At 43.1% G+C, this 55,052-nt stretch overlaps 1 protein-coding gene across 2 annotated transcripts; it reads right to left on the bottom strand.

Moving 5' to 3' along the window:
* Positions 1 to 22,740: 22,740 nt before the first annotated feature.
* On the bottom strand, positions 22,741 to 53,601 carry LOC147891391 (proteasome inhibitor-like protein). Of its 2 annotated transcripts, XM_087389526.1 has the most exons (9): positions 53,308 to 53,601; positions 52,867 to 53,068; positions 52,616 to 52,756; positions 41,691 to 41,795; positions 26,940 to 27,017; positions 23,804 to 23,838; positions 23,561 to 23,621; positions 23,376 to 23,450; positions 22,741 to 23,251 (listed from the first exon to the last, which is right to left on the bottom strand). In XM_087389526.1, exons 1-9 carry the CDS (start codon positions 53,465 to 53,467, stop codon positions 23,191 to 23,193), a joined length of 918 nt encoding a protein of 305 aa, XP_087245652.1. In that variant the 5' UTR covers positions 53,468 to 53,601; the 3' UTR covers positions 22,741 to 23,190. The 2 variants fall into 2 exon arrangements, with proteins under 2 accessions (XP_087245652.1, XP_087245654.1); XM_087389528.1 differs by lacking the exon at positions 26,940 to 27,017.
* Between the last annotated feature and the right edge of the window lie 1,451 nt (positions 53,602 to 55,052).

Raw genomic sequence — 55,052 nt, 5'->3', positions numbered from 1 at the left:
GATGTTGCAAGATGAGTTCCCAAAGATTGTGTGGACACCATGTGCCTCACATTGCCTTGATCTTTTGATTGAGAACCTAGGAAAGATAGCTTGGATTGGTGCTATGTTCTCCACTGCCCGCAGTATTGTGAAGTTTGTCATGAAGAGACCGAAAATCCTTAGCATCTATCGGGTCTACAGTGACCTTGAGCTATTGAAACCTTCAACCACGAGGTTTGCGTACATTTTCATAGTGGTGGAGAGACTCGTGCGAGTGCGCCAGGGCTTGCTACGCATGGTTGTGTTTCGGGAGTGGAATGATCGGGATGACAAAGGCCATGCAAAGTCTATCAAGTTTGCACGCATGATCATGGATGAAGCTTGGTGGCATGAGGCGGAGGCATTGGTCAAAGCTGTTAATCCTATTTACACTGTGCTTTGCATCACGGACATGGATGGGAGCATGTTAGGGCTCTTGTTCGAGTTTATGGACAAGATTGGAGAGGCCCTTAAGAGAAATACTTCCCTATCGCAAGTAAGACTACAATCACTAAATTAGTATTAAAGGCTAAAGCTCATTGCTACAATTTTTAGTTTATGTATGAATTTTGTATGTTGTGTGTGATTTAGGATCTAGGACATCCATGGAGTGTGGAATTATAGGTGGAATTGGTTCCACCGCCCAAACCATGCGGTGGCACACGTATTGCGTCTTCTATGGTGTGCTGAAGATCAATATGAAAATGAGGAGTTGGAAGAGGGGCTGCAACAATACCCCTACAAAAGTGGACAGATAGTGATGTGCAAATGCAACGAAGATTGGGGGATGATCTCCTTTTGTTCTGTAATCACAACCTCTCATTTGGTCGACCTACAGCTAGGCTTCGAGAGAGAGAGTTACAGCTTGTCTCCTGGTGGGTGAAATATGGCAACTATGCTCCTACTGTGGTAGACACAACTTGAAACTTCACTACTTATAACTTAACTTTTAAGCAGTTTGAAGTTGTATAAATAATAAGTTCCTGATACCTATCTTTGCTTGAATGGATTATGGCATAAATGCCTTACTATACGAGTTCTCTTCCAAGACTGTAGTTCGGGTCCTTGTGAGAGAAACTGGAGCACTTGGGCCCTCTTCCACACAAAGAAGAGGAATAAATTCAGCACGACTCAATTGGAGCGGTTGGTATTCCACAAGAGGAGCTGAACATATATGCCATGTTGTATGAGGAGATGTTGGCACCAGCAAATCACACATGATAGCAACCGTTTAGGGATGCTGCTAGCACTTTAGTTGCACCTGATGATGCTTCTTCTTCTTCAGACAGTGACACCCTTGAATCATTTGAGGACGAGGATGCCAAGTTGATGGATGATGCAGATGATGGAGATGGGACTAGTACTGTATCTTTAGTTGGACAGTGCTAGCCTAGTTACCACTAGATTAGGCCTAGAGACGCTTCAAATGCGTCTTAGTCTACAAAGAAAAATTCAAAAAATTAGCCATTTCGTTTAGTAAGTACCAAAATTTTGGAAGAAAATTGATGTAGCTATGTTAAGCCATTTTGGAGAAAAAATTTGAAAACATTTGCCTGAACTAGCCATGTGCAAGCTAGTGTGAGAAATGTCAATACTTTGTCAAGAACTACAAAGGATTGCCAAGGACTTTGCATGATAGTGTCCATTAATTTGCCAAGAACAACATGGATCGAACATAGCCCTACTTTACTAGCATTAATAGAAAATGTTAGGCAAAGCATCTCCTACTTGTTTATATTTATTAAAATTTAGGGCATGCTTTGAGATGGTCTGATCAGCCAGAGGTATCAAGATCTTGTGAAGGTGGAGGACAACATTGATTGCTCACACTATTGTGCTCAGAATGAGGCTAACACTACTTGCATGCATGAAGTGTCTTTGGAGGACTTCTAAGGTCAAGATTAGAGGAGAATAGGACACTCTTTGTTAAGACACTAGAAGATAGAATTATGCGATGTTGTGTTTATCACGTGGAGATGATGTTCTATAAAGATGCAATAAATCGTATTCACTCTGAAAATTTTGGATTTCATGGGAAGTCTTGCACATGTGATTGTCCTATTTGTTTTAGTCAAGATCAATCAAGTAGATGTGGGGCCCATAATCACACATACTGTGGTGTGACTAGCATGTGGGAGTCTATTTTGTGTCCCAAACTAGTCCATGTAACTAATGCCCATGCTTGCACCTTTTCAGAGATTTCATCTTTTATTGATTCAACCCTCAAGGCTTGCCTAAAGCCATTGATGATGGCTAGTGCCGTGATACAAGACCGGATAGCCCAAGACCTAGGGTTACCTCCAAGGCTTTCTAGATTGTTATCGATATATGATGCGAAGATAAACTTACCACAAAAAATAACAAAAGATGGTGTTAGTGTGTAATCTTTATTTCCATTCAATATAGCACACAATAGTTACAAACGCTTGGTATCAATTCAGCCCTCTAGGAAGGTGAGCGCATCAGATGGGGAGCCAGGACAACTAAATGATTGTGGTGTTAGAATTGATGGGCAATTTTTGGCATAGGAAATGAGATCGCTTGCCCTCCACCGCATCAAGAGACAGATCGACAGACACAAATACAAGAGCTTCTCTCATGCATTGCATGATGTACTCCTGCATTTGAGCTTGCTCTTGCGGTTTTCATTCATACTTAATGAGGCTAACAAGAAGAATAACATGGTGCTCTATCCACAAGCTACAGCAAAGAGTACCCTGACTTAGCACTGAAGTTTGAAAAAACACGACTATAGCTTGTTCCATACTAGATGGCTCATGCGGGTGAGAAGAGAAAATTTCAACATCTTGATCTCAGTAAGACTCAGAGGAAGGTAGAGAAGGCAAAGCTAAAAGAAACAATATCATGCTCCAGCCAAGTGGTGCAAAGATGGGTTGCAACAAAGAAATAATACCATGAAGGAAGGAGAAAGAGAACTCATAGAGGAGGGAAGCCAAGACATGGAAGAGGGATGCAACTAAGAGAAGATGGGAGCCAGTTGCGGGTTGGCAGAAGTATCACGCAAGCATCAAAAGAGAGAAGCACATAAGGTCACCTTTCCCAGGCTATGGCTAGTATTTGGACCGACACAATACACAATCTGATGGCCATTTGGGCGAGCATGCGGGAATCCTACAGAGCAGCCACTACCAAGAGAGTTACTTTTTTCAGAGTTTGGAGAGGATCTCCTTTCTTCTCTAAGTCTCCCTCAGGGGGACTAACCACATAGTTAAAAGGCCATGAATTGGGAATGCAACTGATCAACTTCACTAATATCTCCAAATCCCATTGTATACTATATCCTTACATCCTCCACAAACTTCCAATCAGCCTTTTAAACATCTCAAGTTACTCCCATGACGGTAAACCTTTCCTTTGCATCTTTTTGGTCTTAGGTAAATCAATCATGGCCAAGGGTTTGCCTTCCCAAGACACCGCCCCAATCTACCAATTACATTCTAGCAAGCTCCCATCACCCCTCAAGCCTTTCCTATCCTTTCACTATAAATAAGAATCTACAATCTTCCACACAAATACCAAACATGCTGTCAGATCAAAGCCTGCAACTTTCAAAGAAAAGGATGAAATCGACTTTTCATACCATCCCATTCATTTCCATATAGTTCCCACCCGCACCCCCTTACCATTTTCAATGTACCAATACAAAATTTCCACCCAAGGAACATAGAACTCAAATACCTTTGGTAACCACTTAATTAAAAGAGATAAATTCCTCATGCCAAAAATAGCTAGACCCAACCACCCCTACTTTTGGCCACTCTCATGACATCACATGGAATATAATGCATCTTTCTCTTCTCATAGAAACGTCCTAAGAATTTTTCAATTTCCAGCCAATGAGACTTCTTAAATCTTCATACTAATGCTACATAAGTAGCTGTAGCACTCAACACATGTTGAATGCAAAAAAATTATCATTCCATCCCAAACATTCCCATGCTGCCCACCCTCACCTTTACACCTATCAATGCAATTCACAAATGCCATAAACCTTGATTTTTGCACCATCTACACAAAAAATAGCCTCCCTACATTTAATCTCTTGCAATAGACCACCTTCACTTTAGCATCTAGGATCACCTTTAAACAACCTCTCTGTCTTCTTACTACAACCACTCAAATTCCAAGACACCACCACCACTGGTGACTCCTACAAACTATTCTCCACACCCCTACCCCCAATATTCTTACTATGATAGGACCCTATACACATCACGTAAGAAATGAAACCTATTCTCCTTTCCTCCCCCAATATTACATGATTCATCCTTGATGGATATAGGCACCATCTAAGCACAATTCTTTTGTTGCATCTCATCAAATGCTCTTTTCCTATTATATACATCATGCATTTTTCATCCACGCCACATCCAAACCACACTCTCAAAGACAAACCCAACTCACTAGCCCCACCCTTTGAATCATGACCCAAACCCACATATCCAACCACAGCATTCAGCCCACCGACATGCATACCCTCACCTTTCCAAGGATTAGACTGCAGCAAAAACCCCTTTACCTTTCTTCTGCACTGCTTCCATCCTCCTTGAACCGGCTCATTTTGTACTTCTTCACTATAGTAGAAACGTGAATATCCATTGGACCAAGAGTCACCACCAGAATCAACATCCTGGGCCAAAACATCCACTGATCCTTGGTCTTCCTTATCATCCTTGTTTACAACGTGTAGGTTCTTACTAGCCTTGGAAAGCTCCTTCAGCACCCTCATATAAAACAACCATTAGGGAAAATTCCAACCGTACTTGTTCGAAATACACCAAAACATTAACTAGCTTAAATCCAAATGATCGGGGACTTCTTGCACCGAATCCAAAAGAATATAGGCTCTTTTCATACTAAATGGGGTCCTCATAGATGGTGGTACCAAGAGCAACTTCTTGTATGTGCGTGTAAGAACAACTTCTTGCACCCAATCCAAAGAATACAAGCTCTTTTCATACTAAATGGGGTCCTCGTAGATGGTGGTACCAATAGCAACTTTTCGTATGTGCATGCAAGATATTGACAGCATCCCCCAACCATAACAGAAGATTTGGGGAACACATCACATACAAGATACTCATCATACAAAAATTCATCCACCGAGAACATGAAAAATATCTTCTTGGGATGTGCTTGCAATGACCATCTCCTTTACCTATCCTTAGACTTCTAGCATTGGTCCACACAACCTTATTGAGAATGAGACAAAGGAGGGTGGACAATTTTACAGGGATTTCCTTGTGCCAAATTTGAGGAATATGCGCCCTTCAAGCAAGCCTGACTGTCATGGAGATTCCATCTGTCATTTAGTGTCCTATACACCTCTTCAATGTCTTTAAAGGGGGTAGGGATAGGAAGCAAGTGAGAGGAGTGCATATACCTAGATGAATCCAGGAACATTCCCAAACTCATCCTCTAAAAACACAACATAGTGCAGTTTCAATCTCATGATAGTCACTCACAAGGTTGAAAACCATAAACTCCATCATGCATAGCAAGGACTAGCTACTATGACATCCCCACTGACGTCATCAGCGCCCAACAGTGGGTGTAGACCATAGTATAAAAATATGCTCTCACACATACAAATCCACACACCCACACATACTTGAGCATCCATTTATACAGAGTCTTCGTGCTGAGTTTCTGTCGGCACTCCTGAGGTGAAGGGCAGACTCAGCCATGACGAAGGCTAGCACTGTTCCTCCTTTCCACCTTAAATATTAGTAGACTGTTGGTTGGAGAGACAAAATTCCCTTTTGATTTCATGCCAGATACATATGGAGTCTAGAGCCATGAAACACCCCTTGCCAGAGAATCTGATCTAGGATGTAATTGTCTCAAAGACAGCCCACAACAACTTCTAAAGCTGACTACCTTTAGTGAAGCAAGGTTCTGGGCTAAAAATAGTAGCAAACAGTGTGGGAACTGCTTCCACTTTTTCTCCCTCAAGGGTCAGACCTGAGAAAAATTCCTAGAGAGGAGCTGAGCCTAATTCTGGTCTGGCTTAATTAATGCTTTGATAATCCATGAGGCAACAAGCTTAGCAAAAGAGAGCTGTATGTCAACAAAACCTCCTTCAGCCTTAGGCCTAGTACAAAAATCCCACTTACTTTAGGTAATTTGGAACTACCTCCCCAAAGGAAGAATCTACACGTAGATATCAGTTGAGACAAGCCCTTGTTGTTGGGGTGCTAGCAGGACAGATAAAAGATGGTGATAGGGTATAAACAATGGTTAAGAACCATCCTTCTGCCAGCTAGGTTAGCCTGGAAACCCTTCCACTTCTCCGATATAGAGCAAAAACGGTCCAGAACCCAGTCCCATCTGTCTTTCATACTAATTCCGAATCCCATTGGGATTCCCAGTATTCTGAACACCTTGCCATGAGGCAATGGGTGACAGCCAAGAGCGTCCAGATATGGCAGCTGCTGCTGGCCACTGAGAGCAGCATATCCCATTTTGGTGTGGTTATTGAGAGACCCTGAAGTTATGTAGAAAGTGTCCAGGCCATCATAACATTGACATCCTGTGCGTTGTTCCCAAGAGTCAAGCTTTTATTATCCGCATATCGTTGGCTAACCATCTACTTGCCAGAGGGTAGCTCAATGCCTCTAATATTGCCTTGATGAATTCCCTCAGCTAGGGGGGCACCCTAAGGAATACACAACTATGGAAAAAAGGAGAGGAGCAATAGGGTAGCCTTGTCTGATGGAGTGTTTCATAGGGAAAGGAGAGGAGATGACACCATTTACACAAACCATGGCTGAAGCATTGGAGAGGAGGAGTTTGATATATGAGACATACTCTAGGCCAAGGCCCATATCCTGGAGAGATTGGATTAGCAAATCCCAGTATAGGCTTTGTCAAAATCAACTTTAATAAAGCAGATATCTTGATTAGGGTCTCCAGCATGCTCATAGCCTTCCCACAGGTTGATGATGGCTTCCAGAAGGTGATGTCTCATAATGAACCCTTTCTACTCATGTAAGATCCATCCGTCCATCTTAGCTTGAATCCTTAAACCTAAAGCCTTCGCCATGATTTTGTAACTGCAGTTAAGCATTGTTATAGGATGTCAGTTCTTAAGTATATCTATCTTGCCTCCTTTTGGGGATGAGCTTGATAATTCTACCATTTAGATGCTCAGGTAGCTCATGGCACTCCTGCCAAATTGTGAGGAGCCATTTGTAAAACTCAATAGGGAGCCCATCTTCTCCCGGAGTTTTCTCATCTTTCATTGAGTTGACAACCTCCTTGAGCTCTTTTAAAGAAAGAGAGGCTTCAAGATAAACTTGATCAAAATGTTGTACCCAAGCCGCTCTGACCCTCCTGCACTTTTCCCGAGCTAGACAAATCTCAGGAGTTACCTATATAGAGGGTGAGAGTAACTACTGAAAGTGATTAGTAATGAATTCTAGATTTTGAGTCTCACTCTTAGCCCACTGATTGTTAGCTACTTCCAAAAGGGGAATGTCCTCTCGAGACTTCTTCCTTCTGATCAGATTAAACACCTCCTTGGTAAGCCTGTCCATCTTACAAGCCCACTAGTTCCTTAAATAAATCCGACTTTGGCCTTTTCCAGCTTCAATAGGTCAGCTTTAGCTTGTAGCAGATCTGCTTGGGCACTAGTCCACCCTTGCCTCGCCCTCAGTTCTAACCCCTCAATGGCCTCCTTAATTATGTCCATTCTTCCAGCCCTTATACTGGCTCGACTTTTTCTTGCATTTTTCAATATCTATTGAGTGTCTCTAACAGAATTTTGCCAAAAGGACAATGCATCCTGCTCACTTACCAGTATTACTCCATACCGCAGTAATCTGGCACTGAGTGGTCTTGTAACGAAAAAGGATGGGGTCAGCCTTAACCACGATAAGGATCTCCTTCCTTGACCGAAATCAGAGCTCAGCATAACTGGCTTGTGATCAGAAAGGATTTTCTTCCTTGACCGAAATCAAAGCACAGCATAACAGACTTGTGATCAGAAAGAGGGTGGGTAGAGAACGTTTGAACCCCAACCTTGGACGTGTTGAGCAAGATATGGTGAGAAATATAGAATCTATCAAGTTGAGCTTTTCGTCTGCAATCTCCAATCTGCCTGTTAGACCAGTGTACTCTTCCACCAAGTTAGGATCTATAAGTTGCAAGGCATCCTTTAAGTCCTTCCAAGCCTGCAATTCAGCACCCATTAACCCAATCTGCCTGTTAGACCAAATGTACTCTTCCACCAAGTTAGGATCTATAAGTTGCAAGGCATCTTTTAAGTCCTTCCAAGCCTGCAATTCAGCACCCCTTAGCATGGTGCCCTTGCCCATCCATCTGTCTCTTCTGAATTCAAACATGTTAAAATATCCCATCAGAAAGGCATTATCTAAACATCTATCGCCTGCCAAGTGGTCACTCGTTCTTAAGAACTAGTAGGAGCATAAACTGAGACAACAACCCAAAAAGGAACCCATTCCAAAGGCAGTGAAGTGCAATCCATCTGTGGCTTGCATCTGCAACAACTTTTTTAACAATTTGTTTATAGTGTGAGAGGACACCAATCGTTGTACCTCCCTTTCCTATCTCGTGATCAGTAAAGAACCATTTTCTTCTCTTGTCAATCCACCTGAGCCTATACTCAAGATCATTATTGGTACATTTGACTTCCCAAAGTGATATAAAGGTGGAGAAAGGGACTTTTCTCTCAACCACCTAGACAACACGCGCCCTCTAGTGAGGAAAGGCATGGGCTTACTCACCATGTTTCTTCTGCCCCTTCTTAGCCCTGGGGTTGGGGCTCTTAGGCAAGGCAAAAGGGTCCTTAGCATGGGAGATACTTCTTTTGGATTGGAGTTGGGCCACTGCTTTTTCATTCACAATGATGTCTTTCTCAGCACTGGGTGGGGAGGGAGCTCCTCTTCTGACTCCGCCTCCTAAGAGAGCATATCATCACTTTTTAGGACCTCGTCTTTAAAATCATTGGACCAACCTCCTCCATCTCACTCTTAGGCTTCTCAATAATCATATCCTCTGATGGGGAGTCAGATAGCGCATTAAAAGGGTTATTAACAAGAGCAACGGGGTTGCTCTTCTCAGCTTTGCTGACCTCTCTTTTAGGCAGATTGTTCATTGAAGAACCAGGAGCTTCCTGAGATGTTCGGGGGGGGGGGGGGGGAGTGGAGACCTTGGGTACCCACTTCTCTCAGTTTGCAGAGCCACCGGGGGGTCTTTAGGAGTTTTAGGCTTGGATGTCTTAAGCAGAGTGTTTTTTATTGTATGAGAGAGCCCACATAGGAAACATGAGTTAGGGACATTCTTGTAGACAAGAGGTTGCTCCCTAACTACAGCCCTTCTCCTGTTGAGAAGGAGCAAAATTTCAGGGAGGTCCTCAACAAGGTCAAGTTGCACGTAGACCTTACAGTTACCCCTCGTATTGACAAGCTGCTCTCTTTCAACGCTCAGGACTTTGCCCAAAGACCCGCACAACGACACAGATTAATTGAATAGTGAAAAGGGTAAATCAGGAAGCTCGACCCAGACTAGAAGTTTGGTAGACCTAGGCATGTCTGTGTTGAAAAAAGGAGACCACCTCTCCAGGTAGAGAGGTTGATTCCTTATGGTCCAGAGACCATGTTAGAGGACCTTGGAAGTGGCCTCAGGGAAGATGAAGTACCCTCTCCATAAGAAGCGTACGCTAACAATACCGAGTCCTTCTTCACCCAGCTATTTCGGAACCACCCTTCTAAATAGGCTACTAGAGGGCAAGGGCCATGGAGGAGACTCATAAGCGCGTGATCGAAAATAAAATCCTCATTCTATTTTGTGATCACTCTATTTGTTCATTCTACAGCACCCTTTTTTTATTGGATATACGTGGCCTTTTAATCCCATGATAATTGCAAAATTCATAGAACTCGTGAGATGTATAATCTCTCTCTCACTCTCTCTCTCTCTCTCTCTCTCTCTCTCTCTACACACACACACACACACACACACACACACACACACATACAGACATACATAGATATGTACATATATATATATATATATGTATATGTACATATATATATATATGTATATGTACATATATATATATATATGTGTGTGTATACGTACATCTCTCTCTCTCTCTCTCTCTCTCTATATATATATATATATGTATGTATGTATGTATGTATGTATGTATGTATATGTACATCTATATATATCTGTATATGTACATCAATATATATCTGTACATATGTATATGTATATGTACATCTATATATAGATGTACATATACATATATAGATGTACATATACATATATAGATGTACATATATATATATATAGATGTACATATATATATATATATATACATATATATATATATATATATATATATATGTACATCTATATATAGATGTACAGATACAGATATATATAGATGTACATCTATATATATATATATATATATATATATGTACATATGTACATATATATGTATCCAACCAAGATCTCAATCCAGCTCCTTCGAATGCTCATAGCCCCCCCCTGCTCCGGTCTACCTCCCTCGCGACGCACGGCCCCCTCCCCCCTTCCATTCCTTCCCCTCCTCTGCCTCTCGCCGCGCTACCGCCACCCTCCTTCCTCCCCTCCTTCCTTCTCTGCCTCCTCCTCGCGCCGCGCTGCCACACCCCCGCCTCCCTTCCTCCCCTTCCCCACCTTTGCGTCGCGCTGCCCCCCCCCCTCCCCTCCTTCCTTCTTCGCCTCCACCTAGTGCTGCGCTGCCACACCCCCGCCTCTCCTCCTTCCCCTTCCCCACCTTCGCGCCGCGCTGCCACCCCCTCCTTTCCCTCCCTCCTCCCTTCTTTCCCCTCCTTCGCCTTTTCTCTTTCCCCGCTGCCGTCTCTCCTCCCCCCGCTTCCTCCTGCACCTCCCTCCCTCCTCCTTTCCTTCCCCTCCTCCGCCTCCATTCCTCCCTCCCTCGCCTTTGCCGTTTCTTTTCCCCCGCCTTTTGGAGCTTTCGCAGTTTGTCGGTGCGGTATGGCGGCTGTAAGCCCAGAACCGGTGGCCCGGACGGATCCCCCCCTCCTTCAGCCTACCGCGTAACACTGACAGAGCTTCAGGTCTCCTTGGTGATGCAGGATGTCAATGACTTTTCCCAGACTTCCGTTTATGGAAGAGTCATTGGCTACGCCCCTTCACGAGCAGACATCAGGGACTGGATGCAGTCCACCCTATACCTTGAGGACAGCCACATTGAGGAGGTCACACTCATGGGACATAGTATCTTCTGGCTCAAGCTCTCCTTGACGCAAGCTGCGAGCGATATGGTCAGACGCTCCCCTACCTCTATGGGAGGGAAGATCATCCTTATGGTCCCGTGGTATAGGGGTTTCAATGTAGCGGACTTCGATGCCCACTTCCGCATCCCTCGCCATCCAGTTACCCTCATCTTCCCAGGCCTCGCAACAGAGCTTTGCCCGATCATCAAGGACTTGCGGGCGCACTTTGGCTGGCTCATGCAAGACACCTTTGTTGATGCGGCGGCAGCCCAAGGGGTGCCACGCGTCAAAGTGGCAGTCCTAGCTCGGCAGAGTATTCCCTCGGAGTTAAGGTTGAGACGAACGCAGGTGTGGTGACGCAGCGCATTATGGTCACCGGTCGCCCAGATCAGTGTCTGAGATGCCACGGCTTCGGGCACCAGGCGCGCTCTTGCCCTCGCTTCACGAGGACAAAACCTCCGATGGCACCCAGCCAGGCAACTCAGCATCCCCCCCGTCAGGCGTCGACAACCCCTCCAGAAGGAGAAGGCTGGACTAAGGTCAAAAGGAAACAGAAAGGAAACAAAACAATAACCAAAAAGCCCCTCTCCAGTAGGAGACCCCTGAGGTCACCAGTTAGCAGTAGCCCGGTAAGGGGAAGGAGAAAGGGAAGGAGAAGGTCAGCTAGCCTCCTCCTCATCTTTCACCCCACCCCCCTCCTCCTCCCCCCTCCTCCTCGGTTCCCCTACCTCCCCCCCCTCCGGGACCCCCCCCGGCACCTTTGGTTTCAGCCCTCCCCTCTCCCTCGAGCATGATCCCGCGGGGACCCCTCCCTCCTCCTGGGCCCCGAAGCTAGCACAGACCTCCTCCGCGCCAACCCCCCTAGCCCGGTGGAGGGGAGAGGCCCTTCCCCACAGACGGCCAGCACCACCCCAGCTCTTTCGACAACTAGCACCCCTCTTTCTGGTTCTGATTCCTCATCTTCGTCCCCCCACCCAAGGGCAACTCCTAGAGCTCTACCTTTGGAGTTCTATCGAGCAGGACCTTGGGATTACTTGGATACAGCTGGTATTGGCTCCTTCCCTGCATGCCTAGACATCAACATCTTCTTCCTCCGAAAGGGGGCAGAGGGTAAGGTGTACGTCCTCGCCCCCCATGATGGTCCCAGCTATTCCTTCACTATCACTAGTGACGGGAATGAGCAATGGATGAATGAAAATGTTTGGGAGGCGATTCATGATCAGTCCCAGGAGTAGGTACAGGACTGGATTGGTAGCAGAGCAGCGGAGCTTCTTCAGCAGCACTGGAAGGAGGGTGGCATTCATCTGAGATGGCGCCACAGTGCCAAACGGTTCTGCCTTTTGGTCATCATTTGACCGCCTTTGGAGTGGATCTACGCGGAAGGGCTCCGCCCTTGGAGGACCTCAGAGGTAGCGGGCTTCTACAGTATCTCCCTGGCGGAGGCTTCGAGTTGGTTAGAGAGAGCTTACCACCATGGGACGAAGGGCCTTTCCCCTCTACTGAAAGTTTTAGAGGATGGGTCCATGTTCCGGCCTCACCTTCGAAACCTTCACAAGCGCCTTCGTCTGCACACTGACATCCTCCGACCACCTCGACATCGACCGCAAGCAGACAGCTGTTTGTGGCCCATCTCTCCTCTTCATGAGTATACGCATTATCTCTTGGAATGTCAATGGGTTCCACTCATCTGGAACCCGCGGCCCCAAGAAGATGGTGCTCAGAATGGTGCTCAGACAGGAGCTCCAGCGCCAGCTTTGGTGGGAAGGGTAGATGTGCTCCTATTACAGGAACACAAGCTTTCGGCCTCTCAGACCAATAAGTGTGGGAAGGTCCTCACAGGGCGCTCCAACACCTACTGGGAACCTTCGATTGGCAAGCAGGGGAGGAGCGGAGGTGTCTGTACCTCCATCGACGCTTCTCTTGTACAGCATGTGTGTGTGGTTTTGGCACCTTGATCCTAGGACGAGCGCTTTGGATGGGCTTGAATATTGAGGGATCTCGCATCGGCATCCTCAATATCTATGCTGATTTCTGGAGCTTTTTGACAGACTTATTGCCAGAGATGGATTCTTGGATTGTAGGCGGGGATTTCAATAACCTTGAGGCTCTAGAGGATCAGCAGGGACGGGGCCCAGAGTTCCTCGGTGTAGCTCAGGTGGAGCAGGCGGAGTGGGACTCCTTGTTCGCTGTGGGAGGTCGGGACAGTTGGAGAGAGCCTTCCTTTTGCAGGTGGACAGGGAGCTTGGACTTCTCTTGGGGTTACAGGAGGGAGGGAGGTAGACTTCTGGAGCGGTTGGACCGTTTCTATGTCAGTGATTGGGCGATAGGCAGAGGTGGAGAGTCAGGGGTGGTTCCACCAGGGACGATCCTCTCTGACCATGTCCCAGTCATCCTAGTCCTGGACTCAGCCTCTCATTCCTTACCTCCCCACACGTGCCGGATCCTAGACTCCATCTACTTCAGAGCAGCGGTTCGCAACAGGATAGTGGACATGTGGGAGCACGATTGGGACCCCATGGGGGATACGGTAGCTCAAGTAGCTCAGGTTCTTGCCGAGTCTAGTCTCATATGTCAGCAGGAGGCGCAGCCAGCAGTGGTGGGCGAAGGATAGGGGCCTGAGATGAGACCTTGCCTCGATACAGTGGATGCAGCAGTCTTCTCTAGGCTCCGAGGAGCTCAGACGACAGGAGGTTAGAGCCCGAGCCATGTTAGAGGAGATCACCCAGAGACGCTTAGAGTTCTCGTTCCACACTTCCAAGTCCTTTTGGGCTAGGAAAGGCGACAGGATCTGCAGAGAGTTCTTCAGGACTCATGGCCAGAGGTCACAGGGGAGCAGCTCCACTCTCTCAGGGCACAGGATGGTAGTGTCAGGATAGATCTAGACGAGGTCAGGGACTTGGTGACAGATTTCTATAGATCCTTGTTCCAGCAGGAGCCCCCAAACCCTCGTGCCCACCGTTGCAGGGAGGAGGTGGGGAGGTATACGCCGATGCTCATGCAGCCTAGCATGAGTGAGGCCCTTCTCGCCCCGTTTACCGTGTCAGAGATGCAGGATGCTGTGAGAGATATTGATGGGCAGAAATGCCCAGGTGATGACTGGCTCTCTAGAGCTTTCTTCACCACCTTTTGGGAGCAGATCCACCAGCCCCTGCTTGCAGCCTTCCAGCATATCTTTTCCAGCGGACAGATGCCAGAGAGCCTTGCGACTGGCTTGATTTGCCTCATCCCCAAAGGGGGGGACCGTCAGGAGATCAGACAATGGCGCCCTATCACCCTCCTTCCGACTGCCTATAAAATCCTCGCCAAGATGATCAGTAGCCGCATCCAACCCCTGCTACATGACTTGATCCACGACACCCAGACTGGTTTTGTCTAGGATCGCAGCATTTTGGACAACATCTTCACGTTCTCAGAGGCGACGGAGTGGGCCCAGCATAGTGGCCAGCACCTAGCCATACTCCTTGACTTTGAGAAGGCGTATGACAGGGTAGACTGGTCCTTCTTGGAGGGCACACTTTTTCGGTTCGGTTTCCCAGACGAGTGGATTAGAGGTATTGCTAGCCTCTACAGATCGGCCTCCAGTCGAGTTATCATTAGTGGCAGGATGGGGGAGAGATTCACCCTCGAGCGCTTGGTACGTCAGGGCTGCCCGCTTGCGCCCTACCTCTTCCTCTTTTTTGCAGAGGCCATGGCTCACTTCCTACGAGCCCGTACCACTGGTCTTCGAGGGATGCGCCTCCCTATCAGGGACGATGCAGAGCTTCTGGACTCCGAGTACGCAGACGACATGGACCTGTATGTGCAGGATGATATTGAGTCACTGGAGCGAGTGAGACTGTCGCTAGAGGTTTTCTGCCTAGCCGCTAGGGCAAAAATCAACTGGCATAAGTCAGTTCGTTTTCTTACGGATCCAGGAGCCACCAGCTCACAGTGGGGTATTTTCCTGGGGTTTCGCTGGATCCCTAGAGGACAGACGACACGTTACCTGGGATTCCAGGTAGGGCTGGATACCACGCCGGCTCAACAATTCCTACCGGTCCTAGCTTCCATACGACGGAAGCTAGCCTTCTGGAGCACGGCTCGGCTATCTTTGGCAAGCAGGGCCCTTGTGGTCAATCAGGTCCTTCTAGCCACCACTTGGTATGTGGCATCCTGTTGGTGCTTCTCGAGATCGTGCATAGCCCAGCTGAGGAGACTGGTGCGGAACTTTTTGTGGTCTGGCTCAGACGGTTCCGGCACCACCCTAGCGAACATCTGGAGCATGATCATTCACACACTCAAGGGTTAGTGGGATCAGAGTTAGGGGGACTCTCGAGTAGGGAAGGAGAAGAGACAGTGCTTCCTTCGCGACTGGGACCATCAAGAGCTTTTCTTCCAGCATTCTGCTCAGAGTCTTTAGTGGCATTACTCGCCCCCACCGTGGCTGTTTGTCCACACTCAGATGATTATGCCCCGAGAGGCTTGTAATTATTTTTGTTACCCTAAGCTGTATCCGTTTTGTGATTATAGCCCACTGGCCTTTTTAGGCCTTCTTGTACTCTCGTTTTCAAGCAATATAACTAGCACTACTTTTTGCGAAAAAAAAAATGTACATATATATGTATATAGATGTACATATGTACATACATACATATATATATATATATATGACCATACATATATATATTTATATACATACATACATACATACATACATACATACATACATACATACGTATGTACGTGCTTTCATACATACATACACACATACATACATACATACATACATACATACATACATACATATATATATATATATCAATCAATTAATGCTATGGGGACATCTCACATCTTAGAGCTTTGATATATTTGCCAGTTTCTTTCTTCACCTCATCTTTGAAAGCTTAAAAGTAATGAAATGTCATAGTTTAATCCTATGAAGTATGTCCATTTTTTTTTGAGTAAAAGTAATAAAATAGCATGCACTACCTAATCATTGATTTTGAGCTTTTCCCTAATGTATTTGTGTACTATTAGTAGAACATTTATGGTTCTTGCATAAATTTGAGAAAAACAATGTCGTCATTTTCCATACAACATGACACCAAGGATGTTTTTATCGAAGCTATACTCATATCTTAATATAAAATCTTCGCGAAAGTTTTCAAGCTCCTTTTTTTAGGTTTCACAATATCGGTGGAATTTAGTACCTTTTTATGTATATTATCTTTAAATTTTGAAGGAAAAAATGTAAATCCAGGCAGAACTTTAAATTTTTTTGCATAAAAGTTTCAAATTCTGGCGAAGGTTTCAAATTTTTATTTTATTAGGGAATACAAACTTTCGATGCCAATATTAAATTTTAGCTTCTTAACGAAACTAACTTGCTTTAACTTGGCATTGAAACTTTCTTATGGGACATCAACTTTAATACTACTCTTTGTAGACAAAATTCCCTGTTGCACATAGTGTAATTTACACTCTCTGCATGCCTTTCTAAATTGCAGTTCATAAGGTGAGGGTGGATGACAAAGAGAAAACTACTAAAATTGATGCTTCCATGAGCATGGCTATAAAAATTAGAGCAAGATAGTAAAACATTAGAGCAACTTACCTATTATGTTCCCTCTTAATTGGAAAAAGCTTTAGTAGACTGCAACTAGTTCTGTGAAAATATGAGAGGTTGTCAAAGCTTAATGGCTTTGTGAAGATGTGTACAACTTGATCATGTGTTAGTTCATGTGTGGGGTTGTATAGTCAAAACCATCTTCTTTGAATAGTATTATGTGATAGTGAACCTTTGTGCTTGGTATGAGGATGAAGACTCAAGTCCTTATATGACATGGGCAATGCTCATGTTATCAGTGTCAGGTCCCAAAGAGTAACTAAAATTCTAAACATAGTCTCTAAAACCAAAATACTTTCAAGTTATGTTTGTTGTTACTTCTTCTCTCTCCTAGGAAATGGTAACAAAATGAAGACAGAAAACAAATCCACTTGCAAAACTTTTATCATCAATGCCTCTAGCATATTCAAGATTTGTAAATGCACTCAAATCATAAAACAAATTAGCTATCAAGTCCACAGAGCCGCAATATTATGAGATTGCATTCAACTAGAGTATTCGTGGATTTGCATCATTGCATCCAGAACTAGGAATATTAAGTTTGAGTAAGCATAACCTATCCATACTATAATAACAAGCAAGTAGTGAAGGTGGCCCATATCTTTCATGGAAAATTTTGATGCAAGTTGGGTTGCACCACTTGTAACTATGTATAAGAGCTTGTGATGAGAAGATTAGTAACATAGAGGATGATACCACAAAACTTTTTCCTACTTTGAAAATATAGAGTGATCGATCTACTTAGTATTGAGGAAGGTTCAAAGCCAAGTTGGTGCAAAACTTTCATCAAATCAAGCATTCCATTGTCTAGGGGCTTGCTTCAAGCCATAAAGCAAGTTCCAAGTTTGCAATCCAAATGCATCTTACCAAAATATGGCATAGCCTTTTGTTGACTCACATGGATATTCTTATTACTATGAAAAGCATTTTTCACATCTAGTTGATAAATAACACAATTGTAATCCATTGTCTTGAATATACTTATTTTTGCACAAGAGCAAATATCTCAGCGTAATATGTCATGTATACTTGAGCATAGCCTTCTTCTACCAGCCTTGATTTTTGATAATCTGATGCAGGATCAACTTTATAAGCCGTATGCAATGCTTATCTACAGGCAATTCATCTAATGAGCATCTCACGCCGGTGGTCTTGCTGAGCCTCATCACTGAGCATTGGGTTACAACTCCTTTTCAACAACCAAGAAATAGTAGTTATGGACATATCTCCTCCTTCTTCGTCGCACGAAACAGCACAGTCTTCACCTTCTTCATCTGAGCTCTCTTACCTCCTCCTCTATCACAAATAACAACACTCAGCACCTTTTTCTGAGCTCTATTATCTTCTCCTTTGTTCGCAAGAAAAGTAGAATTCTTCATGGTCTGAGCTCTCTCTCTCTCTCTCTCTCTCTCTCTCTCTCTCTCATATGGATGGAGTACAAGAGCCAGGTATGCAAATAGTTACAAAACTACTCAGCGAGGCGGGCATTGCAAGGCAAGACGAGGTAGGGATTGATTGCAAGATTAGGATTCCAAGCGTCTGTAGGATTGCGAGATGAACAGATGCAAGAACGCAACGACATTGCTGACTTGTCTTTCAAGTCGTTTGAAAGGCAAGTCATAAGGAAGTGGGAAAGAGATAGGAAACCAAAACAGAGGGAAATTTTGAAAAGAAAGTGAAGATGTATGAAGCAATACCAGAGGAAATCAGGAAAGCCAAGACTGTGCAGATGCTACACTTAACTCGGACAAACACCTTTCTTGTTTCTGGAAGAAGACAGGTTCTAAGATTATGCAACTATGACCTAACCATTTCAAGGTATGTGGAGGAGAAATATGCAGGGGAAAAACTTGTTATGGCAATTGCTCAAAAATCTAAAATCTAGCCATGAACTATTTGTGAAGAGAAGCTTATGGTGTTTAATTTTCCTTTATGGTTGTAATCCTCATCCATTGTGAATTGCCATTGTTGGTCTTGTGCAACCTACCGTTAATAGTTAGCTCATTGATTTTCATTAATGTTTCTATGTTTGTGAAATTTGTGGTATATGTCCGCTAATCATGCACTTTCTTTTACCTCGTGGGTTTTTGTATCAACTTTAATTGTGAGCATTATTGTTTTGCCTCGGTGTGAACTTGTAGGCATTGGACTTGAGTAGAAACATTTGATTCTCCTACTAGCTAGAATTATCTATTGAACTTACCTAGATGCTCAAAAGGTTGTAAATAAGTATCTCTTCAGTCTTAGTAACTAGGTAATTCATCTAGAGTCCCGTCTTTGCTAATTAATTACTCTCTCTTAACAAAGCCCGAAGGTAATGTGCTTTACTTTTATCATTATAACTAGTAACTACACATCTTTTACATTTAGTGTCATGATTTTTTCTTAATTCATGCATGCATAGACCAAGGTTCTTAATAGGCTCTGCAACCAAATTATGAAATTATTGTAAAGACCTCATTGTATTATGTTTTTTTGAGAAGAAGACCATCATTTTAGTATCACTCTAAGTTTTAATATAATTCCTTAACAACTCTATCAATGTAGATTATACAAACGTACAGTAGTATACATAAGGATTAGTTGAACTTTCTTATGCACAAGTAATTGAGAGATTGTTGCCTTGGTCTACAAATAAAGTATTTTGGGAATGGGTATGGCAAAGTTGCATGATATTGTAGATTAAAGCTATGCCAAATGTGTACGTAATTATACATTATAATAAGCTTTTGAAATTACTTGAAAAAGATATGCTAACACATTTAAAAATGTGTACGTAAATGTAGCATGTTGAACAATATTCTTGCAAAAGCTTGAAATATATGTACTTAGGCAACCAACCAAATCACAAATTGCTCATGGTTTAAGCTATTGAATAAGACAGCAATGATCGTGACATCCACAAGTGGACACCTTAATTTTTTGTTAGTAATAAGGTTCTATGGCATTGCTTATAATATATGGGTAGTATTCAACAAGCCACAAAGGAAAGGCCAAGACTCCATGAAATGCTTTGGTTTTTTCATAAGATCATGCCAAAAATGTATATGCAAAATTTCACAAGGCTTATAGAAGATTAGTCTAGATCACCATTCCAAGTCGAGATTATCTCCAAGGATATTGGATTTTGCACAAGCCATCTTGTGACCTTTGGCCTTAATTGTTTTGCTTGTTAATGTCATTGAAAGTGTTGTATACGTGTCTTGTGTTTATCATGCTTCTTAGCTTGGTGCCTTTAGTAAGGTTGAATATGAATATTTCTTCTCAATTGCTCATAAACCTTCTTTGTGGATTTATGTTTGTTTCATGGCTAGGTGCCTTTTAGTGCTATGAATGTTGTGTCCATATCAATGATCCTTGCAATGCATCAAGCTTGTAAATGGGGGCATCATGAACAAGATCCCTTCTAGATCATTCCAAGTCGAGATTATCCCCAGGATTTTGCACAAGCCATCTTGTGACCTTTGGTCTTAATTGTTTTGCTCGCTAATGCCATTGAAAGTGTATACATGTCTTGTGTTTATCGTGCTTCTTAGCTTGGTGCCTTTGGTAAGGTTGAATATGAATATTTCTTCTCAATGTTGAAAATTGTTCATAAACCTTCTTTGTGGATTTATGTTTTTCATGGCTAGGTGCCTTTTAGTGCTATGAATGTTGTGTCCATATCAATGATCCTTGCAATGCATCAAGTTTGTAAATGGGGGCATCATTGCTATGAACAAGATCCTTTTGATAAGTTATAACCCTTGTACAAGTCGCTCAAAGAGGTATCGACTTTTTATCATGAAAGCAGAGACTTTGTGCAACAAGGAATCTTATCAATTCAAACTAACCTCCACATGTCGTCCTTGTTAGGCAACTTGGGCATTGATTGCTTAATGATAGTATAGTATTCTTTGAAGCACAATTGCTTGTGGAAACTCGAAACGCCATACAAAATTAAAATTATGGAATGTCTTATATTTCCTGGATGTATGTGCGTGCTCAAGTTCATGCACATCTTTGTGTAAGACAAATTTGTCCATGAAACATCCATCTAGCAACAATTGGATCAATTCCAACTTGTCCACCTTGCATATAAAGGTGAAATATCCTTTTCAACATTGACTAGACATTTGAAATCCCTAAGCTTATGTCTTATCTATATAAGTCAAATTTTAGGATTAAAAAAGAGGGTAACATTTGTGTGAAAGAAGATAAGACACAAAACAAAGTGATAGCCAAAGGTGTCATGCAAGGAAATATTTACTAGCTATGCACCAGTATTCCAATAGCAAATGCTAACACGTGTCCTGAGGATGGCAATACTCTTTATGGATTCAAAGCTATGATCAATTGGTAGTTATAAGCAAGGTGCTTGGGTGGGGCAAGATTGAGGCCATGACTGAGGCTATGTTTGTGAAGTTGCTAATGTTACCAAGAGATGTGGTTGTGCTACAATAGAATGCAGCTACAACTACAATCATGAACTATGTCCAAGGGACACCAAGCAACTACGATAGTCGCAATGGAGAAGCAACCACAATAGGACAAAGCCTCAATGACATGCAGGCCACACTAAAGTCATCAATGAGGTTTTGCATGATCAAAATCTCATATTAGTTAGCTAAATGGTTGATTGCGACTTTCTCATTCAAGAAAGAGGAAGAAGATAATCATGCATACAAAATTGTCACTAGAGGTGTAAAGATTAGGGAATTCTTCTGACGTACAACTAATAATGGTTGATTGCGACTTTCTCATTCAAGAAAGAGGAAGAAGATAATCATGCATACAAAATTGTCACTAGAGGTGTAAAGATTAGGGAATTCTTCTAATGTACAACTAATATTCCTTCTTAGCAAGCTAAAGAGTGATACCCAAATCTTTATGTATACCTTGGGACAAAAGATTTGGCATTGTGACATAGCGAATTCTTATTTCCACGAGTAAAGCAATATAGTTCTAAGGACAATCACCAATTCATTACCCAAATTAGGTTTGCAAATCATGCTGAATGGGAAAATAGCAAGCATAAAATATTTAGTTATTCTGCTATTCGTGCAAATAGATATTTGGAAAAATCCTGATATCATTGACTAGGTGGGGCATTCGAAGTACTCAATTTGACTATGACTACTCCAAAAGAACGTGGGCATACAAATAAAAATTTGAAGCATTTGAAGATTGTTAAGCTTTCAAAGATTTGTAAAAGAAAGTAATAGGCAAATATGTCCTTTAAGTTCTAAGATATGAAATGGTGTGAATTTGCATCTCACCAATTCTATAATTTTTACAAAAATAATGGGATAAAAAGGCAGCTCCTCACACCATTACACTCTGCTACCACAAAATACACCTGGTGGATAAAAAGAGCTTGGCTCATAATATTGGTGAACATGCAATATAGCAATGTATCTCTTCAATACATGCCCTACTACCATTTTTATAACAAGTAGCCTTTGCTTATCTCATGAGTTAACAAAGAAAAGGGGTAGATATTCTTACCTTTGTTACCAATAATCTAATTTGTTAGGTATGACTTCAAAAACAAAGTCCCATATATCCCTCCATCAATGTACCGATGACTTTGAACACATACATCGATTAGACATTAGCAACAAAGCACCTACTGCTTTATGTACAGACTTATGTTACGTCTTAAGGTAGCACTTCAAATTTCCTAGCTAGCCTTCCGCCATGACTATGTAAAAAGATGCATCCATGGTTTAGCAAATATGTCTTGCAAACTTTAAAACCCCTTGAAAACTTAGGAGAATATTGCATGTAGGGGGTTTTCATTGTTCAAGGTTTTCAATTCTTCCATAGTTGTTTTCGGAAACACACAACATATGGTCAAAGTGTCAAAAATGCAAGTGCCAGTTCTACACAATTGCTCTCCTCATCAAGGCTTGTTCCACCAGAACCGAAGGATTCATAATTGCTATTCTGTCAAGTCTTTCTCCTTTTGTTACATACAAGAACAGTAACTGGCTCTGTACATACATCATCCATAACCCTAAGAAATGTGAACCTTTGGCTGGATTCCAAACATACACTATAGCTGAGCTTTCAGAAGTATTTCAAACAAATCCATGTGCCTTCCATAGAATGTTTCAGACGTAAGCGTATTCCATGTACTGCTGCAGACAACTAGTAGTTCTATTTTACGTTTCTTCATGCTTCAGTAAACAAGAAGCAATAATCTTAAAAGCATTCATTTCTACACTTCATGCTGATGATGCCTCTCTTCAAAATAGTCAATGTAAGACGGCAAAATACCACCACTTTTATTGGCCTATTGTGCTATCTTCAAAAAGGTTGGAAGTGCTCTAAGTCAGGATGGACTCCTCCTCCAGGGGGTCGCCGGTCTCTAAAACATCAAGTGTATATAGTGAGCTCAACATATTTGTAAAAAGTGAAACCTGCGCATGGCTGTGCTTTCAGATGACGAGAAGAATCCCCCTAATGCTTGAGAAAGCATATGTAAGTCTTACCTTGTAAAACGATTGGCCTCAAAACCAGGAATGCCTGGAGGTCCATAAGGATCAAATCTAGCCCCTGGGATGCCACTGCAGTTCAAGCATGAACCATTGTAACAAATGAAATAACACAGCAGGACAAAAAAGGACAGTCGTGGAAAATGCCATCCTCAAAAGATGACATAAAGGTGACTACCTACCTACCACCCTGTGGGAACTCCGGCATCCCAACCCCGATACCCCATCTCGGATCATTAGGTCCTGTAAACATCAGAGAAACCTTAACTGCTGGGTGATGAGACACGCCCCAATTACACATACTACTGAATAAAACACTGCATGAGGGAATCTGATGATTGAACAAAGAGACCTCTACAGACTTGACATCTGAATCACCATATAGAGTGCTATTGCCAGGTCATTGAAGTTTGTGAACCACTTACCAACAAGCATTCCTCCTCCGGACCCTGGATTGATTCTGCAAAAAGACAAGCGTGCACCATATCAACTTGCTGACCTTAAACAAGAGATTGAAGCTCACAATCATACACACAACTGTATCTATTAAATTGATGAATCTCAAGAATACTGCGGCCAAAACTAAAGACATGTTAGAGGCCCTTGCAGACAGCATCAACATTGGCATGACAGTCTTCCCCTGCAACATCAGAATGCTTATACCATTCCAATGTTACTTTGAAAAGAAGTCAACTACAGGTTTATATAAAATGAGCAAGGAAAGGAACAGATTCACAACAAAAGGGAAAGGGAGGGTTATCACAGTTGACTTTCAGGGCACATATGAGTCACTACACTCAAATGTGCACTCTCATGGAAATGAAAATTCCATCAGTTGGATGAGGAAGGGTGTGTGTAGCCTACAATGTACATGCAATTTTATTGGAAGAATGAGTATTTATACAAATCTGTAGGACACTTGGATTTGGGTCATATTAGACCTTTGCGACTCTTGTTTCCTTTACATGTGGATTTATTAATACAAATTGCACACACACTTCAATGTCTCCTCTTCAATTGCGATTCATAAGAGGCAGTGGAATTGAAAGACTGCAAGTGAGCTCCTCAACCAATGATCCAATCCTAAGTTGCAGTATGTTTCATCAAAACTCCAAGTTGTTCTCAGAGTACGATGCCATGTCAAAGGTCAAAGGTTTGGTGCAGATGTTGGCAACTTGCTCATGATTTGGACAGTATATAGAAGCGACCTCTCGAAAGCAGCTCTTTCCCTGATAAGGAGTGATGCACCTGAATGTTCCTTGTTGATTTGTCTACATCAAAGATTGGATTTCTAAATTCTCCCCTCGCTTGATACACACTCTCCTAAGATCTCACCCTCTCCTTATGACTTTCCCTCTCGTTTATCCTTTCACCCAATCTTTCTTTTTGTCATACCCTTCCCATTTCATGCCTCTTTCTTGTCACCTGTTTTCAGCTCCTTCCCAAGGCACATCTCAATAACACAAAGCTTGTATTACTGTTTCTTTTTATGCCTGTGCACAATACTGTTACCTCTCCAACCCTATCATCTGAGAAAAGGTAAGTGCTCATTGTATCCAATTATATGCCTTTTGGATCCTACCTCAAGCTCTAACAAGCCTTCTGGATGCCGTGATATGTCTGTGTTTCTAAAGATCCCCTAGGGGACCTTCTATAAAAAATGTTGCATGCCAATTGACATATGTAAAAGCAAACACGTTCTAATCAAATCACACACATAAGAGCATAATCCAGAACTGGGAGGATTCTTTTGACAACTTGGATGAGAACTTTATGAGTTTCCAACCGCATAGACTTAAGTCTTGTATGGCGTTTATCAAATAGATTGAGCTTCAATAAGCTATGGCATCAAAAACTGTCATAAAAAACATAATGTCAAAATTAACAAGGCACTTCTGGCACTCAACAACACAGTCTTGGGCATCCTTAAGGATTCATACCAGGCCAGAAGAACTGTCTTTTCAAAAGAGCATGAGTCTTCTCAATCCCCAGATTCAGACTATCTTGACATTCGTATAACAATTGGCACCTAGTGTCTTTACCAGAATGCAAATTCTACTCTTATAGAGTAGGCAACCATCTACTATGGTATTTTTCCCCATTTCTGTCCTTCCTCAGTACCTACTAAAGGTGCTTCACCAAAAAAGGCTTATTTACTTCATCTTGGAAGTATTACTACTGTCACCAACATCTAGTGTTTGTTCTTCAATGCCAACCATCAGGGTTGAAAATATACTGTTTAATAAGTTGAAAAAGTTTTTCAGCTTCCTCAGCCCAAGTGAAGGCAATTCCCTTTCCCTTGAGCTAAATATTTAAAGTTCTTCCAGAGTAGGCCATTCTAGAATGGATTTAACTTTATCTAGATCCATATGTATCCCTTCGCTGGAGACAATATGACCTAGATACTTAACTTCTTTACAAAAGAAGTCACACTTGAATGGTTTAGCACATAAATTATGCCGCATGAGCAACTCAAAAACCAACTTCAAGTGCTCCAAGTGCTCGGCTTAGTCTTACGAATATCATCTAGAAAGACAACTACAAATTTGCTTCGGTATTTTTGTGTCCTTATTGCGTTGCATTACCGTAGCAGGAGCATTGGTTAACCCAATGTACATTAGTCTAAATTGAAAAATGACTTTTATAGGTTCCAAAAGCAAATTTGGGTCATCATCCGGATGAATCCTTACTTCATGGTACACAAAAATTTTACTAGAGTTTTTAGTTCCTTAAATACCTCATCAATGGAAGGCATTGGACACTTACTTTTAATGAATACATATGGTAAATGTTTGAATCTGCATCTGCATCTGCCTCTACCTCTGCAAATGCACACCTCTGTGCGTGCGTGCATGTGTGTGTGTGTGTGTGTGTGTTTGTTTAAGCATATGAATACTTTGTGTGCGTGTGCGTGTGTGTGTGTGCACGCATGCATAGTGCGCCGCGTGCTGTGCCATGCGTGCATCAGGAATGTGCACGCGTCGTCTATAGTGGTTTGGGAAGCAGTAACCTTTAGATTCTGGCAGGTATTCAAATTTCTTATTTTCTTTAGTTTGTTCTCCCTTTCCTTCGTCTACTACTGTGATGGCACGTCTACACAAATGCATAAATTGAGTGGTCAAAACTGGTGGGCTTGTCTTTTTTTTCTACAAAAAGTAGATAGATGGGTTTGTGTTTTCTATCTGCATATGAGTGTGGATACACCTGAGTGCAAATGAATTGGAGAGGAGAAAAGAAGTAAGAGGGCCTACAGTGTCTAGATGCAAGACCTTCTTGGAGGTAGTGTCATGAGAAGAAATTGATGTATGTCCATGTACGAGCACAAGCCAATGTGTACCTAAGACAATATTTAATAAACCATGTCTCTATACTTGAAATCTGTCCCCAATTTTTAACAATTCCGTTCCATCTATTAACTATACTCCATTCCACCTGTCTAGCACACTCACTATTATTTTGGTGCAATTTCATAAATTAATCTCTGGTTAATAAGAGGTGATAACTTTCCCAGCTCACTAACATGCCTGTAATTGTTTTTAAAAGTGGGATTTGAGAAGTAACCTGCTTGGAAAGACTCCAGCTCCAGCTCCAGGCAACAAATCACCACCCCCAATGGGAGGAACAGGGGGGTAAACTATTCTGCAATCATCATATCCATGTCACTACAGATTTTGCCCCAAAAAAAAGGGGCCCACTAACGAATGTCAGGGAAGTTGACTAGCTATATTACGCAATCATGAGCATTAAAATCCAAGAAAAACAAAACAAAACAAAAGAGAAGAGTTGAATAATTGTTTAATGTTTATTTGAATGATGTGGACATAAGCATTGGTCATGGGCACATTCATGTATAATCCTATTTTTTAAACCTTATCATGAATCTTAGTCTTTGGTGTAACAATGCTGACTCATGCATTGTTACAGTTAGCATTGTCTGGGAGAGATCAGATGGCTTTTTCATCTCACAGCATATAGGTGTGCTGGGAAGATTCTTCCAAGCATCAAGATAGTCTGCTTGCCACACCCATAGAGAACAGAGTGAAACTATCCAGAGAGGACAGATGAGACATCCCCATTATTGGAGGCTGTTGGGATTTTAGATATACAGTGAACATATACAATCCTTTTACGTGTGAGATTCACTCTTCACATATACGAAGAAGAAGATTGACACACCGAACAAACAGTTTACCACAATCACTGTCTATTATCATTCGACACGACAAAATTGTGCCTCACCTCTACGGAGTTTGTTGGCTACTACAGGACTCAACTAACGACCCTATTACACAGACGCAGCTGCACTATGGAGAAACATACGACCTACACTGATTCACGGCTCTGAGGCTCGTGGTCACGACAAAAAGACCTAACTCGTTTATGTGAAGACCTTTGTAGTCGCCAAGGATCACCGCCTCCATGCAACATCTAGTTCATTCTCTAGTGTCCGCGATACGCTCAGCCCTCCAATCATGCAAGATCTCTAGCATGGTCCAATGACCAAGTGTCGCCAACAAGCACTAACCAATCGTTGAGCAACTATCTCACATTATGAGTCCTAGGAGGATCACCCCTCCAACAATCCCTCCCTTGATCTGAATAGGGAGTCAACAAAAAATCTCAACAAAAATTGGCCCATCCCTACTGGACTTGTCGCCATTATAACCATACATTCAAACAAACTTAAAGCCTCATAGCTTCATGAAATAAAGGACATAGTCCACACAAATCACTCAGTCTCCTGAGCATCGTAGCTCAACAATGAACCTGAGCATTGTAGCTACGTGGAAAATTTTCCCAAGCATCGTAGCTTGGTGTTTGGCATCATAACCAAACAAACTGCCACAAACACGATCTCAGAATGCCCAGTCCTGATCGGGCAAACTATCACATACCAGTCCAACCATCTCCTCTAGTGTCGACTCCTCGACCATACATGCCTTGGTCTTCTCTTTTTTTATCTCCTTGTCCTAACTCATTTATCTAGTGTCGACTTCTCTTTGAGGCTTGTGGTCACGACAAAAAGACCTAACTCATTTAGATGAAGACCTTTGTAGTCGCCAAGGATCACCACCTCCATGCAACGTCTAGTTCATTCTCTAGAGCCACCAAGTGTCCACGATACACTCAACCCTCCAATCATGCAAGATCTCTAGCACGGTCCAATGACCAAGTGTTGCCAACAAGCACTAACCAATCGTTGAGCAATTATCTCACATTACGACTCCTAGAAGGATCACCCCTCCAACAGAGGCAGCTTTGCATCCAATGTTGGTCCGCAGTTGATCTACCTTTTGCACACCCCTCTCAGTATCAGCTCCTTTTGTTGGATTCCAAGTATAAACTCTACTTAGCTCAGAGACCCTATAGTAGCTGAGAGGCCACTACAGGGCCGATGCAACTACATTATATACATCAGGGGCACTCGAGACAAGAACATGTAGGACTACATTAATAGTACCTGCTACTCAAACCGGGCAGTACTAATATTCCATCCTCACACCTAGGCTATCAGGTTCAATATTATATCACTTAGAAAAGTTTATTGCTCCATCACATCATATTGCACTAGCACCTTCATGAAGGCAAGAAGAAGAGATCGGCATAGATATCTTATAAATTGGGCCACAATATTGTACATACAATTCAAACCTTGAGGGGAGGTGGAAAATCAATGCTCCATCTCTACATTTAGTCATTCCTTAGTTGCTCACCAGTAAAACCCCCAAAGGAGGAATGTCAAGGGCCCATCAAACTAGACTTGTCGCCATTATAACTATACATTCAAACAAACTTAAAGCCTCATAGCTTCATGAAATAAAGGACATCATAGTCCACACAAATCGCTGAGTCTCCTGAGCTTCATAGCTCAACAATGACCTGAGCATTGTAGCTACGTAGAAAATTTTCCCAAGCATCGTAGCTTGGTGTTTGGCATCATAACCAAACAAACTACCACAAACACGATCTCAGAATGCCCAATCCTGATCGGGCAAACTATCACATACCAGTCCAACCATCTCCTCTAGTGTCGACTCCTCGACCATACATGCCTTGGTCTTCTCTTTTTTTATCTCCTTGTCCTAACTCATTTATCTAGTGTCGACTTCTCTTTGAGGCTTGTGGTCACGACAAAAAGACCTAACTCATTTAGATGAAGACCTTTGTAGTCGCCAAGGATCACCACCTCCATGCAACGTCTAGTTCATTCCCTAGAGCCACCAAGTGTCCACGATACACTCAACCCTCCAATCATGCAAGATCTCTAGCACGGTCCAATGACCAAGTGTTGCCAACAAGCACTAACCAATCGTTGAGCAATTATCTCACATTACGACTCCTAGAAGGATCACCCCTCCAACAGAGGCAGCTTTGCATCCAATGTTGGTCAGCAGTTGATCTACCTTTTGCACACCCCTCTCAGTATCAGCTCCTTTGTTGGATTCCAAGTATAAACTCTACTTAGCTCAGAGACCCTATAGTAGCTGAGAGGCCACTACAGGGCCGATGCAACTACATTATATACATCAGGGACACTCGAGACAAGAACATGTAGGACTACATTAATAGTACCTGCTACTCAAACCGGGCAGTACTAATCTTCCATCCTCACACATAGGCTATCAGGTTCAATATTATATCACTTAGAAAAGTTTATTGCTCCATCACATCATATTGCACTAGCATCTTCATGAAGGCAAGAAGAAGAGATCGGCATAGATATCTTATAAATTGGGCCACAGTATTGTATATACAATTCAAACCTTGAGGGGAGGTGGAAAATCAATGCTCCATCTCTACATTTAGTCATTCCTTAGTTGCTCACCAGTAAAACCCCCAAAGGAGGAATGTCAAGGGCCCATCAAACTAGACTTGTCGCCATTATAACTATACATTCAAACAAACTTAAAGCCTCATAGCTTCATGAAATAAAGGACATCATAGTCCACACAAATCGCTGAGTCTCCTGAGCATCGTAGCTCAACAATGAACCTGAGCATTGTAGCTACGTAGAAAATTTTCCCAAGCATCGTAGCTTGGTGTTTGGCATCATAACCAAACAAACTACCACAAACACGATCTCAGAATGCCCAGTCCTGATCGGGCAAACTATCACATACCAGTCCAACTATCTCCTCTAGTGTCGACTCCTCGACCATACATGCCTTGGTCTTCTCTTTTTTTATCTCCTTGTCCTAACTCATTTATCTAGTGTCGACTTCTCTTTGAGGCTTGTGGTCACGACAAAAAGACCTAACTCATTTAGATGAAGACCTTTGTAGTCGCCAAGGATCACCACCTCCATGCAACGTCTAGTTCATTCCCTAGAGCCACCAAGTGTCCACGATACACTCAACCCTCCAATCATGCAAGATCTCTAGCACGGTCCAATGACCAAGTGTTGCCAACAAGCACTAACCAATCGTTGAGCAATTATCTCACATTACGACTCCTAGAAGGATCACCCCTCCAACAGAGGCAGCTTTGCATCCAATGTTGGTCAGCAATTGATCTTCCTTTTGCACACCCCTCTCAGTATCAGCTCCTTTGTTGGATTCCAAGTATAAACTCTACTTAGCTCAGAGACCCTATAGTAGCTGAGAGGCCACTACAGGGCCGATGCAACTACATTATATACATCAGGGGCACTCGAGACAAGAACATGTAGGACTACATTAATAGTACCTGCTACTCAAACCGGGCAGTACTTATCTTCCATTCTCACACATAGGCTATCAGGTTCAATATTATATCACTTAGAAAAGTTTATTGCTCCATCACATCATATTGCACTAGCATCTTCATGAAGGCAAGAAGAAGAGATCGGCATAGATATCTTATAAATTGGGCCACAGTATTGTACATACAATTCAAACCTTGAGGGGAGGTGGAAAATCAATGCTCCATCTCTACATTTAGTCATTCCTTAGTTGCTCACCAGTAAAACCCCCAAAGGAGGAATGTCAAGGGCCCATCAAACTAGACTTGTCGCCATTATAACTATACATTCAAACAAACTTAAAGCCTCATAGCTTCATGAAATAAAGGACATCATAGTCCACACAAATCGCTGAGTCTCCTGAGCTTCATAGCTCAACAATGAACCTGAGCATTGTAGCTACGTAGAAAATTTTCCCAAGCATCGTAGCTTGGTGTTTGGCATCATAACCAAACAAACTACCACAAACACGATCTCAGAATGCCCAGTCCTGATCGGGCAAACTATCACATACCAGTCCAACCATCTCCTCTAGTGTCGACTCCTCGACCATACATGCCTTGGTCTTCTCTTTTTTTATCTCCTTGTCCTAACTCATTTATCTAGTGTCGACTTCTCTTTGAGGCTTGTGGTCACGACAAAAAGACCTAACTCATTTAGATGAAGACCTTTGTAGTCGCCAAGGATCACCACCTCCATGCAACGTCTAGTTCATTCTCTAGAGCCACCAAGTGTCCACAATACACTCAACCCTCCAATCATGCAAGATCTCTAGCACGGTCCAATGACCAAGTGTTGCCAACAAGCACTAACCAATCGTTGAGCAATTATCTCACATTACGACTCCTAGACGGATCACCCCTCCAACAAAGGCAGCTTTGCATCCAATGTTGGTCCGCAGTTGATCTACCTTTTGCACACCCCTCTCAGTATCAGCTCCTTTGTTGGATTCCAAGTATAAACTCTACTTAGCTCAGAGACCCTATAGTAGCTGAGAGGCCACTACACGGCCGATGCAACTACATTGTATACATCAGGGGCACTCGAGACAAGAACATGTAGGACTACATTAATAGTACCTGCTACTCAAACCGGGCAGTACTAATCTTCCATTCTCACACATAGGCTATCAGGTTCAATATTATATCACTTAGAAAAGTTTATTGCTCCATCACATCATATTGCACTAGCATCTTCATGAAGGCAAGAAGAAGAGATCGGCATAGATATCTTATAAATTGGGCCACAGTATTGTACATACAATTCAAACCTTGAGGGGAGGTGGAAAATCAATGCTCCATCTCTACATTTAGTCATTCCTTAGTTGCTCACCAATAAAACCCCCAAAGGAGGAATGTCAAGGGCCCATCAAACTAGCTCATGTTAAATGCTCCTTGGACAAAGAGGGGGTCCACAAAGTCATCCTACTCGGTGTGCAGCCACATACACAAGTGAGCCAATAAAGCCCACAGTAGGCAGCTCTTTCCAAGGGGGTCCACAAAATTAGCCTAGTCGACATGCAGCCACATACACAATTGAGCCCATATGGCCTACTATAGGCAAAGAATGGAAGAGAACAAGAACAGGCGCTTGTTAGACTGCAGTACCCTCCACACACATGTAGGAATAGAGTGAATTGCTACAACCTGCAATGCCAACAATGGCTAGAATGAAAGCATACAGCTGAAAATGCAGCAATTGAACTGCAACTGGACAATGAACCCACTTCGCAGTCGCTTCTCCATCCTCTCAACAGCAAACCTACTGAGGAGGTGTGAGAATGGAGAAGCTTCGCAATGGCTTCTCACACAAGCCAGGGCTTCAGCCATGGCATTCTGGCACAATGTATCCAATCAAAATGCACCAAACACATGCGCACTAGATGCAATAATTGCATTTGATTGGCTGCCCTAGACAAAGATGGGAATTGAATGCGAGTGTGAGCACGAGGCAAGGCCATAAGATATAGACCAATAGAATGGTGCCATGTGGCAACCATCCCCTTCATCCATGATGGATACATCATGTGGCCCCTTAAAAATTTCTAACCCCTATCCATGATATAACATCATGGATGTCCTATCCTAGGACCTAAGATCCACCTACCACTCTTTTTTACCTTCTATTAATCCTAACCCAAAATTAGTGAATGAAGTCCATAGCTCATCACTTTTTCCAACACTCCCCCTTGATGATCAATGGATTAGTTTTCATGCCCATCAAGTTGGAAAACTTCTCTTGCTTAATTCTAGTAAAAGATTCGATTAGGACATCAGCCACCTTATCTTCTATTGGACAGTCAATAAGTCCAATTTCATTCTCACCTCAATGTGATTTGTTCAAGCATGAAATACACGATCCTTGGCCAATTTAATAGAGCTTTGATTATCAGCCAACAAGGGAGTTGGATCTTTTTTAATGAGTCCAATATTATTAAGATCCTCCTCAACAAGATAGCCTCACAGGCTACATTAGTGGATGCTCATAGTACTCTGCTTCTTACTACTCCACGATATCAAGCCAAATCTAATGTTGAAGCAATATCCCAAAGTAGACCTTATGTCATTTGAGCATCCTGCCTAATCACTATTTGTAAATCCTGACAGTTTTAGATCATTGCTTCTTTCGTACTCAATCCCATGAGTCAAAGTCCCTTGACATATCTAGGTCTTCTCTTGGCTGCCTTCCAATGGCTCTCTCAGATCGGCCATATATTGGGATATTGCATTGAATGGATAGGCTATGTCCGCTCTGGTGGTAGTCAAATATGTCAGGTACCAACAAGTTGCCTATGTCCAATCTGGTGGTGGGCAAATATGTCAAGCTACCAACAAGTTGTCTATATGCCATCTATTGTAGGAATATGTTGACCTTTTGACAATTTCTCACCGGGGCTCATTGGTGTATTGATCAGATTACAATCCTCCATTCTAAATCGTTTCAGAATTTCATTGGCATACTTGCTTTGGGATATAAACATTTTATATTGGTCTCTGTAGACTTCAATTCCTAAAAAATAATGCATAAAGGCATCGTCTTTGATATCAAAAGCTTTGTTCAGGTCCTATTTGGCATGTTACATTAGTTCCTCATTATTACTAGTGATGACAATTTCATCAACATATAAGACAATGAGAACTATATTGCCTTTGTTATGATGCTTTGTAAACAGATTATAATCTAATGAACTCTTATTAGAGCACTCTTTATAAAAATGCTCATACCAAGCACAAGGTGCTGTTTCAAACCGTACAAGGCTTTCATAGTCTGCAAACCTTTTCCTCCTTGCGTTTAACCTCAAACCCACGTGGCTGGTCATCTAGACCACTTCTTTCATATCACCATTTAGAAAAGCGATTTTAATGTCCATTTGATATAGAGGCCAGCCATAATGAGTGGCAAGGGTTATTATCAATCTGATAGTATTATGTTTGGCTACTAATGCTAAGGTCTCATTGTACTCAATGCCTTCTTTCTGTGTATGACCCTTTGCAATGAGCTTGGCTTTATACTTTTCCACACTTCCATAAATCTTTAACCTAATAGACCAATTTGTTACCAATGGAATTCCTCTTGGTAGTAAATCTACCAACTCCCAAGTTTTACTTTGTACTATAATACTATCATACTCCTCTTTCATGGCTTCCTACCACTTGGGATTATCTTTGGCATCCTCATATCTCTCAGGCTAAGCTATATCTTTCAAGTGGTCATTAAGCATGACTCACATTGAGCCTATCAGGAGTCCTTTGGATTCTTGCACATCTTCTATGTCCCCCCTCACTAGTTGAGGGTTCATCAATAACTTGACCTTCTTTGATGGTTTCATAAAACCAATTCCTTGAGATGCTTAAGGGTCTCAGACTTGGCCCATGTCTTCTTGGGATAGTCATCTATGAATGTCACGAAGTAAACCTTACCTCCTACTAGTTTGACATTCATAGGACCACAGAGATTATAATATCTTTCTTTCTTGAATCCTTCTTCATGAACTTTTCACAGCTCTGCTTTCCCAATGCCCATGGTACATTATTTGCAAATCATCTTCTCTTGACGAAGATGAGGCAAGCCATTCGCAAAACCTTTCATGTTCATGAGGACTAGCTTTGCATGTTCACTGTTGTACCCCTACAGATACCTTTCACTCGAGACGTACGATAACAATAGTCAAACCTTTAATGCAACTGGATTCTTCCCCAGAGATGTAGGCCTTAAAGACAGATGCAAAGATGATGCCAATTTATTAAGACCTTCCTCAATTCTCTTTGCTATAATTTTGAAACCAATAGCCTTGTCTCAAATGAGACATTCCCCTTCATTAAATTCTACCTTCTTATTATGTTTAGTAATGGCATTAATACATATAAGACCTAAAACAAACGTTAAGTATGTCCCATACATCTTTATTCAGCATTCATATTGGCTCCAAGTTATACATGGTCACTGTCACTTTCCTTTCAATGAGAGAGCCACTCCTTGTGCAGACTCCTAAGTGAAGTGGTTGGAGGCTCAAGAGAGTCAATAATCCATGACTCAGCAGCTTGGGCAAACTTATTTGGTTTTGAGATAGCTAAGGCTTTCTCAAAATTACCATGGCTACATTAGTGATATCTTTACCACCCAAGTTGCATTTTTGTTGGGTACAGTGCACAAAGAAAAGGCTATCGTCTCTACAATCTTGCTTCTCGCAAGATTTTTGTGAGTAGAGATGTTATATTTTCAGAAAACTCAGCACATACACATGCTGAATTTACAATTCCTGCCTCTCCAGGTGATGTTTTTTAGGGGATGAGGCTCATGCTGAAAATCAGAATTTACAACCTCCTCCTCCTCATTCACATGCCCCGATTTACCACAGGGTGTGGATGAAGTTGTCACGCAAGAGATTCAAGAGATACACGCAGCCAAAACAGTATTGGTTGCTTCAGACTCTCAGGGAGAGTAGGCTTGAGGCCCCATTGCCTGGCAGGACTTGTAGTGTAGTAAGGCACGCAGGGGGTTTCTTTCAGTTGAGACAGCTTATGCAGGTACTCTTCTTGATGAAGAAGAACCTGATTCTTTTGAAGAAGCAAAGGATAATGTGCATTGGATGCATGCCATGCACAATGAATTGCAGTCCATTGAGAAAAATTAGACTTGGGATGTTGTGGATTTGCCACCAGGTAAGCATGCCATTGGTACCAAGTGGGTTTTCAAAGTAAAAAGGAAGCCAGATGGGTCCATTGACAGGTACAAAGCAAGGCTGGTTGCCAAAGGCTATGCACAGAAGAAGGGCATAGATTATGAGGAGACTTTTCCTCCTACATACCGGAACACCACCATAAGGTCAATTATTGCCATGGCTGCAAATTTTGTTTGGAATGTCCATCAGTTGGACATAAAAACAGATTTCTTTAATGGGGACTTGCCGAAAGAGGTTTATGTCAAACAACCTCCTGGATTTGAACTTTCTGGCAATGCACTTCAGGTTTGCAAGCTAAACAAAGCTTTATATGGGCTGAAACAAGCCCCACGTGCATGGTATGCCAAGATTGATGCATTCCTAGCAAGTAAGGGGCTGAATAATAGTCCCACGGAAAGCACCCTCTACATCAAGAAGGATGGGGGGGATATTTTGGTCATCATTCTTTATGTAAATGACATGCTGCTCACAGGGACAAATGAGGAAATAATTGCAGATTTCAAAGCTGAGTTGAAAGCTGAATTCGACATGACAGATTTGGGCATCTTAAATTTGTATTTAGGGATCCAATTTATACAAGACAAGCGTGGCATCGTTATGTCTCAATCCAAGTATGTGCAGAAGCTCTTGGATAGGTTCAACATGCATGATTGTAAGCCTATAGCCACTCCCATGGAGCCGGGGCTGAAGCTTACTATGTATGATGCAGGTGAATCAGTGGATGTCACACTTTACAGCCACGCTGTTGGATGCCTCATCTATTTGTGCAATACACGGCCCCATATTCAGTATGCAGTATCTCAGGTGAGCGGATATATGCACAGCCCAAAGACAACACATTGGCACATTGTAAAACGCATCTTCCGTTATTTGCAAGGCACAAAGTCTTATGGCTTGATGTTTCCCAGGGGGGGTGACTTGCATATGCATGCTTACAGTGATTCAAATTGGGCTGGAGAATATGATACCAAGCAATCCACTAGTGGTAATTGTTTCTTTTTTGGCAAAGCTTGCATTTCTTGGCTAAGCAAGAAGCAATCTACAGTGGCTACCTCCTCATGTGAAGCTGAGTACAGGGCAGCTTTCATAGTGACAATTGAATGTGTTTGGCTGCGACGTTTATTCGCTGATCTTCGTCTCTTATTGGAGGATCCTTCTCCAATTCTCACTGATAGTCAGAGTGCTATAGCAGTGGCAAAGAATCCTATGTTTCATGCTTGCACGAAGCACATTGAGGTTCATTATCATTATGTCAAAGAGAAGTTGCATGCACGGGAGATCAGTATGATCTATGTATCAACACATGACAATGTTGCAGACATCTTCACCAAAGCACTTTCACGTGGGAAGTTTGAGGCATTTCGCAGTGCCCTAAACTTATCTCCTTTTGGTGATTGATCACTACCTTGTACACCACATTGGCACTGCAAGGGGGTGTTAGAATTATTAATATATTCTAGTCAGTGGCCAATATATTGTAATAAGTAGGTTAGGGGCACTTTTCCCTCTATGAGGTTTTTCCCCCTAACCACAGTCTAATCCCTAACTACGGTTAGTGGATAAGATAGGGTTTTGTCACTTAGACAAAACCCCTCACTTCTCTTTTGTACTTGCTTCATTTTCAGTCCACTATTGAGTGTACTTACTTTCTGTTCACTCTCTCTCTTGCTCATCACTCTTGCTCTCCATTCTACTCACAAGGCATCCATCTCTACTTCCATGGCAGCCTACCATTCCGGTACATCTTTTGACTCCTCGCTATTCCCAACAAATAAGCAATTCCAGCCCTTGGAATCTAGCTTCTTTCTTTATGCACATGAACAAATGCTTTAGAACTGAAAACTTTCAAATGTGAAATTTACCATAGTAGACTTCATGTGGGGTCATATCTACAACTGCCTTGGTCTTCATCTATTTAGGGTACGGCTGCATGAACCACATTGATAGGCCTTGGAAATGTTCTTCCCAAGGCATCTGTATAGGAAATTTCACACATCAGCCATCTTTGGCTTAAATTATGGCTTTGAGTTCAGTCTAACTGTGCCTGGCATACTGGGTTTTGCCAACAATACTGGTTGTGCTGATCGTCTTAGACCCTCCCATGCCATCACTATTGGAAAATGGCTAGTTGTTTTCCCTAGTTGGCTTTGCTCAGTCAAAAGATTGGTGTGCTATGGTGGAAAAAGGAATCTGGATTATAGGTGAAGACTCTTCAGGTTGACAAAGGCAGAGAGTTTTTTTCCAATGCATTATGAGATTTTGTGCAAAGGTGGTCATCAAGCAGGAGCTTGCCAATACAAGGACTCGTTCGGAATAAAGAAGTTGAATGGAAAAACAGGATTGTGGTGGAGATGGCAGGGACGATGTTGGATCATCACGACATTCTCATCCACTTTGAAGAGAGCTTATGGTGGCTGTCCATATCCTCAACCGATCTCCTATGACTAATGTTCTTGAGTTGACTCCATCTGAGGTCTATTTTGGTAAGAAACCAGATGTGTCCTATTTTCGTATTTTTGGAGTAATACCTATCTACACGTTCCAAAGAAGCAGAGGGGAAAGCTTGACATCCTAGAAGCTCATTTTTGTGGGATAGAACTCTCCTTTCAAAGGCTACCAAGTTATATGACTTGGAGAGAAGGAGGTTTTCATCCGTAGAGATATTGTCTTTGAAGAGTATGTTCCAACTTCCAATGCCATTGAACCACCATTTCTTGGTGAGCCAGCTGACTTTGAGGATCCGTTGCTCTTGACACCCAGCCTAAGCTACTAGCAGAGGATGCTTCCAAGGTTGGAGATGAGCCACCGTGCAGCAAGAGGCTCAACATTCAAGGTACAAAAGTGGTTAGTGCATATACTTCGTGACTCTAGAGTGCCATGTCAGATATAGCAGTGACAGCCACGTTGCTTTGGCCATTGCACATAAACCTATGTTTCATGCGCATACCAAGCACATTGAGGTTCACTATCACTATGTTTGAGAGCCACTATCAGCTAGAGATATGCAATTTTCCTACGTTATGACGAAGGATAACTTAGCAGATCTCTTCATGAAAGCTATACCGCGACCCGTGATTCTGCTCTCCATGTACTATCGTAAGTTGCTATATCCATCACAGATGAACATGCGCAACCATGATTTAGTTTCCAAGTATTCCAGAGATGTTTCCAAGATACTTCAGCCATACCTAGTCAGGACATTCGGTTCACTTGGGACACCTGGGACATCTAAGTAGGACACTTGGCCCACCGAGGACACTAGGGTGTACGTGGGTCTACATGACCCCTCACTTGTACTATCACTCGATCAATTTGCAAGTACAGCTTCTTGTCTTCCACTCCATTGCATCCAACACCTTTGAGACTTCATCGTTAGAGAACTAAGGCTGTTGTGGTCAATGTCTAGCAATACTTCGATTCGTGATGCGTCATCTCCATATCGTCTATGTGAAGCCATGGTACCAAGGGATGAAGAAGACCATCTGATCCGAGGTAAATCGGGCTCTGCTCTACTAGTACCTGAGTGGTGTCCAAGGAGCTAAGATGGAGGGGAAAAACCGGCCTCCCATAGATGTGGGCGTCCTATATGTGGTCACCTTCCATGGCTAAACTCTCTTGAACTCAATCTAGAACCTATCGAATTCAGGGCTATGCGCCCAACAACTGCTCTATCCTAAAGGGTACCTGCTGTTTGTGCTCTAAGGAAAGGGAGATACAGCTAGCTGAGGGTGTCGAGGGCGTTGCCATGTGATCCCCTTTGGCTAGAGCAAAACGTCACCTGGATCGCTGGCTCCTTTCAAACAAAAAAACACCGCCTACTAGAATAAGGACAAGGGGGAAGGCAAAGGATGGAAAGGAGAAAGGAAAGGTCCCGAGGGACTTGGGGAAACCCAGCCCAAGGAGGGCCAGAAGGCCAGTCAATGATTATGCGAAAATTGACAAGGGGGCATAATGGAAGGAGAAGTGGGGGTGACAAAAGCGGTTTAAAAGGGGGGCAAAATGGCCTTTTGGAAGCAGCCCCAGGTGGAAAAGGAGGTAGGCAAGGCTATACTTGGCCTTGCTACAGCCCAGAATGGGATGAAAGGCAGAATGAGAGGCATGGGATGGCGGGAGCTACAGCCCCTTTGGCAGCCCAAACAGGCTGCCTACTGACCCATCAAGGGCAAAATTGGGGAAGGGAAGAAGCACAAAGGGGAAGAACGGGAGGGAAGGCACAAAGGGCTAGCAGGGAGGGTGTCGAGCAGGAAGCAGCTTGTTAGAAATGACCCAACAGAGGGTACGCACAGCGGAAGACTGATAGAATAGCCCAGGAGCTCAGACAGTGTGGTGTGGGGTGTGGAATCACAAACTTCTTAACTTATGTGCATAAAATAGATGTGCAGACTCATCAATAGACAATAAACCAGCCAGATAGAGAAACCACCAAAATAATATATTTCCATCCAAAGCTATGGACACACTACAAAACAGATAGATCCAGAGTCCCACCAATGGTGTGGTCCTCTGACCTTACCACAAGGTACTTCTCCTATTTGCTGGCTATCTCTAGACTCGAGCCTGCGTGCTCCACCTCGAGCATCTGTAGACTTTCTGTCCAGAATGGTTCTCTACCTTACTGCCTGTAGATCAGCCTAGGTAGGCAGCACTTACTAGCTCAGTCTGCAGCCCTCTTTAGGTCTCCTTCACCTCCTGGGAAAAGGCCCAAGGAAGCCCTGTCTGCTGCTCCTGTCTGCTGTAAATCTGCTGCTCCAGAGAAGGCACAAAGGCCCTCCTTATATAGGGCACAAGGCCCTCCAGAACCAACCGACCAGCCAGCCCTAATTGGGCCAACTGGCTGGTCTGTAGCAGCCCTAACCAACCGACCAGAAGGTTGGCTGGTTGGCTGCCTATCCAGCCCTATTTAGGGCCCTTTGCCAGCCCTTTGTTCCATGCAGGGCCCAGCCCCTTTGGACTGCTTACCCCGTCACCTGCCAGCCCTGTTTGCAGGCCATAGACCTGCCCAATTCCTGCTGCAACAGTGCGACTCCATGCTGCTACTGATCCGCCTCTGCTCAGCCCTTGTCCGGACCCTGGCGCACGCTGCACACCTTCCGTACACTGCCCTGCAGCAGCCCGTACTGATCCGTACAGTGGCTGTCCCCTTTCTCTGGGCATACCTTGCCCTAGGTCTCCCTCCCCCATGCTCTCCTCATTTGGGGGCTTACAGATGGGGAGGTGACCTTTACAACACAGCTAACCACTATACTTTAGCAAGAAACTAACTACTCATGATAATCTTCATTTTGTATTTCAGCTGTAAAAAGTTTTTCAGAGGAAGTAGATTCCAGATGCGACCTGGAGTTTTCCACTGTAATGTACTGCATGTCCAATTCATTAAAAATGCATCAAACCCAAAAATATGTGCTCTTACCCTGGCAAAAATGGAGGCTGCTCTTCAGCAATACCAGGGCCTAAAGGATCCAAACCTTCCTCATCCAAATCTTCCCTATCAAAAGATCTCAAAACTTTCACTTGCCTGCAAGCATACCATTTGATAGAGATGCATTATACTGTAGGAAATTCATCCCTTTCCAAATGCTGCAAATAGTTTGATAATCTGAAAAAGATGCATAATGCTGGAACAATTTACCACTTTATGAACACACTCTTTCCAAATGCTTCCACTCATTTGACAGTTTGATATACACCCCACACCAAACAAAAGGATATTTAGACCCATTGGGCACCTGATGAGTCCTAACGTGCACTTGTTCAGAGAACCAGCGTGATGGATCATGGGTAAATCAAACTGATTCTTGCTAATATGACAATCTTGATCCTAACATAAAACAAGAAATAATATTTACCTTACTGATGGAGAATCTTTATGATGACAGGTTACTCATACAAGTTTGCTTATACTTGCTGTTCTGCATCATGCAGTGTAATAGAGAGCGAAATAAAGCTAAACTATCAGGGGTTCCCTGCTAAGAGGGTTTGGGGTTCAAAAGGCACTATGGGGAAGGACTAAGGAACTATGGGAAAAAGTATATAGGTCAACCATTATTCCCATCATACTCAGGGTTTGGGGTTAAAAAGGCACTATGGGGAAGGACTGAGGAGCTATGAGAAAAAGTATATAAGTCAACCATCACTCCCATCGTACTCACAAGTCATCTCGCTCGCTCGCTCTCTCTCTCTCTCTCTCTCTCTATGAAGGGATGGCTTTTTGACACGCTTGTGAGGCCGACAGCCATGTATGGAGCGCCCTTTTGGAGGAGCAGAGATTAGAGAGGCTACAGGTGACTATGGGGTCCAGGATGATTCGGAGTAAGCCCTTGGTCCCGCGGCAGACATACAAGCAGAGTTCGCTATGATACAACTTCAGCTTGATGTCACTTCCAGACAGTGACATATCTTCATAAGGTATGGGCCTTACCTAGTGGAACGCTACCGAGGTTGGCATTAGAGTCTCATTCAGATGACTAGCTGAGAGTGGCTTGGTACGCACATATATCCAGATGGCTTGACAGCCATGGTATTCAGATGGACCACCTTGTACAACTTGGATGCCCCATCCCTCCAGATCCCACGAGAAGAGATCAACAGTATCATACAGTTGGATCTACTCCAGCTCTATACATCACGGACTTGGGGCGGGAATCAAGAGTTCCCCACCAAGGTCCAATTCTACCATGACCACTTCCTAAGAGTGTCAAAGAATAGAGTGATTACTAGGCCTTAGTATCCGGAGGACAATCGGGTCTCACATGCACTGAGGATTGCCATCATGCAGATGCGGGTCCCATCCCATCAGTTGAGGATCGAGGCCGGGAGAGCCATAGGCACACCTAGAGTGCTATTTGGCCTTCCTAGACCCCAAGGGTGACAAAAGGTTGGATCTATTGTCCCCCTACCACAAGTTGCAACGTGCTACCACTGTGGATGTGTCCTCCCCAACAATCTTCCAACACAACTCCAAGGCCAATACCTGCAGGATGTAGCATTTTTCAGCTCTTGCTCACTGAGAGTCAATAACCAATGTCAAAGTTGTATGACTAAACTGAAGACAACCACCCCTTTTGCTTGACTACCAATTTGGGCTGCATAAGATAGTACCTATGTGTCCTGTGACCAGTCTAGTCTTTGATATTGCTCTGCCATACAAGTAGTGATGCCACTTTTTGAAGGCATGCAAGATTGCCAACATCTCTTGGTCATAAACATGATAAGTGAGCTCTTTGTCATCTAACTTTTTGCTTTCAAGAGCTCAAACTTGCCTTAAAACAGCCCCCCATCCTTGCCGCTAGTGTCTACCTCCACAGTAAGTCAGTGTATTTTGCAAAGCATCCTTGAGACATAAGGCCGTGAAATAAATGATAAAGATGTATAGGCAGAGGCATCAACTACTATGAACCATCATATGCTAGAAGTTTTGAGCCCTCCTTTAAAGGATTGGCAACTTCCTTCGAAACAGGGCTAGATGGCAGGTTATGCTTGGGACTATGAGAACATAAAGTTATTCTTACTTTTTTCTTTTCTCATTTCCTCATAATTTTGTTTAAAGTCACTTTCAAATTCCCTTCTTTCCTTTCTTGTTATAGTAGGCAGCCTAAAGAGATGTATTGGTTTTCTTGCACCTCCTTGAGCCACGTGTAACGAATATGGGCCGTTGATATAGATTGATTTTTGTGAGCCGTTTATGTAGATTGATTTTAACTATGAAGGTTTTATTCAAACAGCCGTAAAAACTCTTGAGTAAAAGCATGTGATTGCTTTTAAAAACAAAAACCATATACACGCTTTTCATAATAAACTTATATAAATGATTGAACTTGTAAGGTAGAGCATAGCTCGTTCTGTTGTAAAGAAGTCCATTACAAGATTTTGTGGGAGAAAGTGCACGAACAATAACAGTCTCTAGGTTCGTAATCTTCTTTCCCATCTAGATTCTTTGCCAAGGACGAAAAATCCAGATACATTACTTTGTTTTTGAGAATACAATGTAAGAAAATTCCTATTCGTGACTGCATGAATGATTGTGTGCAAAGAGTCTCTGTGTGTACAAAGTCCTTTTGTATTGCGATTGAAATTCATCACTCAGGGCCGAGGCCCAGCGTCGACGATCCATTAGTAAAACATTTGCATCGCCTCTACATCACAGAAAGTGACAATCGTCCTTTTCTCGCCATCCCGTAGCCGTTTCCTTGAGGCGGCTAAATTGCACGATAGTTTCAGCTTCCATCACTTATATGTAGTTTCAGTCAAATTAAGAAACGGGAAAAAAAGGGGTCATTTTGTCTTTTCAATATCGCGTTCCCATCTCAAAAGATTGTAGTGTTCTTGTGTTATAGCACCATGTAAAGCAATTGTCATCGGCGTAGGGTAGCAAACTCAATTCCTCTCATGGGAGTATCATCCCATTGATTTTCATCCTAGCGATTCCTCCTTGAAGGAATAGGAGTAGCTTCCACACCACCCCTACCCGTTGTGGATGTGGTAGTAATAATAATCGTGGAAATCCATGCGTTGTAAACACTTTCATCCATACGCAGCCTCATAGGGACGTTCGGGCGGAGAAATGCTTGAGATTTCCTAGAGGACTTGCCTCGTAGGGACGTTCTTACGAGCAATTCGGTAGACTTACATTAATAGATGACTTCATCAAAGTTATGTGGGTAAATTGTATGTCCAAGAAGTCTCAGTATTTCGTTAAATTCAAAGAATGGAAAGCAATCAAGTGTACCAGCTGATTAATATCTTCTTTGCAGAGCTTGGCCTTGACTTCCATAGAAGTGACTACCTTCAAGCGGTAGCAAGAGGAAATCGAATCGAATAATCCCGTATTGCAAGCGGACGTCAAAAATTAAAAGAGGCAGACATCAATATTTATGTAATCGACGAAGACACACTAAACTAGAACGATGGGTCTTTTCGGCATCACAACAACTGAGGCTTGCTGTAGAGCTAGTAAATCACTTTTTGAGTTGTCTTGCAGTTTCAATGGGGAGAGCACCTGCTCCATTACCTGCTATTCCATCTCAACCATCTGTTACACTCCTGGCCATTCCATCGAACCCATCCATCACCTTGCCCGCCTTGTCGCCTAATCCACTTTTGCCTCCCCCAACTCAGAACAAAACCGGTGATGCCGTAAGCTCGGGTCCATCATCCCACCTGACTCTGATTGCAGTACTCGGTGTTCTTGTTACTGTGATTGCCTTGCTTCTTCTCTGGTTACTTGTGTTTCTCATTAAAAGGCAAAAGAACCAGCTAGAGAAGCCATGAGACCACGGATGGCCCAATCCTCACGGCCACTCAAAGCTTTTCAAAGAAAGTTTGCCACAGACGTTCGTTTTTTCCATTTGTCGTGGAGCCGTGTAGTGCTTTGATGCATAGGATTCTATCAAATCGCAGGGTGTACTCCAAGAGCAAAAAACTTATAATCATTGTGTAACAGTAATTACTTCCAGCTTAGTAGTTAGCTCTATTTTAGTAGGAAACTACTATTTCCTTTTGTAAATGCTACTTTAAATCATGTAATGCCACGTGGCAGCCCTTGGGAGTTATCCCATAAGCATTTAGTGTTGCTTGTCCACTTTCCCATAATATAAAAAGGGGCTTCAGCTGTACTTGCAGGTACCTTTTGATCATAATACAAATTGGAGTCTACTCCCTTTGGTGATTGATTCAATCCCAAGAAGGATTCCCTAGCAATGGCTAGCCAGCCCATGGAGCTGCAAGTCCATGCCCTCTCATGTGAGAGTGTCTCTAACCCTACCCCTCTATCTTTTCTGTTCTTTTTACTAATTTAAGTGACAGTTTAGTAGTCTAGTAGTTGCCCTTGTTACATTTGGTATCAGAGCCCTTTTCATGGGAAATTGTGTGGTGTCCCTTGCTGCCACATGTCGGACTGTGCAGAGACCCTAAATTTCAAAGTGCTCAGAATTTGGGGCTTTTAGCATCATTGGATAGACCTTGCTTCCCTAATCACTCCTATGTACAAGAAACACGAAATGGTGCAGGTCTAACCCAGAAATTGCTCGCAGGCAAATTTGACCTAAATTGCGATCTAACCAAGTACTGCTCAGAATTTGGGGCTTCTTGCACCAAGCTGGTCGCCCTAGGCTCTACAGGCTGCTCCTAAAGTTTGGTAGACATTGGAGTCCAAGTGGGGGAGTTATCAGCGTTTTTGACTGGCTGTAACTGCATTTCCGCTTCAAATTAGGGTTTCCCTGCTGCAAATAGTGATACCTCTGCTTCCAAGGAGTCGCCTCAGCCTCTAGAGCACATGAACTAATTTTGGAGTCCATTGAAGATATTTACCTTAAAATCTGCTCAAAATTCAGCTTACAAGTGGCACAGTTGTATTATCCCATCAGATACTTCGAAAATTTTTGGGGCTTTCTGATTTTGCAGGCCAATCTACTCTATTCTATCTTTTACCTAGCCAAAGAAATCTTATGGCACCAAAGAAATTTGCATCTAATCCAGCTAAGAAATATGAGGAGTGAAGTGAATCACGTGAGGAATAGAGCTGAGCCTAGAGGGAAGGAAATCCTAAGGGAGGATGTTCCCAAGAAGGTTATGGAACCAAATCAGGGTGGTTAGAACTCAGGAAAAGGCGGATTTATGGCAGAGGCTAGAAGATCTCATCCACAACCACCTTCCTATCATGTGCCCCCATGGAATAGTTCATTGGGATAGGTACTTTCCAGAAGCCAAGTACAATGGATTGTGGTGTGAGGAAATCTATGGGTGAACAGAAACTTCAAATGGGGTATAAGCCTTCTCAATCAGCCTCAGCTTATGGTGTACCAGGTAGAACAATATACCTAGATGAATCCAGGAACATTCCCAAACTCATCCTCTAAAAACACAACATAGTGCAATTTCAATCTCATGATAGTCACTCATAAGGTTGAAAACCATAAACTCCATCATGCATAGCAGGGACTAGCTACTATGACATCCCCACTGACGTCATCAGCGCCCAACAGTGGGTGTAGACCATAGTATGAAAATATGCTCTCACACATACAAATCCACACACCCACACATACTTGAGCATCCATTTATACAAAGTCTTCGTACAGAGTTTCTGTCGGCACTCCGGAGGTGAAGGGCAGACTCAGCCATGATGAAGGCTAGCACTAAAGGAGAAGGCTAATCAAAAGGTAGTCCAAAATCTCTTCATTCAAGCTACAACTGCTTGTGAAGTCTAAACATTTTCATTTTAGTCTCTCCCCAACGAGCATCTAAATCTAAATCTAGCTGATAGGGCAACGCACCATTTAAGATAGAAAGAATTATCACAATACCAGGTAGAACAATTCCCAAATATCCTACCCTCAATGCTTCAAAGACTACTCCTATTGCCAAAGAGTCCAAAGCTGATGGAAGATATCTAGACCTTGACAAGGGCAGGAGGGAGGTTCAAAAACAGTTTCCCCAATCACTAATGGATGAGAGGAGAAAGAAGGAACTATGCTTTAGGTGTGGAGAAGTGTGGAGTGTTGATCACAACAAATCCTGCACGGCAAAGTCATCCTCAGGTACGCTGAGCATAATCATTGAGGTTTCAGAATCTGAGGAGGAGTATGAGGAGCCTGAAGAGTACCATGATTGTGGTCAAGAAGCTCCAAGAGATGATAAGATAGAGGATGAGAACTTAGTCTTCAATCCTGGAGGTCTCAATCTTGGTGAGTTGAGAGCCATGGACGGCTCTAGGACATGGAATTTACTACCATTTGCTGCTCAGTCAGTTTCAGATGCAACTACAGCAAGGAATGGGCACAAGTCCTATCATCTTGAGGATCCTTTTGCTTGCTGTGAACCCAGCAGAGAAGCTGAAGGCAATGGAACTGTTAGTGGTGAAGAAGTGGCATGGGATACTCAATCAGAATTGTATGTCATTTCCAGCAATGCTCTAAGTGGGATAAGTGGACCTACTACTTTTAGAGTCAAAGGGCAAGTTAAGGGCAGAGATGTCTATGTACTTGTACTCACAGCTTCATAAATTCCAAATCTATTCAATCATTTAAGCTCCCAAGTGGTGAACTACCTCACAGCTTGAAGGTGGAAGTGGCTGATGGAGCCTGATTGACACGTGGCAAGATTGAAACTAACCATGGTTTAGTGTCTCTAACCTTGGTTGAGTATGTCCAGTTAGGTTAACTCACCATAGTCAAGTTTTCACAAGTTGGGTTAGGTTAAGGGTTTAGTCAACTCAGTGCCACCTAAGCACATAGCCCCTGCTAGGCATACTTTGGAATTTCCATATGAATCCATGTGTCACATCATCAAAGGCCTCTTCTTTATAAAAACTTCGACAAGCCATAGCTTTCAATCCAAAAAGAATTTACATGCGCTTCAAAAAGGAAAAGTGATCGCCTTTTCAAGCTCTACGCGCCTATCAAGTCAATTTTGTTGTATGCAATTAGAGACTGCCAGATTTGAAAGTTTCCTCAACTGGTAAGACCTTCACAGTGGCAATATGCACCCCAACTGTTGAGAAACTCACTGAGGAAGGATTTCACACCTGGTCTACACAAATGAGGTAACTTGATGCATCAGAAGCTTTGGAAGACTGTTAAACAAGACATACCCACTGCACAAAATAAAGCTTGGAAGGAAAAAGACGAAGCAACACTATCACTCATTGGTTTGCACTTGGGTCCAAACATAATTCATCATATAGACTCTAAGTAAAAGTAGGAGAAAAGGATGCACTTGCAATCCTCCTTAAAAGCATGCCTCAAGAGTACAGCGCACTGACAACCACTTTGAAGAATCTTCCAGATCCAAAGTTTGAGGAATGTGTATCCTCTCTTCTTGAAAAAGAAAGAGGATTGAAGGCATTGACATCAACATCTACATCAACACGCAACAGCAATAATGAAGAACAAGCATTGTTCAGTAAAACATCAACGAAGTGTTACAATTGCGGAAGGATGGGTCACTATCAAAGTGACTGCACCATTGCAAGAAACTAGAACACAAGGAAGAAGATTACAAATTGAAGAACCAGCACGTTAACTACATGGAGTCATCATTAAGCCATGAGCAAAATGACAAAAACAACATGTATTGAGAAGCAAAAGCCTTTCCATCTTTAGCCAATATTTCTTGTAATCAAACCTGACCACCTGCAAGTAGCCATGTAAGTACTTAGGGGTATAAAAACCACACTTGACCACCTTAAGTAGCAAGGTATGCACTAAGGGGAGGTGATGGATTTGCAACTCACATCTTATCACCTTGCGGTAGCCAAAGGAGTATGACACCAAGGGGAGGTATTGAGGAATATGGTGCCATGAGCACATAATTAGAGGCTAAGGTATGGTATAGGAATGTATTAAAGTAGCCACCCTAGGATGTGGACTACATGATGTGAGGATGTGGATCGAGGACATTCACAAGGAGAGGTGTGTATCAGAGAATCCCACAGGTGTTGACTACTCAAAGGGCTCTCTCTATATAAGAAGTCTATTATGTATTGTTAATGATATGCATTGCAATAGATTGAGTGTTTGCTACCCTATGTCTCTCTCATGGTGCTTTGATCCTCCTTGATCCCTCATTTTCACACACCTATGGCAGGATATATTGGGCTAGGTAAGACCTATTTTCTCTTCAGATGGTGTTTCTAGGTTTAGAGATGTAGCTTACCGAATAGAGGCTGCCTTGGTCGCGCACAGAGGCTTGCCCATCGGACCGTGGTTGGAGCATATGCGAGTGGAGGGGCAGTGCCATTGTTGCTCCGATGGTCTTTTGGAGACTATCCCGCACTGCCTATGGAGCTGTCATAGCGCAGCGAGGATTTGGATGAGAGCCCTCAGGATCATGACACATATGTAGAGTCTTCAGAGAGACTACACCGGGGGAATGGTGGTCTGGTTGACAGAGGGAGGACACGCGTTTCAGATTGATGAGATCTCCCCAGCCTACCAGATACAAGGTCAGAGCATCCAGAGGATAGCACTCCACGAGGCAGTCCCTCCTGACAGCCTAGCTCCTCCTCCTTCTAGGGAGGATAACTTTTGGGAGGTGGTAGCCAGCATCACAGCATGGAACATTGGGTGGCTCGTTGCAATCTCGTGATGGGTGAGCACCCGGTTCCACCCTCCGCCACCCTAGTAGCCATCTGATAGGATATCATATACACACTACGATCCACCTGGAAGCGTGGGACTCCAAGCTCCAGGACAACTATCGAGAGACGTGCTCGTTTCTGCAAGGCTTGCACTGCAGGATTTCTCTACATCTTCACCCCATAAGGGATTTGCTAGTCCCCCCACTTGGTTGTTAGCCCTAGTACTAGAGATCCCCTAGGCAGTGAGCTGGGTTTCTCTGGAACAGGCCGGTTCTTTCTTTCAGCCTTTTCCGGTTTTTTCCATACTCAACACCTTCGGGGCTGCTATCTTGTATGAAATCTTTCAAGCATTAATAGAAGGTTCCTTTCTTTGGGAAAAAAAAAGAATAGAGGCTGCCTCTATTGCTCTTAAACAATATTGCCCAGGACCTCAAGATGCCCAATATACGTAATGAGCAGCACAGCACTTCATTTGAGAATGATGTTTACAACTACAACAATAAAGGCCAGGCTTTAACATACGGATTCTCACAATGGAAAAAAACAGATTTTGTCAAATGCTCGATGAAAGAAGAATGAGAGTAGAACAACCTTGCCTTTGCGGCCCTATCCAATTGAGTGCCAAGTCAGCACCTTCGGAAGCAGCAGCGATTTCAATCTCAAAGGTCTTGCCCAAATGGGTTACCCTACTCTGACAAAGTCAGTTTCGGATGCTTATAACCAAGGCACGCTTGTGGTTTTTAATATAGATGCAAATGTGCCATTAGATGACCTCCGAACAGTATTTCAAAAGTATTGTAAGTGATGTTTTTTCCTGATGTCTTTCATCCGTACCCTCCAAGTTTAATGGTGAATGTATCTCGAGTGTATCCTCCAAGTTATGGATTTCAACCCCAACAAAAAACCTAGTAAATTGATGTTTGAAGTACTGATAAAAGCTAGGCTTTGCAAGTCCTCTGTCAAATTTCAATTTCAGCATTGTCTAATAATAATGGATAGCATGTTTTAATATGCCTTTTGTTTTGAATGTACCTTGTGCATTAAAAAGTACACTTTGTTTTTAACATAAAAAAGTACATTCAAAACAAAAAGGCATATTAAAACATGTCTATCAAAATAATATTCAAGACAGAAGCATATCAAAATACACTATTCAAATGTCAGAGGCTACAAGCTAGTAATAGGTAGCCATGATTGGCACTCAGCCATTCACAATCTTGCTTCACTCATTCGGCTTGCATTGCTCCTGGCTTTCGTGCTTCACTGAGCTTTCTTTACCTCAGTCCTCACCACTTTCCAAAGGCTCGTATTGCTTTCACTCCCTAGCTCTTCAATCAGCGGACCGATTCCGTAAATGGGACATTGCACACAATTGGATAGGGCCACAAAGGCAAGGTCGTTCTACTCTCGTTCTTCTTTCATTGAGCATTTGACAAAATCTGTTTTTTTCTATTGTGAGAATCTGTACGCTAAAGCCTGGCCTTTATTCTTGTAGTTGTAAACATCATTCTCAAACGAAGTGTTGTGCTGCTCATTACGTGTATTGGGCATCTTGAGGTCCTGGGCAATATTGTTTAAGAGCAACAGAGGCAGCCTCTATTCTTTTTTTTCCAAAGAAAGGAACCTTCTATTAATGCTTGAAATATTTCATACAAGACAGCAGCCCCGAAGGTGCTGAGTATGGAAAAAACCGGAAAAGGCTGAAAGAAAGAACCAGCCTGTTCCAGAGAAACCCAGCTCACTGCCTAGGGGATCTCTAGTACTGGGGCTAACAGCCAAGTGGGGGGACTGGCGAATCCCTTACGGGATCCTACGCTCCCAGGTGGATCGTAGTGTGTATATTGCAGGGAGGACCCCCACCCCTGACATTTGCAGGGAGGACCGGGTCCTAACGGACCCTGTGTCGTGTTTTAATGTCCACATTTTTACTCATTCACTTTTTTTCTTCAAAATTTGTTAAAACAAAATCAATGCTACAGCCCGTCTTTGCATTTATGACGCAGTTTGGATATGGCAAGCTGGAAAGATACGGTACAGCTTGAAAGGACATGCACAGACATCTCAACCTATCTGTCCTGATCAACATTCTTAAAGGTGCTCGTGTACTTGATTTAGAATGTAGGCTCATCAACAGGTGATACATTGATGGGCAGGCAGTTCAAAAACTTGCCCCGGCTTGGGGAAGTGAGTGCTGATGATTGTAATTTGAACATTTGACTATTTTCACAAATTCAAAAAGCCAAGGTGAAATTCGTTAATACCTGGAAGAAGTACTTGGAGTTTGTGCAGGAGGCGAAAGCTTGGAAAGCAAAGAATCGTTAATTCGATCAACAAGCTCGTTCAGATTCTTGTATAATTGTCCATAATCGGGCCCCTCGTAAGCGGTGACATAATCTGGTACTCTGCTTTGCAACCCGTAAACCATGTCAGATGGCAATTCCCCACAGATGTGAGCAGCTACTGGGCATACAAAGAAGACGTAAGCAATTCCAATTTCAAGATTCGAGAGTACTTAATCTCTAAGTGAAGAGGCTCTTTATCGCCCCCACCGTCTACAGGAGCTGCATCCACCATCAGCGTGTCTCCCACGGCCACACCTTTCACGAGCACAGACTTGCAGAGTCCTTCTTGACCAGCCCCCGAGTATCGAAAAGCGTACGCATCTTCCATATCATTCCAGCCCTCGATGCCTACTCCCACGTCGTCTTGTCCTTCTGCACATGCAAGGAACTATTTTATTGCACCCACCTGGGTACATATGCTTTATGCGTAATTTTCCATCCAGTGATTCCAAAACGGAAGACGTACCACGGATGAATAAAGCAGCATTGGCAGCGTTAATCGAGGAAGTAATTTCTGAATTCTAAATTCAGTTAGTAGATGAAACAAAGCGACATCAAAAATCGGAGGGAAGGTTCTCGCAGAGGGGAAAAGGAGAGGAGAGAAAGGAAACCTGGTGGATTGGAAGAAGCAGCGCAAGATCCGGCAGCAGTGAGGGAATAGCCAGCGGCGAGGAAAGCAGAGTGAACTGCGAAAGCAACGCGATCGTGAGGCGATCGCAGAGGCGGACGGGAAGCTCTGATCACTGCGAGGACAGCCTTGTCGGTAGCCATAACCAAGAAGAGATGGATAGAAAGCGCGCGAGAGAGAGAAAGAGAGAGAGAAAAGGAGAGTGTATTATGTTTGCGAAATGTTTTAGCAACGATCTCTCCAGACCCCGACCCCCACCAAACATCACATTTGCTTCCTCTCTAAGGCTCAGCGCCTCCGTTCTAATCTTGCACACACTCCACTTAAACTCTAAAATCCTACGAAGCCATGAGCTACAATAGCCCATCTACTTAGCAGCGGGCCCGTATACTTAGCAACTGGCCGAGCATTCTAGTTTTAAAGAACAGAGTACTTCAATTGCATACAAGTGCTCATACATGAGCAACGTAGGGCTAATTATAATAGTAGAAAGATTCCATGGAGGTCATTCGAGCATGGACACATGCATGGCCATTTGGACGTGAAACGAATGTTTGAAGGCTTAGCAGTGTGAACCACATCCTTTGTTGAATGGACGCAACAATCTATGGAGGCATACTGTTGAAATCAAAGTGCTGAGACCAGATTGTAGAATGGATGTAAAGTGCTGAAATGAGAGGCCCCAAAATCTCCCCTCCTCCAACCTCTGTCCTAAACTTTGGGGTGGCTTTTGAAAAAACTTGTCACATCCTTGCATGGCATGTTCTCTTCCTCTCTGTGCATCTGATCTCTGCCCTCTAATTCCACTACGTGCCACCATTGATATTAACAATCTAAGTTGTTGCAGAGCCTTTGAGTAGGCAATCAATGATGTGCCCCCGACTACATCCATTGGACATCCAAACCTCCATTCCATGTGGCCACACTCTTAGACCTCACTTTAATGGAGGTCCTCCACAGCCCTACTAAGGGACTATGGGGAGATGGTTGATTTTTTAGTCCAGAGTGCCTTCCATGTTTTTCATTGGTCAAGCTCACTTTGTTAAGGAGGTCATTAGTGCTTTAAATTACTTTAAAATGTTAAATTAGCTGAGTGACTTCGAGCCTTCTCTAGCTCTTGCTATGCATGGCAAGCCTTCTTGTGGGCTTCTTAAGCTCTCTCTTCATGCATGGAGGTCACGGCCGCTTAAGCTTCTTCAAGCAACTCGGCAACTTAACGATATTTTGCCTTCTCAAGCTTGCTACAAACACTTTTTCTTCAAGGCATCTTATTCTCTGCTCGAGCTCTCTTATGAGCTTTTTTCAAGTTACTTATGGATGCCCTCCTTGCTTGCATGTTCTTAAGCTTCTTCTTGGCCTTCAGGGTCCTTTGAAGCTTCTACTTGTTCACGGGTTCCTTGTTGCTGCTAGAGCTCCTTCTCAAAGCTTCTCTTCTTTTCTTTTTACAGGTCTTCTTCAAGATTCTTCTCCAAGCTTCACAATGACGCTTCAAGATGGCCCCTCACCACAACTCGCCATATGTTTACCCCTCCCCCTTGCCCACAATATCCCTTGCCGGCCCATGTCTCCCTCTCCCCCCCTGCTTAACTCTTCTCATCTCCCCTTCGTCCATTCTACCCTTGCCCTTTTTCCCTCCTCCTTTCCACCCCTCTCTTCATCCTGCCCCTTGCCCCCTTCTATCAATCATTGCCTCTCTCCCTCCCCCTTCCGTCGCTTAGCATGTGTCCT

Source organism: Dipteris shenzhenensis, chromosome 18, assembly GCF_047967505.1.
Source record: "Dipteris shenzhenensis isolate YYH24624 ecotype China chromosome 18, Dip_SZ_1.0, whole genome shotgun sequence".
In the NCBI taxonomy this organism is placed as follows: Eukaryota; Viridiplantae; Streptophyta; class Polypodiopsida; order Gleicheniales; family Dipteridaceae; genus Dipteris; species Dipteris shenzhenensis.
The sequence above is the reverse complement of the archived record's forward strand: the minus strand, read 5'-3'. Positions and strand labels throughout refer to the sequence as shown.

What these genes read in the sequence shown, in the direction of transcription:
- LOC147891391 (XM_087389526.1), bottom strand. Translation starts at nt 53,467, where the DNA reads ATGGCTACCGACAAGGCTGTCCTCGCAGTGATCAGAGCTTCCCGTCCG. An exon ending in ACTCCAAGTACTTCTTCCAG is followed by an intron (nt 41,796 to 52,615) that starts GTATTAACGAAT and finishes GTATGCTTGCAG; the next exon opens with GCAAGTGAAAGTTTTGAGAT. An exon ending in CGGAGGAGGAATGCTTGTTG is followed by an intron (nt 23,622 to 23,803) that starts GTAAGTGGTTCA and finishes TGATGTTTACAG; the next exon opens with GACCTAATGATCCGAGATGG.